We start from the raw sequence: 72,089 nt of genomic DNA on the forward strand, positions 1-72,089 counted from the left end.
TACCTAATGGTTAGCGTCAAATATGCTGAACTGGATGCATTGATTGTGAGTGGCTTTATTCAGAGTTCAGATTGGGCCCTTGGTCCTAGCGTGAACTTAATGATTGTATCATTGGACTGCCAGCTTTTGTCCCTGCATTTATCCCTTCCCTTCTAACTGGGATTTGTAGATAAGAGAAAGAACTGCTTCACTGGCTGGAAGACTTCCAGTCTTATCAAATTGCTTAATGAGAAGAGCTAGCAACTTTTATACATAACCGCCTTCACTTGCATGCCTGTTAACCAGGTTACCTGCCATTTAAGAGGAGGGTTGTGACCATTTCTACTGGCTGACATGAGTAATGTTGATGTGTGGTCCGTATTCAAAAGATGAGTGTTTTGCACTGATGTTTACAGCCCTGGCCGGGATTCTGAGGCAGGTGGCCAAGCAGGGTCCTCCTGGTGACCAGTTTTTCTCAATGGAATGGAGTAGAATTAAATCTAACATTTTTGCAATGTGTTCTCTTCCTTAAGGTTTACAATATACCATTGAAAAGCTGAAGCCACGAATGGTTGAAAGAAAAATGTTGAAGCAGCTAAAATAAAACTTCTCTCTCAATCCAGAATGAGAAGGAGATCCTTTTTGAAGATTTTGGACCATTTGTAGCTTTGTTTATTAGTGGAAGAAATCCTGTTAGCACTGGCTATAACTAATACAAGAAGTGTCTGCTAATCCCGTGCTTTAAGAAAAATCATTTATTTTACTTGGGCATCTCATTTGCACAGAACTGCCTCAAATGAAACTTTAAATTCTAATTTTTACACAGAGTTGGTCAACTTTGTGCATGCATTCATAAGATTGAGTGATTCTTTACAATAATTCAGTTCTATTTTACAGGCTGTATATTTTTCTAGAATAATTTTTTTCTGTACTTCCGGTTCTCGGGGCTTGTTAGAGTGTAGTTTACTTCCGTACCGGAAGTTAGGCCAGGGGATAGTCGTTAAGGGGGAGCGGGGGGTATAAAAAAGGGGTAGCAGCATACAGCGGGCAGCGTCGGGAGCGGGCAGCGGAGTGAGTGGGAACTGAGTGAGAAGGGCTTTGGCTCGCTGGGCTTAGGAGAGAGCAGGCTTAGAGAAGGTGAGTGACAGATTTCTACCTTTGGGCACTTACAGGAGGTTGGGACATGGTAGGGAATATAGGGAGGAATGTAAGTTGCGTCAGGTGCCACATGTGGGAGTTCCTGGTGGTGTCACGTGTCCCCAAGGTCCACATCTGCAGTAAATGTTTAGAACTGCAGCGCTTGAGGGCCCGGGTCAGGCAACTCGAGGGGCGGCTGGAAGATGTGTTTCTAGTCAGGGAGAACGAGGAGATAATGGCTGGGAACCATGAGCAGGAGGAGGTCTCAAGGGCTGAAGAGAAGGGAGGATGGACGACTGTTAGGAGGGGAAAGAGGAAGAAGAAGAGTAGTCAGGGTCCCCCGGCCTCCCCAGAGGCCCCCCATGGTTCGTCGACAGGGGCACAGAAAGATAGGCAGGAGGAGGAGACTGACTTAGAGGGACAGAAGGGGGCTGGTAAGGTGATAGTGGTAGGGGACGGGAGGGTCAGAGGTATCGATAGGAGGTTCTGTGGACAGAGGTGTGACTCCAGGATGGTGGTCTGCCTCCCTGGAGCAGGGGTCAAGGATGTAACGGACAGGGTACAGGGAATTTTGAAAGGGGAGGGGGCACAGGCTGAGGTCATAGTGCATGTAGGGGAGGGGGACATAGGAAGGAGGAGTAGGGTAGAGGTCCGTAGGCAATTTAGGGAATTGGGGGCCAAACTAAAGAGTAGGACCTCCAGGGTGGCACTCTCTGGGTTGTTGCCCAGTACCAGCAGGGCAAAGAATGACGAGATCATGCAGCTGAATGCATGGTTGAGGGATTGGTGTAGGGTAGAGGGCTTTACTTTTGTGGATCACTGGGAGGTGTTTAGGAGAGAAGGGCAATTGTACAGGAGGGGTGGGGAGAATTTGAACGGGAGGGGAACTAATGTCTTAGCGGGGAGATTAGCTGGGGTGTTTATGAAGGGTTTAAACTAATATGGAGGGGGGGTGGGGAGGTGGCTGGGAGACAGTCCGGTGAAAGGAAAAGTATCAGGGAGAAGGAGGTTCCGAGGGACACTTGTGGGTTGAACTGTGTCTGTTTCAATGCTAGGAGTGTGGCAGGGAAAACGGATGAGCTTAGGGCCTTGATGTTTGTGAGGCAGTTAGATGTGGTGGCTGTAACAGAGACATGGTTAAGGGAAGGGCAGGACTGGCAGCTGAATGTTCCTGGGTACAAGTGTTTTAGGTGTGACAGAGGAGGGTTGAAGAGAGGTGGAGGGGTGGCACTGTTAGTCAAGGAAAACATCACAGTGGTGCAGAGGGAGGACAATATAGAAGAGATAGGGATTGAGTCACTGTGGGTGGAGTTGAGGAATAAAAAGGGAGAGATTACATTGCTAGGGGTGTATTATAGGCCACCCAACAGCCCGAGGTCAGTGGAGGAAGGCATTTGCAGGGACATTTTGGATAGGTGCAGGAAGAATAGGGTGGTTGTAGTGGGTGACTTTAATCTTCCTGGAGTGAATTGGAGGGGGCCTAGAGCTGGGGGTACGGAGGGAGAGGAGTTTGTGAAATGTGTTTTGGAAGGGTCTCTAGAGCAGTATGTAACTAGTCCGACTAGGGGAGGGGCTATACTGGATTTAGTGTTGGGTAATGAGCCGGGGCAGGTGGGAGAGGTTGAGGTAGGTGAACATGTGGCTAATAGTGACCACAAGTCCGTCTACTTTAGGATAAAAATGGAAAGGGACGAGTGCCGGCCGAACGGGAGTGTGCTGAACTGGGGAAAGGAGAGCTATGGCAGGATTAGGAGGGAGCTGCAGGACACTGATTGGGAGGGACTGTTGGCAGGGTTGGCGGGTACCGAAGTGGATTGTGAGGTGATACAACAGGATATAGATAGGTTGGTGCAGTGGGCAGATAGGTGGCAGATGGAATTTAATCCTGACAAATGCGAGGTGATGCATTTTGGAAGGAATAATGTAGAGAGGAGCTATGTGATTAAAGGTAGACAAATTAGGAGTATAGAAACACAGAGGGACCTGGGAGTGCAGGTTCACAAATCCATGAAGGTTGCGACACAAGTGGAGAATGTTGTCAGGAAGGCTTATGGAATGCTAGCCTTTATAGGAAGGGGTACAGAGTTTAAAAGCTGCCGTCTAATGCTTCAGTTGTATAGAACGTTGGTTAGACCGCATTTGGAGTACTGCGTCCAGTTCTGGTCACCTTACTACCGGAAGGACGTGGAGTCTCTGGAAAGGGTGCAGAGGAGGTTTACCAGGATGTTGCCTGGCATGGAGGGGCTGGGTTACGAGGAAAGGTTGGAGAAACTGGGACTGTTCTCCTTGGAAAGACGGAGATTGAGGGGGGACATGATAGAGGTATATAAGATACTGAAGGGAATAGACAGAGTCAATAGTGAGAGACTGCTCCCTAGATTGGTTACAAATACAAGAGGACATGATTTAAGGGTGAGGGGGGAGAGGTATAATTTGGATATGAGAGGAAGGTTCTTTACGCAGAGAGTTGTGGGGGTATGGAACGCGCTACCGAGTAGGGTGGTGGAGGCGGGAACGTTGGACTCGTTTAAGGTTCAGTTAGATAGGCACATGAGTGAAATGAGGATGGAGGGTTATGGTAGGGGTTATTAAATAAGGGTTAGAACCTCGGGAGACACCGGAAAGGCAGGCTTGTGATTAACGTTTTTGTCTTTTATTCTGCAGGTGGAGGTCCACCTCGTGTCAAACGAGGGGCATGCACACGGTGGGTCATGCGTGGGCTGCTCTTGGAGGTTCCGGGAGTGGCCTAGTACTTCGTGTCGGTGTGTGTGCTTGATCCTGGACCGGTAGACGGGCGCCGCAACAGCTCAGTGACTAGCACTGCTAGCTGTGCAGATACATGGATTTGGGCCTGTGTCTGTGGGAGTTTGTGCATTCTCCCTGTGGTTGTGTGGGTTTCCTCCGGGCGCTCCGGTTTCCTCCCACACCCCAAAGATGTGCTCTTAGGCTGATTGGTTTTACCAAATTGACACTATTCTCCCCTGAATCTGGCTAAGTCAGGGGTTCTATTCGTAGACACACAGGGTAGAATAGGTGTAGGGTGATGCGGTGGCGCAGGCTTGTTGGGCCGAAGGGCCTGTTTCCCGTGCTGGGTTGTTCTTTGTTCTTTTGTAATAATTGTTCATATGAGTTTGATGTCCAAATTCCAATTTTTTTATTATGTAATCAGATCTGGGTATGTTCTGAACCCAAGGCTATAATAAACAATAACACGTTGTACAAATTTGAATGTTTGTTTTTTTTTGTTGTTCAAAATTTTCAAGAACTTATGCTAAGCATTGCTTCTGTTTGTATTGGTAGATGGTGTTCTGATTTTCGACAGAATAAAATTTCAATATTATAATCTGGCAATGATTTAATAGGATGCTGTTTATAAGTGATTATTTCCCTTTTTTTGTATATAATTTTATGAAGTCTATCCTTTATTGTCCTTTAGGACTGCCACCTTGAACCACTGAAGTCCACCTGATGTAGGTACATCCACAGCGCTCTTAAGAATTGAGTTCCAAGATTTTTGTTGCAGGGACAGTGGAAGTTTTGTGATATAGTTCAAAATCAGGATAGTGTCAGTCTTGGAGGATATTGAGGGATGTTTTGGTTTGTTACAACTTTGTTCCCTTTAAGTAGCCAGACCAAGTCAGAGTTTTTCAAAAGCCATTTATTTGAGCTAGGTTCCTGTACGCTAGCTAGTGGTTAGCCAGAATCCAAGATTACACAAGCAAATATAGAATCCCCACGGTGCAGAAGGAGGCCACTTGGCCCATCGAGTCTGCTCCAACTACAATCCCACTCAGGCCCCATCCTTATAACCACATGCATTTACCCTAGTTAGTCCACCTGATACTAGGGAGAAATTTAGCATGACCAATCCACCTAACCCGCACATCTTTGGACTGCGAGGAAACTAGAGGAAACCCAAACAGGCGTGGGGAGAACGTGCAAACTCCACACAAACAGTGACCGAAGCCGGGAATCAAACCGGAGTCCCTGACGCTGTGAGGCAGCAGTGCTAACCACTGTGCCACCATGCCACCCAGATTCAATTACTAGTAATTAGCATATAGCAGTCAAGATCTAGGAGTTGTCTATCCACTCAAATGTATTGCTTAGAGTTACATCATGCATAGGATACAAATGTTAAATACCAATCACAGCCATTGCATGCCTACTTAATTATAATGTCCAATCAGCAAGAATTAATCATGTTAGCTGGCCTAATTCATTATTGTTACAAGTTCTTGTCCTTAACATCCAAGCCATCTGCATTTGTAGATACCAATGACCTCTCCCACGTCCAGATATCTAATTTAATAAATTATTTTGGACTGGGCCAAGGATAGATAAATAAATCTACACTCCAGAGACTCCCACCCTCTGGGGCGACACAGTAGCACAGTGGTTATCACTGCTGCTTCACAGCTCCAAGGACCTGAGTTCGATTCCCAGATTGGGTCACTGTCTGTGTGGAGTTTGCACATTCTTCTCGTGTCTGTGTGGGTTTGCTCCAGTTTCCTCCCACAGTCTAAAGATGTGCAGGTTAGATGGTTTGGCCATGTTAAAATTGCCCCTTAGTGTCCTGAAATGCGTAGGTTAGAGGGATTGGTGGGTAAATATCTAGGGATTTGGAAGCACGGCCTGGGTGGGATTGTGGTTGGTGTAGACTCGATGGGCCAAATGGCCTGTTTCTGTACTGTAGGGATTCTGTGATTATCTTGAAGGCTTTGTCTGTCATTTGGACAGGCTTTTAGTTCTCAGAAATCTCGCAATGAGACAAAGAGCCCCCAGTGTGGTGCCCTGATATATTTGTCTTGCAGATATACTGTGTACGTGTTTTTCATTTAACTCTTTCAAGGAACATGGTAACTGGCATGGCTGCTATTCCCCTTCATGATTTTTAGTATGGATATTGACCCCCTTAGAGAGGAACTTACAGGCTGTGCTATTCTCATGCATTTACTGCCCTTTTCCTTCCAGCTGGTAAAGGTCACAAGTTTGTAAATTGCTGTCAAGAGTCTTGGTGAGTTGCTGCAGTGCATTTTGTTGATAGTACACACTGCTATCACTGTGTGCTCAAGGGAGCAAATGTATAAAGTGGTGGGTGATGTGCTGGTCAAGTGGGCTGCTTGGTCCTGGATGGTGCTGAGTTTCTCAAGTTTTGCTGGAGCCGCACTCATCCGGGTAAGTGGAGGATATCCCATCAGATTCCTGACTTGTGCCCTGCAGATGATGGACAGACATTGGGGAGTCAGAATGTAAGTTACTCACTGCAGAACACCAAGCCTCTAACCTGTTCCTGGACCCTCAGTTCAGTTTATGATCAGTGATAACCCCCAGGACATTGATAGTGGGAGATTCAGCAATGGTATCACCATTGAATGTCAGGGAGAGATGGCTAGATTCTCCCTTTTTGGGGATGGTCATTTCTTGGTATGAATGTTATTTTCTACTTATATTGTCCAGGTCTTGCTACATATGGAAAGGGACTGTTTATGTATCTGAGGAGTTGTGCAAAATTGTACTGAACTATCATCAATGAAGATTTGTATTTCTGACCTTCTGATGGACAGAAGCATCCAAGCAATTATTACTTGGGTTACTCAAGTTAGTACTGAGCAAGTGGCCTGATGGCATTGTCACTTTGCTGATGATCGACAGTAGACTGAAGAGATGGTCATTGTCTTGCTTTCTGTGGACAATTGGGGATGAGCAATAAACGTTGACCTACTAGCGAAACACACATCCAGTAAATAATTGTTGAAAAGCCATTGTAAAAATCAAGTGTACAATGAACATTGCTACATCCAGAGCTCTTCACATGACTATGTTTTGCGATGTTGGGCCTGGAGGATGGTAAGAAATGGCCTTGCTTATTAAAAGGAAAGCAAAATTCACAAATTTTTGGTGGGGGTGGGGAACAGAATTAATGCTGATAATACTCAGTAAGCTACACCACAGTTCTTTAAATGGGGGTGAGGTTTACATGTTGCCTAGCTAAAGGGGTGACAGTAGATATTGTAACTGGCAAATGAACCAGAGGTGACAAGAGGAAAAATATTTTTATGCAGTAAGTACTTAATATTTGGAATGCCTCATGGGCGACGGATACAGATTCAGTAGGAGTGCTTGGTGGAGAACTGAATAAATACTTGAAGGAGAATGCATTGCATTGCATAGATCTAGGGAAGCAGCTGAGCTGTATGATTTACTACATTCCTCCACAAAAGAGTAGGCAGGGATTAGATGGACCGCATGAGACTCTGCTGCACAGTACTATTTTGATTTTGGTGGAACAGTTCTAGTCAGTAACCATTAATCAGTGACCATTAAGTTGCCTTGGTCCAGATCATGAAGGGTAGAGAAATTAGCCTTCAGCAGCCTAGGTAGAGATCTCGTGGCAGGCACGGTGGTAGCAATGTTACTGCTGGATCAGAAGCTCTGGGTTTGAGTCCAACGTCAGTCCTTGGTCACATTCATACTAAGTGCTGATAATCAGCTTGGGAGTCCTTCTGCCGCCTCTCCAATATTCACCAAAAGGTAAAGAACAGTGTGCATGTGAAGATGTACTAAAATAAATTCAGTCCCACACTAGGGTATCTGTAGGGTCAAATATATGTTGAATTTCTGATTAGGATATATTGTAAGTATCATTGGATGAATTAAATGCCAAAAGACCTTTTGATTTGATTTATTTATTATTATCACATGTACTAGCATACAGTAAAAAGTAATGTTTCTTGCACGTTATACAGACAAAGCATACCATTCGCAGAGAAGGAAACGAGAGTGTGCAGGATGTACTGTTACAGTTCTGTTTAGTGTGTAGAGAAATATCAACTTCTTGCAAGGTCAAAAGTCTGATGGCAGTAGGGAAGAAGCTGTTCCTGAATCGGTTGGTATGTGACCTCAGATTTTGTGCTTGGGAGCAAAAGTTGTGCTAACCTCCTGTCAGAATGATTGTCTTTTCTAGGCTCGCTGAATACTTAGCTGGTTGCTTAAAAAAAGGGCAAGTCAAATAGGGACCATGGCCAGAACTTGTGGGAGGATATCAAAGTCATTTTGGGAATCATCTGGAAAGGAAGTTTTATTTCTGGCTATATATGAGGCAGGGCTTAGGATTTTCAAATCTTTTGACTTGGCTTTGGTGAAGCCTAAGATTTTATTTATCACCAGGAGTGCTTGATTTGTTTATCCTTATTCTGAACCAAACTATAGTAGTGGAGGAAAATTTATAATTCCATAAACCACCCTCTTCCCTGCGCCCGTACATTGAATTGCTACGGTGGAGACCATTCGGCCCATCTGCACCAACTCTCCAACATAGCATCTCATCCATGCCTATCCCCATAACTCCACATATTTACCCTGCTAACCTACAAATCTTGGTACACTAAGGGGCAATTTAGCAAAGCCAATCCACCTAACCTGCACACCTTTAGACTGTGGGAGGAAACAGGAGCACTCGGATCTTCAGGGACCCGGGTTCAATTCGGCCTTTGGTGACTGTGCGGAGTCTGCACATCCTTCCTGTGTTTGTGTGGCTTTCCTTCGGGTGCTCCAGTTTCCTCCCACAGTCCAAAGATGTGCAGGAGAAGGGGGATTGGGCATGCAAAGTTGCCCCTTAAGAGTCCAAAGATGTGTAGGTTAGATGGATTAGCCACTGTAAATGTGTGGAGTTACGGGGGTAGGATGGTGGGGAAGGGCCTGGATAAGATACACTCAGAGTAGTTTGCAACTTGATGGGCCGAATGGCCTCCTTATGCACTGGAGGGATTCTATGATTGTGTCCCAGCATATCCTGTGCAGGCTGCAGGAGGAACTGCAGCTTCTCAGAGAGTTGCATTCTCTTTGTTCATGGCTGCTGAGGAAAAGGAAGTGAATGTATCCGAAGTCGATTGTTCCTCACTAGAAGAGGATGGCTTTCCGGGACCGCCTTGGTGTCGGACAATGAGCCGAACATGTATTAGAGAGAGGTCGCTGTCTTGTACAGGAAATGCGGGAAGAAAGATCTACAGCGAGAAACTGCGATCCATTTGGAGAAGCCACTAGAAGTGGAATCTCAATCTTGCGCCTTCGTTTTTGTTTGTTTGGCCAGCCGATTTAAAATATGTACATGTATATAAAAAAAATACAGAGTTTACCCGCAGCCAGTGAATGGAAGCGAGTTTCCGGGAGTGGAGGCGGACCTAAGAGCTTAGCTTTCAGTTTCAGCTCCAATCATTTCCCCGGCTCTGAGCGTCCAATACAATTTGTCAATTTCAACCTCAACCAACCAGCCAGCTGTGAAGAAAGTTTCTTCCTGTTATTTCAGCCTGTGTCGCTTCCAATCGCTTAGGCCGAAGGTACTGGTAAACAGATTTCCTCTTTTTTCGCGAGTTTAATTCGATCTGGGGATTGAGAGGCTTAAAATACATTTTTTAATCTCTCTGTATGGAATTGGTGCGAGTCTTGTCTGGCGGATGCTTGACTCCAAGCTTCCCATATAGTCATTTTCAGTTCGACGCGGTGACCAATGAACTAGCCCTTTCAAAATGTATACAGTTCTTAACCTTCGGGAAACATTTTTTTTGCGAGTGAAATATGCTATATATTGAAAAATGACCTTTATCCATCTTCTACAGTGAAAGCTGAAAAAGCTTACGGAAATTAAAACTACCAAGCTTTCAGTTTCCAGGCGTTTTGTTTGAAGTGTTTTATCTGCATCCTTTTCTTTAAACAACTGATTTGTGGAGAAATGGCTCACTGAGGCGGATTCAGTGGGATTTATCGAAGTGAGGATTAGCCATGCATTCCTTCATCTATGTTCAGCCCCAGGATTCCACCACTCCTAGAAGCCAAAAGTTATGCCCATCTGTGTAGGTTAAGCTTAAGGGATAACTGTTCCCCATTCTTGCATACTGATGGTTCCGCTTTTACAAAAAAAAATTCACAGTTGGCACTGGCCAATTACTATTGCAAAATACACGCATTTTATTGTAAGCAATTGGCTTGAGGTGTGACATGCAGTTGAGTCCTAGGGTTATGGTTAAAGTCGCCATAGTCCCAGGTGACCAGAGGCTGCTCTCTGTGTTGAGGGGGAGAGCTGACTGGTGGCGGCGTAGCCTGAGGATCACCACACCTCAGGTGAGCAGTTCGGTTGAGAAGGTGGGGCTTCCATGAAGAGCTTCTACTGATATGGAAATTGAACCCGCCCAGTTGGCATTGCTGTGCCTAGTACATGTGTATTATAGGGTACCAGCACAGGACATAGTCTGGAGGACAGGACTTTATCAGTTTAGAGTTCCCTGATATTGCTTTTTATTAAATTTTCCTTTTTCTCTGTACCCTTTTTTATTCTCCTCTCGCAATCCAGTTTGCACAGTTTTCTTGATTTATCTTTTCCTGTTTAGTATCACATGTCTACTTATAAGACCCTGTCAGCTTCTCCCTTTTTTTCCAGGGATAAGAAGTCCAAGCTTTGCTCTACTTTTTCCTTGTCTGTCAGATCCCTTATGGTAGGGATTTGTTTTGTGCGTGAGCTAAAAATTGCCTCCAGTGCCTCAGCATCTCAGCCAGAATTAGACACGTTGGGCGGTATTTTATGGCCTCGCTCATCACGAAACCATAAAATCCACCCACAGGGTCTACCGAGGTCAATGGATCTTTCCATGCTCCCGTCCTTCACCCACTCTGATATCCATGGTGAACGAGGTGGTAAAATTCCAGCCCTGTCCGTCAGGTTAGCCTGAGCAAAATATTACAGTTGAGCATAACTGTCCCTGACTTGTCACCCATTGTTTTAGATATGTAGTACATAAGAACGTAAGAAATAGGAGCAGGAGTAGGCCATCTAGCCCTTCGAGCCTGCCCTGCCATTCAATAAGATCATGGCTGATCTGAAGTGGATCAGTTCCACTTCCCCATATCCTTCTCATCTCTTTAGAACAAAGAAAAATACAGCATAAGAACAGGCCTTTTGGCCATCTAAACCCGTGCCGATCGTGATGCCCCAACTAAACTAAAGGTAAAGCCTTCTGCCCTTACTTGGTCCGCATTGCTCTATTCCCTCCCTATTCACATATCCATCCAGACGCCTCTTTAACTGTTGTTAATATGCCAGTTTCCACCACCACCACCTCTGGCAGCATGCTCCAGGAACCCACCACTCTCTGCCTGAAAACAACCCCCCGCACATCTCCTTTAAACTTTCCACCCCTCATCTTGAACCTGTGTGTCCCCTATAATTCCATCCTTGGAAAAAGCCTCTGACTGTCTATTTGGGGGTGGGGACTTACTTCAAACCCTGGATTCTGAAATGATATATGACAATTTCTGTCAGTGCTCTTGGTGAGGTGTGGAAATTTGTCCAGGGTTTGCTCTTCCAATTGATCTTCCGTAACTCATTAGAAATGCATGGGTTTGAACAGTTGCAGATGTGAAGTTCGTGGGATTGATACGTCTTGGGTCTGTGTCTTTGGTTTGAAGTGGGATGTAGGGTGTTCATGTGGCCTTCTCTGAATTCTGCCAGTCAGGAGGCTGAGTGGCTTGTTGTTTGATTGGGGTGGTGGGCAGCAGGATTATTTTACTGGGAAGAAAGTACAAGGTATTCACACCTGTAAATGATGACTGGGACAGCCATACTGATGGTGGATGATGTTGTGCCTGCCGCTCAGTCTGTTTTAATCCTTATATGGTGGACAAAGAATTGCGAGTAGACTTCTTGTTAGTACAACAATATTTATTTAAACACACAATCAATAATCACTTAACCAACCGACAATAAGTTATCTTACAGAAATACTAAAGTTCAAGTCCATTACTAGACCTTGACTTAACTTTGCATGACTGGCAAGTACCCAAGCATATATTGGCCTTTATCTGTACGCTGGTCTCTGTACTCTGTACTCTGCGTAGTCTGGTCTTTTGTTCCGATCTGACACTCAGGCTGTAGCCTTCCTTCCTTCTCGGGTATCATGGCTCCCCTCGTGCTGGTCGTTGCTAGCAACGGTCACCATTATTGTAGTTCACTTGTGGGGGTCAGAGAGAGAGATTGATTCTTGGTTGCGCAGCATCTTTTATCCCTCCTTGGTTTCAAACTTCTTAGGCAGTCTCCTGATTCTTGTCAATCAATCGATCAGGACTTGATCACCCTGATCAATAAGAGTCCAATTGGGTTCTGCCATACCGATCTCTGGGTGTGTACCCAACGGCCATGCTTGTAGGTGCTGGAGGCACGTAGGTCACACACTCTCTCTCAAATAAGGGGTTAAGGCTCCCCTTTTGTCTGGTAAACAAGTATGTTTGACTGGAGAGTGTCTGTTGTCTTTGAGATGGCCTGTGTATTCAGTCATCTGAGCTGCAGCTTGTTTATCTCTCTTTTAAGCTGCACCTTGCTGTTTTAGTGCTTGTCCAATTTTCCCAGCATGCTCTGTAAATTGCCATTTTAGGTGCCCCATTTGGCCACAATAACCCTCCTGGTCACAGGAAAGTGTCAGGGATAGCAGGTTTTCTTAGACAGTCTATTTAATTTCAACATTGGATGGAGAAGTGAGTCTAAAGGACAGATGATTTCTACCTGGATATAAGGACCATGTGATTCACATTGCTGTAGTGATGGGCTTAGGGATGGGAGATGTCCTGAGGAAGCCACTTTAGGATCAGGTTGCAGGTTTTCCTAAAATATCACTAAATCTCACAGACATGATGTGACTGCTAGGGTCTGAGCAAGAGAGCAGAAATAGAAGCAGCTGGTCTCTATTGCTCACCACACAACTTGTGTTCAGATTGAAGAAACCAAGTTCGTGAGGGTTTAAATTTAGACTCAGAGATTCACCTCACTTTGATTGGAAGGAAGAGTCTCACAATTTGTCCCTCACTGTGAAAGTCAGTTTCAGGAAAGGGGAAGAAAAGTAATTCTCTGGAGCTGAGAATTACCTCAGAGTGGCTCGTATGGAATGTGTTCACTTAAGGGATTGAGTGAAGTGTGACCATGGAAAGAAGATTTCGGTCATTTTAAAAGTTAATGAGAAATTTCTCTGTAGCTTGTAATATAAATTACCTTCTGAAAGAGGTCAATGCTTTTTGTTTGTTTGTTGCAGTGAAAATTTTAAAACTTGATAGTTTGTTGTATAATTCTTTCAATCATTGAAAGTTCAAAATTAGTTTTTAAAAAGTTGTCAATTTCTATGAGAATCATGACAAAACCTGAGGCGAAGACAGAATCACGTTATTAAGTTGTGATGTTTTGGAATGTGGTTAAGTTGCTGACAAATGCTATCTGTTCAATCTTGCACACCAATGACCCATTACCTTCAGGCAAAATAGGAAGGAAAATGATTGACAAGATGAAAAATTAATAATGAAAAGCATCTGGATTTGTGTAATAAGCCGATGTGTGCTTCACGTGCAGATTTGAGTCAGCAATTAAAACTATCATTATGCTAAAGGTATTGTTCATAGAATTGGTTCAGTAGCATGAGTTACATTTCTGTCTGCATGTCACACCCTGTCCAGTAACCAAGAAGTGTGAGAATAAATGATGTGTTAAACTTAATCATCATTTTAATGTTATTGAAATGAAAGTTCCATCAAACTTAGCTTGAACTGGAACACTCTTGGAAGTGGCCTCATACTGGTTGGCTTCTGTGCACTTTGATTTCCCAAGCTTTAGATCATTGCATGTCCAAAGTTACCTTGCATTGAAACTGAACTCATTGTTGTATATTGTTGTAGATGTCAACCTCTTGGTTACTTAAAATTATGGCTGTCCACAAAGGATTTATTCTATTGCTCCAAGTATATTAATATGCAAATATCACAAATATGTGTATTTGTATTGGATACTGCTCGACCAACAAAGATGAAAAAGGTTTGGGTGTGACTATGGATCATGTTGTTCATTAAATACATCTAGCTCTTGGGGCTAACAAGCACTGTGAACCCCATATAAATGTGGGCTACCTACCAGTAGATTTTGCCTTGCTGACGTTCTTTTCTTAAATCTTCCCATTTTCTCTATTACTTGAAATCAACATTAAAAAATGCCTCAGTCTGAACAAAACATTTTAAACTGTGGCAGCCATATAAATTTTGTAGAAAGCTATAAGCCCCAAAAGCAAAAAAATGTCTCATTGCCGCTGAATTTATTTTAGTGGCTTAAAGGAGAAATGTGGGCCAAAGCAATAGGGGAGAAAATATCCTTCCTGCCTTTATAATCCTATAGGATAGTTTACATTCATCTGAACAGGCACATTAACATCCTATCCAAAAGGTAGAATCTCTGCCATTACGTTACTCCGTCAGTACTGCACTGCAGTGTCAACCTAGTGTTAAGTACTGTGCTGATGTTAAATGCAAGGGTATCCTAGAAGGGAAACTTGGAAGACTGGTTCCTAACTGTTTATTTTGCACATTGGTTTTCATCTCTTTCTTCACATTTTCCAGTGAGGAAAGCTCAAGCCCTTTTGTAATCATTCAAATGAAGAAATGTTAATAAACTGTAAAACACGCAACAATGCAGAAGAAAAATTACAGGTAACTACACTAATGGTCATGGTAAGAGGTCTCACAACACCACGTTAAAGTCCAGCAGGTTTATTTGATAGCAAAAGCCACTAGCTTTTGGAGCACTGCTCCTTTGTCAGGTAAATGGGAGTTCTGTTCGCAAACAGGGCATATAAAGACACAAACTCAGTTTACAAAATAATGGTTGGAATGCGAGTCTTTACGGGTAATCAAGTCTTAAAGGTACAGACAATGTGAGTGGCGAGAGGGTTAAGCACAGGTTAAAGGGATGTGTATTATCTCCAGACAGGACAGTTAGTGAGATTTTGCAAGCCCAGGCAAGTTGTGGGGGTTACAATAATGTGACATGAACCCAAGATCCAGGTTGAGGTCATCCTCATGTGTGCGGAACTTGGCTATCAGTCTCTGCTCAGCGACTCTGCGTTGTGTGTTGTGAAGGCTGCCTTGGAGAACACTTACCTGAAGATAAAAGGCCGAACTCCCGTGACTGCTGAAGTGTTTTCCCCAACAGGAAGAGAACAGTCTTGCCTGGTGATTGTTGAGCAGTGTTCATTCATCTGTTGTTGTAGCGTCTGCATGGTCTCCCCAATGTACCATGCCTCGGGACATCCTTTCCTGCAGCGTATCAGGTAGACAATGTTCGCCGAGTTGCAAGAGTATGTATCGTGTACCTGGTGGATGGTGTTCTCACGTGAGATGATGACACCCGTATTGATGATCCGGCAGAGGTTGCTGCAGCAGGATTGTGTGGTGTCATGGTCATTGTTCTCCTGAAGGCTGGGTAGTTTGCTGCAGGCAATGGTCTGTTTGACATTGTGCAGTTGTTTGAAGTGGGGTGTGGGAATGGCCTGATGATCATGCACACTAGTATACTTGAATGAACTCTATTTCAAATTTATCTACTTTTGACATTCCATAGGTTTTAACATTGAGCTAAATCCAACAATAATGACCTGTATGTTTCTTTTGGGAAACCTTTCCTTCTAATTCAGAGTAGAATCTCTGGCTTTTAAAATGACAGTTTTCAGGACAAAAGTTTGCTTTTGGAAGAGCGCTGTTGCCATCATGGTGTGGCTGTGATCTTGGTCACTCATTAGCTGCTCACTTCCTGTACAGGCCTAACCCTGCCACTGATATATGGGTTATCACTTTTGGATCTTGTCTTATCTTAGCTTTACAAGTCACATTTAAGTGTGACATTTGTTCTTATCTCTCTTTCTGAACTCCCACCGTTGTTATCTTTAACGCCTGTACTTCAATGCCCTATTGTTCTGCATAAGTAAGTATCTGCTCACCGTGCTACCAGGCTAATCTGCACATTAAGAATCTTCAATGCAGTTGAATCCCTACCAGTTTCCTTTTATCTAGTTCTTTAGTCTTAATTTTATTCTAGATTATACATTCAAATCCTAGAGTGGGACTCAAATCAATGACTATCTGCTACAGGAGCCCGTGTGCTATGCTAATAGCCACACTACATGGATCAGAAGGCAGTGGTGGAGTGGTATTGTCACTGGACTAGTAATCAAGAAACCCAGGGTAATGTTCAGGGAACCAGGTCCAAATTCCACTGCAATGAAATTTGAATTCAATAAAAATCTGGAATTAAAAGTTTACTGATGACCGTGAAATGATTGTTGTTAAAACCCATCTGGTCGTTAATGCTCTAGGGAAAGAAATATGCCACCCTTATCTAGTCTGTATGTGATTCCAGACCCACAGCAATGTGGTTGACTCTTAAATGCCCTCTGTAATGGCCTAGCAAGCTACTCAGTTCAAGGGCAGTTAGGGATTCTTGCACAGCCAGTGACACCCATATCCCACGAACGAATTAAAAAAGGGTTGGGGGAAATTGTTTGCGATTTATGGATAGCTGCAGGAAGTAGATGAGTGGATGTTAGTTCATACGATTAAACTCAAGAAGAATGTTAGGGAATTGAGCCTTAGAACAAGCTGATTCAAACTTATGTACTATGTAGCGTATATAATTCATGCATGTGCATGATGCATTTAGTTGATTATGAATATGATTGATTTTTTTTGATAAACTTCCTGAATGACTGAGTTTGTTAATGGTGACTGGTTGGTTATATATGTAAATTCGTTTTAATTATATAAGCATTTGGGGAAGAATAATTATCATGTTTATTCGATTTCTCATAAAGTTAAATATTTCCAGCTTCAGTCATCACACTGAACTGGGTGTTTACATTAAGTTCAGAGATTTTAAGCATCCTGGAATGCTCAATATGTTGCATTAATAACACTTGTCATGCACTAGATATGGACAAAAAGGAAGATGGCTCCCCTGCTGTGCCAGGAATAGAGGAAGATGACAATGCATTTGGGGATGCAGTGGATGCAAAGCCAGACAGATCATCAAGATTTCTACCTTTCATGTAAGTTTTTAAATATGAAGGTAGTCAACTTGGCTTCCACTTTGTTTCCTGGAATTTGTACTTAGTGGAATGCCAGACCCCCTGTCACTAGGTTCTGGTGTCAGAGGTGATTTGGCATTGTCTCTCCAATGCTGCAAGCTGACTGCTCTACACTGCTTTGCGTTCTTCAGAATTCGGAGTAAAAATATAAAATCTCACCATAATATTACAACCTGTACCATATGCTTTATACAGTACTGTTCTGGCCAGAAGTGACAAACGTAGTTGCATTTATTGAAGTTTCTACTCTATTAGAAGCTTTCATTTTTTTTTTGGCTGTATATCAATTAAATGTCAAGCCAGAAGCTGTGTATACAAAGACTTTCTGAAATGTTGGAGAATAGAAGCAAATCAGAAACATAAAATTCTGAAAGTCCACAAAAGGGGAGTCCATTCAACCCATTCTTTGCTGAGGCAATCCAAAACTAATCTTATTGCTCTGCTGTCTTGCTCTCCTTTGCCCTCAGCTTTAAATATTTATCCAATTTTCCCCTTAAAAGCTATGATGGCCTCAATCTTAACTCTTCACTGGGCAGCACAGTGATTAGCACTGCTGCCTCACTGTGCCAGAGACCCGGGTTCAATTCCCAGCTTGGATCACAGTCTGTGAGCACATTCTCCCCATATCTGTGTGGGTTTCCTCCAGGTGCTCAGGTTTCCTTCCACAGTCCAAAGATGTGTAGATTAGGTGTATTGGCCATGCTAAATTGCCCCTTGGTGTCAGGGGGACTAGCTAGGGTAAATGCATGGAGTTATGGAGATAGGACCTGGATGAGATTGTGGTTGGGGCAGACCCAATGGGCCAAATGGCCTCCTTCTGCACTGTAGGGATTATATGGTTCTATTGCCTCTTGCAAAAACTTCTCTGCTCCAACATTTTCCTGCATAAAAATATTTCTTCAAATCTTTCCATTCACTCTCGGTAATCATTTTAAATTAATGATCTCCTATCACCGACTCTCAAACAGAAATAGTTTTCGTTATTTTGAATTTCAGAATGCCTAAGAATGTCCTCTTTCCCTAATACATTTGAAATAGTCTTGATCACCATCATTCTCTCTCAACTCTAATTTTATTTCTTTGGTGTCATTCACACTTTGTGTTGTTTTAATGTCCACTCTATCTCTCTTATATAAACTCTCAAGCCACCATATATCAATGGTGTCACCAGAGCTTTGGCAGGCAGTGGGACCCGGGATCACATTTCACTGGCACCGACTAATTCAGGGACTACTGCTGGATCAACCATCCTATTAAGAATGGTGGCCTGCGAGCACACCAACCACCGCCCTCTCCCCACAATGCCCCAGAGTGCTGGCCCAATGGGGCTGGTGGTGGAGGAACCTCAGCTGTGCCACCAACAGCTGTGGCTGTCTGTGCCCTCACAGCCAGGTTAGTGGGATTTGGGTCAATGTAGTCAGTCAGAGAAAGCGGGGGAAATCTCACTAAAGGCTGATGTCACAGATGCTGCAAGGGCAGCCATTGTTGCTCTGGGGGAGGGCAGTCTTGCCCTTTTGTGTACCCACTGGGAGGCTACCAGTTAAGGTTGCTATAGCTCTAGCTCGTTAGAGGGGTCAGTTTTTGTACAAAGCGTGCAGGAAGGTTTTTTGACTCAGTATGTAGATAGGCCAACTAGAGGTGAGGCTATATTGGATTTGGTGCTGGGAAATGAGCCAGACCAGGTGCTAGACTTGGAAGTTGGTGTGCATTTTGGTGATAGTGACCACAATTCGGTTACGTTCACCTTAGTGATGGAAAGGGATAGGCATGAACCTCGGGTCAGTAGTCTTAGCTGGGGGAAGGGTAATTATGAGGCTATTAGGAGAGAATTAGGAAGCATAGGTTGGACTAGGCGATTACAGGGACTGGGAACGTCCGAAATGTGGAGTTTTTTCAAGGGGCAGCTACTGCGAGTCCGTGATAGGTATGTCCCTGTCAGGCAAGGAGGATTTGGTAGGGCTAGGGAACCGTGGTGCACTAAAAAAGTTGATTCGTTGGTTAAAAAGAAAAAGGAGGCTTATGTTCGGATGAGACTTGAGGGCTCAGGTAGCGCACTAGAAAGCTTTAGATGGGCTAGGAGGGAGTTGAAGAGTGAGTTAAGAAGGGCTAAAAGAGGACATGAGAAGACTTTGGCTGATAGGATTAAGGAGAATCCTAAGGCGTTCTATAGGTATGTCAAGAACAGAAGGTTGGTTAGGGCAAGATTAGGGCCAGTTACAGACAGCAGAGGGAAGTTGTGTGTGGAACCGGAAGAGATTGGAGAGGCATTGAACCAATATTTCTCTTCGGTGTTCACGCAGGGGGACATGAATATAGCTGAGGAGGACACTGGGTTGCAGGGGTGTAGACAGTATTGCAGTTGATAAGGGGGATGTGCTGGATATTCTAGAGGGTTTGAAAATAGATAAGTCCCCTGGTCCGGATGGGATTTATCCTAGGATTCTCTGGGAGGCAAGAGAGGTGATTGCAGAGCCTCTGGCTCTGATCTTCAGGTCGTCGTTGGTCTCTGGTATAGTACCAGAAGATTGGAGGATAGCGAATGTTGTCCCATTGTTTAAGAAGGGGAACAGAGACTTCCCCGGGAATTATAGACCGGTGAGTCTTACTTCTGTTGTGGGCAAGGTTTTAGAAAAAATTATTAGGGATAGGATTTATAGTTATTTGGAAAGTAATGAATTGATTGGAGATAGTCAGCATGGTTTTGTAGCGGGTAGGTCGTGCCTTACTAACCTTATTCAGTTTTTTGAGAAATTGACCAAAGAGGTGGATGGGGGTAAGGCAGTTGACGTGGTATATATGGATTTTAGTAAGGCGTTTGATAAGGTTCACCATGGTAGGCTTCTGCAGAAAATGCAGATGTATGGGATTGAGGGTAATCTAGGAAATTGGATCAGGAATTGGCTAGCAGATAGGAGACAGAGGGTGGTGGTTGATGGTAAATATTCGTCATGGAGTTCGGTTACGAGTGGTGTGCCTCAGGGATCTGTTTTGGGGCCACTGCTGTTTGTAATTTTTATTAATGATCTGGATGAGGGTATAGTTGAGTGGATTAGTAAATTTGCTGATGACACCAAAGTCGGAGGTGTGGTAGATTGTGAGGAAGGGTGTCATAGTTTGCAGAGAGACTTAGACAAGTTGCAGAGCTGGGCCGAGAGGTGGTGGGTGGAGTTTAATGCGGAGAAGTGTGAGGTAATTCACTTTGGTAGGAATAACAGATGTGTCGAGTATAGGGCTAACGGGAGGACTTTGAATAGTGTGGATGAACAGAGGGATCTAGGTGTATGTGTACATAGATCCCTGAAAGTTGGGAATCAAGTAGATAAGGTTGTTAAGAAGGCATACGGTGTCTTGGCGTTTATTGGTAGGGGGATTGAATTTAGGAGTCGCAGCATCATGTTGCAACTGTACACAACTCTGGTGCGGCCGCACTTGGAGTACTGTGTGCAGTTCTGGTCCCCACATTACAGGAAGGATGTGGAGGCTTTGGAGAGGGTGCAGAGGAGGTTTACCAGGATGTTGCCTGGTATGGAGGGGAGGTCCTATGAGGAGAGACTGAGGGATCTGGGGTTGTTTTCGCTAGAAAGAAGGTGGCTAAGAGGGGATCTTATTGAAACATATAAGATGATTAGAGGTTTAGGTAGGGTGGATAGTGATAGCCTTTTTCCTCGGATGGAGAAAGCTAGCACGAGGGGGCATGGCTTTGAATTAAGGGGGGGTAGTTATAGGACGGATGTCAGGGGTAGGTTCTTTACCCAGAGGGTGGTGAGGGATTGGAATGCCCTGCCTGCTGCAGTTGTAAATGCGCCTAGTTTGGGGGCGTTTAAGAGATCCGTGGATAGGTTTATGGACGAAAAGGGATTGGTTTAGGTTAGTGGGGCATTGTTTTTTTAACTGGTCAGCGCAACATCATGGGCCAAAGGGCCTGTTCTGCGCTGTAGTGTTTTATGTTCTATGTTCTATGTTCTAACCCTCCAGGATTGACCTAGACTTTGATGTTTGCAATCCTGGAGAACATAGAACATAGAGAACATGGAGAAAAAGCATAGAAATATCAAAGAGAGTTTTTAATTAAAAATATATTTGAAAATATATTGCCTTATGAAGTTAGGTTGAGGGAACTGGGTCTCTTTTCCCTGGAGAGACGTAGGTTGAGAGGCGACCTGATAGAGGTTCATAAAATGTTGAGAGGAATAGATGGGGTGGATTCTCAGAGGCTATTTCCCCGGGTTGAAATGGTCGCTACGAGAGGACACAGGTTTAAGGTGCGGGGAGGAAAGTACAGAAGTGATGTTAGGGGTAAGTTTTTCACTCAGAGGGTGGTGAGTGAATGGAATCGGCTGCCGTCAGTGGTGGTGGAGGCGAACTCGCTGGGGTCTTTTAAAAAACTTCTGGATGAGTATATGGGGTTTTATGGGATTGGGGGTTATAGATAGGTGTTGATGTGATCGGCGCAACTCGTGGGCCGAAGGGCCTGTTTGTGCTGTAGTGTTCTATGTTCTATGTTCTAAAATGTATTTTCACTAAATTTTTTACTAAATATTGAAAATGGTGTAAAAGGAGAGCCTGTTTGGTTGACAGTCAAGCATCTTACAATTGGTGAATGAGTCTTTTTGCTTTTCATTTGGCTTAGGAAGGCAGCAAGGATAAATGTATTGGCCGATGAACGCTGGAGCATGCGGGTAAATCGTGATGAAATCTCCAGGAATATGTTTAATCACTGAAAATGCTGGAAAATCTCAGCAGGCCTGACAGCATCTGTAGAGAGAGAATACAGCCAACATTTTGAGTCAGATAACTCACACCAACGCGAAATCTTGGCTCTATTCTCTCCCCACAGATGCTAAAATTTTGCGTCTGTGTGAGTTATCTGACTCAAAATGTTGGCTGTATTCTCTCTCTCTATGGATGTGGTCAGACCTGATGAGATTTTCCAGCATTTTCTGTTTTTGTTTCAGATTCCAGCATCCACAGTGTTGTGCTTTTATATACATTTAATCGCAGTTGGCAGTCCTGCCACCAGAGTTCACCTAAAAGTCTTACGACATCTCCACGTGGCAGAAGGTTTTCCTGCCTCTGGCAAATTGGCACCAGAGGTGGGGCAGGGCCTTTCATTGATCAAATGCCTCAGTTGGGCTGCAGGTGGGCAGGCTTTTCTGCCTCTAGCAAAACGGCATCAGGCATCTCCCCAGGCACCTTCCCACACCTTTGCCTCCCTTCCATCTAAAAACCCTGTAAGATTCAGCCCCAAGTGACATTCCTGCACTGTCACAAGGAGTTGGAATTCTTATTTCGAACATCCAAATAGCTTGTCAGAAAGCTGCAAATATCATGTGAAGTTTTTACTGGAAACTTGGTTGGATGATAACCATTGGAATGTACCATTAGAAACTACAACAGTATATCCACTTGATTAAAAATTTTTGGAATTTGAATGAATGTTACACTCTCACATCCTGGGCCATTAACCAGAAGACTGCAATTGCATTTTAAATTTTGAGAACAGTTACTTTTGTGTTTACACTTCTGTATTTTATATTTTTAAACCAATACCCATCTTGTGCACAGGTAAAACCATTTTAAAACCTGATATCTTGATGTACCCGCTACAAATCTGTCTTCCCTTTGCTTAGCTCTATCCGGCAAGCTCAAATATTCAGCAACCTGTTCGATACTTATACCAATGATGCACAATTTGGGAGCGTTTTTGAATTTCTTTCACTGAATGATCTGTCTTAACTCTTGAGATATTTTGACCATCCTTCATAGGATGTATTTGTCACTGTGTACCCTGGCTGTTGCCTGCTTTTAGACTGATTAAGCTGAAATGTATATGAATGGAAAAGGCCAGAGTAACCCTGTATTTCTGAACGGAGGCCACTAAAGGTTAAACAAATTGCCACACTACACAATGGGTCAAATCTTTTGAAGACTAGCAATCCCTGTTGGATTGGCAATCCACTTCTAATTTTCTGCACCACGCCAGAGCTTTGCATTTCTAGCTGGGACTTCTGATCCTGGCTTTTCCAGAAACGCGGAGCGTAAATGAAATGGAAATGCTTCTTCTTGGTGCTGGTCATCAGGGGAAGACGAGCCATGCCCTCTTTTTTTTTACAATACTGTCATATTCTAGTGAGTAAATAGTTTCAATGTCCCAAAGTTTCTTTGAAAAGCTACAGAAAGAGGATATGTATGTAAGTGGAAAGGTGCCGTGTGAGTAGGTTGGCATGTAGAGAGATGGGTGGACTGGAAGGTGAGTAGGATGGCCGTTGGGTAAATGAATAAGTGGGTCAGGCAGAAAATCAGTTCAAGAAAGGTTGTCAGGTCGAGGGATAGTCAGGCCAGTCTGGAGGGCAGTTGGGTTGTGACGGCTAGTCAGCATAAGTCGGGTTATGGGGCAGATTGAGGAGAGTTGGGGGGGTTCATTGTGGGGGAGGTGTGGTGGAGTTGTTGAATGTGGACACAGTTTGAAGGAGAGCTTGATGAACAGTACTCAAGGGAAAAGTCGGAAAGGGGTGTCACTATGAGTGATTGGGCGGGGGTTGTCGGTTGGAGAGTTAACCAGTAGTTAGGCTTACTCTGTCTAACTTGCTCTGGTAACTATCCAGTCAAAGCTGTCCGAAGTCTCCAACACTTGCTCAGAATTGGAAACTCTTATAGAGGATCCCAGGGAACAGGGGAATTGTTTACAGCTTAAAGTTTATTCATTAGTCACAAGTAAGCTTACCTTATCATTGCAATGAAGTTATTGTGAAAATCCCGTATTCGCCATACTCCAGTCCCTGTACGGGTACACTGAGGGAGAATTTAGCATGGCCAGTGCATCATACCAGCATATCTTTGGACTGTGGGAGAAAACTAGAGCACCCGGAGGAAACCCACGCAGACTTGGGGAGAACGTGCAGACTCCGCACAGACAGTGACCCGAGCTGGGAATCAAACCCGGGCCCCTGGCACTGTGGGGCAGCAGTGCCAACTACTGTAATTGTCAATCAGAAGTTCAGTCTTCCCAGGCAATTCCCAGCCAGTACATTGGGACTTCCAAGGGACCCCATTACACATCTTTCTGGGTATGTCCACCCTCCGACCATCCAGAGATTGGAAGATCTGGCCAAGTGCATGTATCCATACGCTGAGCTATCTTGAGCAATGATACTTTGCCTGAAATGGTTTGTCCGATGTTTAGCCTCATCTGAGACAAGGGCCATTAAAACCTCATGACTTCCTGTCATCTTCATCTGATCCCTGACCCTCAAGTGTTAAATAGAACATAGAACTTTGCAGCGCAGTCCAGCTCTTCAGCCCTCGATGTTGCGCTGACTTGTGAAACCAATCTAAAGCCCATCTAACCTACACTATTCCAATATCATCCATATGTTTATCCAATGGCCCTTTAAATGCCCTTAATGTTGTCCCCTTTCAATCACCTTTGTATTAATAATACAAAGAATTGGGGAGGGATTTAACTTATTTTAACTTTGCTTCTATTATGTCAAAAAATATCAAAGTAACTATTGAACAGTAATGTTACTGTTAACAATTTTCACAGTACTCCACTGGAAATGATTGTACGATATAAATGTAATTAATTTCTTCTGCCAAATGTAATTGCTGTAGTATGAATGAGTACTTGTATTTTTTTTTAACCACATTGACTTTTTTTGGGTATTCCTCCTTTTTTTTACTGAATTCACAAATGTCGCTATTTACATGAATGTGAAGTGCCTCCATTTGACAGTCATGTTTTGGAAATCTAATCACCATTATTAATCCTTTGGTAGCTTCCAGGGCTTTTGAAACAATTTTGGGCTGATTGGTGGATTGGAGGGAGTGGGGTTGCTGTTTCTCACATTGTGAAACCCCAAAAGCCCTATCAGCAAGATCTGATTTACATATTTTGTCCCCATTTCCTTCTCTTAACCAGTTGGATTGAGAGGCTGACTGGCTAGCTGCTGGGGCACAGGCCTTTGGTGTCAAGCAGCAACCAGGGAGGGTTGTGGCAGGGTGGGGAAGATCGGAGCCAGTGTGGGAGGGAAGCGGAAAATCATGGGCTGATTGAAGGAAGGAAGATCCCAGTCCAGAGCCAGGGAAGATCTGGCAGGTTGCTTGCAATGGGGAATCGGTATGGAGCCAGGCTACAGTGGGGAAGCCAGGATCCCGGGGAGAGGGGGCGGGGGGGGGTGCAGGGTCGGAGGCTAGAGACGAGGCAGAGGCCTTGGAAAGGAGATCGGAAGTTTCAATGCGGAAGTGATTAGAAGCCAGTGGCAATAAGTAAGGCTGGGGGAGTTGGGCAGGCAATGGGAGGGCTGGGTGAAGCAGGAAAACTGCTTGCAGCAGACGAGTGAAAAGACATCGACCTCCTGCATCCTCTTTCAGACAGTGCGCTTCCCAAATCCTGGAAAATGCAGAGTTAAATTTAAAATGGTGGTTAAATATTATTTGTTTTATTAGTGTCACAAGTAGGCTTACATTTAATGCTGCAATGAAGTTACTGTGAAAATCCCCTACTCGCCACACTCCAATGCACCTAACCAGCACCTCTTTCAGACTGTGGGAAGAAACCGGAGCACCCGGAGGAAACCCACACAGAGATGGGGAGAATGTGCAGACTCCCCACAGACAGTCACCCAAGCTGGGAATTGAACCCAGGTCTCTGGTGCTGTGAGACAGCAGCACTAACCGCAATAATGAGCCATGCATCCGTAAAATATTTGAAGTGACAGCTGTCCCCCCCGTGAGTGAGTTAGTTGCCTTCCCCTTTTATCTGTGCAGTTTGTTTAATTGCATGGTGCTTCCTCACAAGAAGACAAAAATCCTGGTGTATCCTCCCTACCTGATAAATTGTGTGTGAGCGTACGTTTATCTGGCTTTCTTCAGCCGATTTACTATTGAGAAAATTGTCTCGATCAGCACTGTGATTGTCAGCGAAGGTGTAAGAGGCCTGGATGACCTCAGCAGGTTGTTAAGTCACCGGGAGCCCTCTGAATAGTCCCTATAGAAAAGTCCAGCGTGACCTGCTGCTGACTCGGGGAGATTTGAACATGTTGAATGGCCTCACTTGCACCATTATTCAGTGTCACACAGAGTCATGGTGGAGCATGACAGATTCCAGGCCTGCTGCTGTTTCAAATAATCGGATAAAGGTTTGCAGATGCAGAGTGGAGTACCAATTAATGTGGAATCCAGGTAAACTGATCTCAAAACCTTTCCCAAGCGTGGTGCCTATAGATATGCTTCGGCTCATGTTTAAATTCTTAAATCGCTGCTGTGTTCACAGTGTGTTAGAGGCTCCGGGCACACATGGATTCCTCTGAACAAAACCGAACTGGACCGATGCCAGTTTATAGTGAGGCCTTGTCTCCGAGGTTCCTCCTGCCCGTCTTGTTCTTCCTCACTTTCTCAAAATGAGACGAGTCTGGTCACATGCGTTACGCAGACATGTTGCCAGGGGTTTTGCCAAACTGTTGGACTAAAATGACAAGCGACCTAACACGTCAAAAACATTGCTGTTCTAACTGATTGCTAAATTCCAACCCCCCATTCTCAAATTGATCAATTTTCGGGCGTGTTTTATGCTTAGCCGGTTTTACGATCTTGCTGATAGTAAAATTCCAAGTAGCAAAGTGGTTTGTTCGGTTATGATTGAGATCATAAAGCTCTTTGAACTTGAATTGGCCAACAGTCTGATGCTGCTTATTCATTGACCCGCTTGAATCTACACACATTGAAATCATTTAAATGTTTCTTGCCTTAGACAAGAGTGAAAGTTTAGAAAATGTGGCTGCCGCTGTACTATTTCAAAGTCATTTAAACATCCCAAAGTGACTTGTTTTCTTTTAATGTAATTACAATTTCTGTAGTTTCAAACTTTAGATACCAGCAGAGCTGAAACCTGATGCTTTCCCTCCACTTTAAAGGATATTTATTACTTCCTTTAAGTTAATCCACCATAAAAGAACGGGCACTCCTGGTGATGAAGTACCACTTTCCTACCAGCAGTGGGTAATGCAGTACACAATCCAGTGGTGCTGCTCGAGTGTTTTAAACGAGTGAGCTGTGTCTGGATTCTTAGCTAAGTGCGGTATCTGGAGAGTTCGTACTTCGAATGTAAAGTAAATGAGGAAATGCGCTGTTTAGCAGAGAGAGTGTTAATAAATTACTAATTAAAATTATAAATTCGTATCATCTCTCAAACCCTCTGGATATGCTGTGACACATTGCAGACCCGTCCTATTGATTCTGCAGAGATCAGTAAAGGAGCCTTTAAGGACGATTTCAACATCCACCCATCTTCCAAACCCAGGGGAGGGGGTTTGATCAGATAGTAGATTGCCAGTAAGGTACACATTTCATTACCGGTTTAAGTTGTCGCAAAAATTAGTACGCTTATAAGATGAAGGGTAAATATGTAGGGCTTTGGGAATAGGGCCTGGGTGGGATTGTGGTCAGTGCAGACTCGATGGGCCAAATGGCCACCTCCTGAAAAAAAGAGCAACACACTGCTGCTTCATAGCACCAGCGACCCGGATTCGATTCCCGGCTTTGGTCACTGTCTATGTGGAGTTTCAACTTTCTCCGTGTCCACGGGGGTTTCCTGTGAGTGCTCCAGATTCCTCCCACAGTCCAAAGATGTGTTAGGTGGATTGGCCATGCTAAATTCACCTTGTCACGGGGACTAGCTAGGCTAAACGCATGGGGTTATGGGGATAGGACCTGGGTGGGATCGTGGTCAGTGCAGACTCAGTGGGCTGAATGGCCTCCTTCTGCATTTTGGGGATTCTTTGCTTCTATGAATCATATGCGATTAGATTTGAAAAGGTGTCCTGTAATACAATGTATTTCTACCTGATCAATGTTGAAGTATACAACATCTTACGTAACTGAAGAACATACATTTCAATCAATGTTTCATTCTAGCTGTGTAGTATCGATACCAGCTAGAGCCAACTTTGTGTCACATTTAATGACACTTTTAGCCCCTCAAATAATACAGTATTAAATTTTTTAGATTTTTGTCATTCTATTTCCATGATTGGTACTGGGTATTATTTTTCAATTAATGTTTAAAATGAGCAGGATTTTCAATGGCTTTGTTGTGGAATTCTGAACCTACACTGTCAGTTCAAATCTGAAGTCAGAAAGCCTGCAGCGTGTGGGAAATGGTCGCTCAACAGGATGATTTTCCCTGATTTGGTCAGTTAATAGCTAGAGTTCACTGTAATTAAGGGTGATGGGTGGCCTCTCAAAGCGGGAAGACCAACAGAAAGCGCCTCCCCCCGCCCCAACCCGCCCTCCAAATTTTTCAAATTGAAAATTAAAAAATGGCCATAGCAGGCAGGCCGCCAGTGTGGCAAGGAAGGCCTCAGAACCTGCTGGGGGTGCTTCGCTTCAGCAGGCCCCCTAGAGGCAAAGTGGAAAATCCCAGTCCGCCTCTAACGATTGGCCTTAGAGTGGCCACTGACTAGGTCAGTTTCCTGTCTTCCTCTTGTTGTAGTCCTGTCACCACTCCCCGCCTGTGGCCTCGTGGTATAGGCCACTTGAACGGGTAAACCACAAATCTAGAGCGATGCTATGGGATCCCTGGCTTGAATCCCAACACAGTAGATGGTTTGAATACAAAAATTAATTCTGTGGCAGGCACTGGGGAGTCAAAAACTCCCAACCCCATTCCATTCTGCCTCTGGAAAAATGTGCCTGCCTGAAAGGGGTGATGGGTGGGGGAAATTCAGATGGTACCAGCATGCTGGATAATGGTGTTATTTTTAGTGTTCGCACATCTCTGTTTCCAACTCCCACGGAGGCTTAAAAGAATGTCTTATGTTTCTGTAAAAGGACATTTATTTAGTTTCAAATCTCTGCTTCAGCCCTGAAATGTAAAATTATTGTAGTTCCCATGTCTTCTCTATTTCTAATGAAGCAAAGCACAAATTCACCTGAATTAGAGGAATTAGTAGTATAATTTTATTGACGGATTTGGCGTACATCAGTTGGGTCTAGTTGACAGATGACTTCTGCATCAGAATGTTGTGGTGGGCCCAAACACTTCATTTGTACTAACACTCGATGTTAGTAGAGTGGCAGTGCTGCCTGGTACCCATTTGTTGTCTTTTAAATGACCTGTTATAGTGTAAACCTGCTAGTCAGTTGAAGGAAACACTGGAGATCATAGCAGGGAGCTATTAAAAGAGATGAGAAAGTCCTTCCCTCAGCCAAAAGAGCCCAACAATCTTGATTCACCTTTTTCCTGTTTGATAAATTTGCTGCTGACTGTTTTTGGCTACCTAATGGCCACTTCACTATCTAAAGTATTTTTAAGACTGACAAGCGAGTCAACCTAATTCATTCGGGGATCTAAGGGTCCAGAGGATAAGGAGAGTGGAAGTGAGGCCTCAATCATAGCAGCCGTGATCTTATTGAACGATGGAACAAATATGAGGGGCTGAATGTCTGGCTGTTTCTTCATATAGAATCATAGAATTCATACAGTGCAGGAGGAGGCCATTCAGCCCATCAAGTCTGCACTGACCACAATCCTTCCCAGGCCCTGTCCCAATAACCCTAGCATTTACCCCAGCTAGTGCCCTGACACTAAGGGGGAATTTAGCGTAGCTAATCCATCTAACCCACACATCTTTGCACTGTGGGAGGAAACCAGAGCACCCGAAGGAAACCCCACACAGACTTGGGGAGAATGTGCAAACTTTGCACAAACAGTGACCCAAGCTGGGAATCGAACCCGGGTCCCTGCTGCTGTGAGGCAGTAATGCTAACCACTGTGCCATCATGCTGCCCATGTTCGTATGTATGTTCATGCGTTGGTTCGTCAGTCTAATTGTATGAAGGCCTTTGTGACATTCCTGATGTGGGTTAAGGTGCTGGATAAGTGGAAGTTTCTTTTTCATGTATTGACTGACATTCAGATGGCTGCCTTTTAAGGATTTCTTTCCTTCTTCATAAGAGTCAACTAAAGATTTTGAGAGCAAGTGTTTGGTTTAGAAAAACAAAGCTGCAAAATATGCTGTGGCACTAAGTGGCATTTGAGGTTTGGAAGATTAACAGAGCTTTTCAGACCTATTGATCGTGAAGTAGTTTTTGCCTCCCAAAAAACTAGGCTTTCAGTCAACAGAGTTTGATTTGCTCTCTACTGCTGGTTTTCCCCAACCTGTGCACAATAACAAGAACTTCCTTCTGCAAAGAGTGTCACTTCCACAGTGCAGAGTGGGTTTTTTGGATCCAGTTACTTTGAGCTTAAGAAATCCTCCTATATGACAACATTTTGTTGGACACGGTAAGAAGTCTGACAACACCAGGTTAAAGTCCAACAGGTTTATTTGGTAACAAAAGCCATTAGCTTTATTCCACACCATAACATTTTGGTGCCCAGCTGTAAATGGGCGAAACAAAATGGCCTTCTGAAGGAAATCGTTGTCCCAGCAGCCAGTATGTGCATTGCAATATGTCTAAATTACGAAGACTGTGACGGCAATCTGCAATTTTCAGTGGAATTTTTTTTGTATAATTTTGGGAAGCTGTTAATAATGACGGCATGGTGGCATTGCTGCCTCAATTCCAACTTTGGGTCGCTGTCTGTGTGGAGTGTCTGCGTGGGTTTTCTATGGGTGCTCCAGTTTCCTCCCACAGTCCAAAGATGTGAGGGTTAGGTGGATTGGCCATGCTAAATTGTCCCTTAGTGTCAGGGGGATTAGCAGAGTAAATAACACAGGGTTATGGGGATAGGGCCTAGGTGGGATTATCATTGCAATAAGAATTCTAACCAGATATTTAATAAAACTCTACTGACGTAGGGTATAGAGAAACTGTTTCACGTTTAGGACAGAATTTAAGGCCCGGCCCTGTGGCAAGTTTGGCAAGTGCAGACCTCTGCCACCTTTCTACCATTGTCCCGATTAAAGTCCACGTGGTGCCAGTTGAAGCCCTTAAGAGGGGGTGACTAAAACTGAACACCACATTCCAGATGTTGATTCTTCCTGATTGCAGCAAGATATTTTTAAGTGCTTTGCTCTAATCTCCTGAATCGATTTGAACATTTTCCTTACGACAGATATTGAGCTAATTTGCCTGAAATTTCCTGTATTCTGTCTCCCTCCTTTCTTGAACAGAGGAATTGCATTTGCTACTTCCCAATCTGATGGGACCTTTCCAGAATCTAGGGCATTTTGGAAAATGACAACCAATGCATCTGTTAACTCTGCAACCAGTTCTTTTAAGAGCCTAGGATGCAGGTCAGCAGATCCAGGGCTCTTGTCAGATGTTATTTCCAATAGTTTTTCAATGATGTAGAAATTTCAGCATTCATTCTCATTTTTGAGGTACACTTTCGTAACTTTTAGCTGTTATTTGCTGCCTTAAGTCTATTTCTGTTGAACAGAATACAGAGATGTTTAGGAATATCCATTGCTAGTATAACTGCTGAATGATGCAATGTTTTGAAAGCTGACAGTTGCAGTCTCACTAACATGGAGCCATTATGCCTCCCAATCCCTATTTAACTTCCCCGTTTTTGTATAATACGAAAGGACTTTGATTATTCTATAAATTGTTTTGGAGCTATTCCTGTCATTGGCGTAAAATTGAAGCTTGGCAATGTACAGCTGGTGAAAAGACTTTATTTTTCCCCAAGGACGTGGGCCCAAATGTTTAGAGATGAATTCTACTTTTTGGTCAGGATTTTGGCAAGGTGGCCTGCAGATGCTGTTGCAACAAGCCACCTGCAAGGGGAGCTGACCCCTCAATAGAGTCACAGAAGCATAGAATCCTATGGTGTAGAAGGAGGCCATTCAGCCCATCAGGTCTGCACCATGCATAATCCCACCCAGGCCCTGTCCCCACAATTACATGCATTTACCCTAGCTAGCCCCAGGAACTAAGGGGCAATTTAGCATGCCCAATCAACCTAACCAGCACATCATTGGAGTGTGGGAGGAAACCAGAGCATTCGGAGGAAACCCACACAGACGTGGGGAGAATATGCAAACTCCACACAGATAGTGACCCAAGCTGGGAATTGAACCCTGGGGGTTCCTGGCATTGTGAGGCAGCAGTGCTAATCACTGTGCCACTGTACTGCGGGAGGGGAGTTGGGGGGGGCGGGGCTGTGTGGATTTCCTCCGGGTGCTTTGGTTACCTCCCACAGTCCAAAGATAGGCGGGTTAGGTGGATTGGCCACGGTAAATTTCCTCAGTGTCAGGGGGTCCAAATAAGGTAAACGTACAGGGATAGGGCCTGGGTGGGATTGTGATCGGTGAAGACTCGATGGGCCGAATGGTCTCCTTCTGCACTGTAGGATTCTATGATTCTATATTAACCCATGGGTACACATCTCAAGATGGGGCGGGGGGGGGGGGGACCTCAAAGAGTCTTGGGAATAAATGGGAGACACTGAGAAGGAAAATTCAATGATTAGCTTGCCTTGATCACACTTTACCTGAGATCTTCTGACTGAGGACAAGGCTGTGGGATTGTCAGCACCAAAGAGAAGCAATATTAAAATGGACAAATTGATGAATAGCCATATGCTGTACCACGATTAGTAGACCACAAGACCATTGTAATGTGTTGTGTGGGATCAGTTTGTTTAGTTGAAACGCAACTGTCATGTTGCAATGTGGTCATTTATTCTACATCATTAATAATTTGACTTTGATAACTTGTTGCTACTGGAGGCAAAACTGCCAACTGTGACAAAATGGCAAAGTAAGGGTAGCGTTCAATTGTTAACTCGGAATCTGTCTGGGCTACGTTGCCAAACAAGAAAACTTGTGATTGCGACTCAGTCCTTCATTTCTTCCTTCTTACCATAACCTCATCCAGAAATGCACATGCAGAAATATTTGACTGATATGATTTACATAAAATGTATTATCAAGAATTTTTTTTAAGATTATTCATTAGTGTCGCAAGTAGGCTTACATTAACACTACAATGAAATTATTGTGGCAAGCCCTTAGTTGCCACACTCTGGCACCTGTTCGGGGACACTGAGGGAAAACTTAGTATGGCCAATGCACCTAACCAGCACGTGTTTTGGAGTGTGGGCGGAAACTGGAGCACCCGGAGGAAACCCGTGCAGACATGGGGAGAATATGCAGGCTCCGCACAGACAGTGACCCAAGCCAGGAATTGAACCTGGGGTTCCTGGCGATGTGAGGCAGTTGTGCTAACCACGTGCCATCATGCCTTCCTATTTTCACATCCCAGTAAAGATACAAAATTTACATGTGTTTTAATCATGATGATGTGTTAAGGTGGATTAATACTAGGTGTGCCTTTAGATAAAAAGCAGTGTATACTTCAAGCTTGGGTTTTCCCCCCCGCAGCAAGTGAAATATTTGATCCTATATCTATTACAGTAAGTAGGCAATTACGAAGCAGGAAGTTGGACAGTATTTAATTCCGGAGATGTCTATGGATTTGTTGTTTTTGTTTTACTGACTCCAGATACTTGTAAAAATAATATGCGTACTTCTTTATGTGCTTGCTACTGAATTAAAATAACCTTAATGTACAGTTTTATTGGCGTGGCCAAGCAGTGTAAATGATGTAATCTGACATTTATGACATGCATGCATTTAATCACTCTTGTATGAGCAGATCTGCCCCGGGTGAATTCGTCCACACGCACAGTCTCTTCCCTCAAAATAATCTCCCCCCTTCAATAAAGTAAGCCCTCTGCCCCCCAAAAAAACACTCTACCCTCACGCTGTATCATATTTCTAATAGTGCAACTGCCAGATTCCCAACCCTGAAACTGAGAGTAAGCACCCACTGAATGAGCAATGCCTGAACTTGAGTCAGAATGAATGCAACTCTGATCGAGAATTGCAGCAAAGCGTATGTGCAGCTGTGTCTGTTGCATACATTAGCCTATGGCCATGCTGTAAATTAAATCCTTTTTAACAAGGCCAGTGCTGCACATTGCATTTATTATTTTGCTATAGACTGTGTTATGAGGTATCCCATAAAAGCATCTACTAGTTCTTCTGTAACTTGAATTCACCCATTCAGAGCAAAGGCCTCCCTCACACATCCTCAACATTTTATCATACATTTTACCTGGATTTTATCGTAATCACAGATTTGATGTGTTTCCAGTTGTTACTTCAAATTAAAAAAAAGACAGATTTGCATTTATATAGCACCTTTCATAAACCCTAGACAAGTTAAAGCACTTTAGAGCCCATAACATACATGATGACATATCCAGTGTTGCAATTTCAGAAACACAACAACTAATTTGTGCACAGCAAGCTTTTACAAGTTGCAGTATGATCATGACCAGGTAATCTGTATTTGTGATGTTGATTGAGAGGATTTATATTAGCCCATATGTTGAGGTTAACACCCTTGCTCACCTTCAAAATAGTCCCTTGAGTTTAAAGTTTATTTGTTAGTGTCACAAGTAGGCTTACATTGAAATGAAGTTACTGTGAAAATCCCCTAGTTGCCACATTCAGGTGCCTGTTCAGTACATTGAGGAAGAATTTGGCATGGCCAATGCACCTAACTAGCACATCTTTCAGACTGTGGAAGGAAATCAGAGCACGCAGAGAAAACCCACCCAGACATGGGGAGAACATGCAGATTCCACACAGTCAGTGATCCAAGGCAGGAATCGAACCTGGGTCCCTGGCACTGTGAGGCAACAGTGTTAACCACTGTGCCACCATGCGTATAGTTTAACATTTCATCCAGAAGATGGCACTTTTGGCAGTACAGCATTCCCTCAGTATTGTGCTGGAATATCAACCTTGAGTTTTGTGCTCAAGCCGTAGAGTGGGACTTGACCCCAGAAATCTTATGTCGCAGAAACCAGAGTGATACCAACTGAACCAGGCCAACACCAGTATGCAGACCTGCCACTCTGGTTCAAAGCTATGATTTTCTTCATTTAGTTTTCACTTAAAAATTCTCCCCTCCCTTGTCCTTTTTTGCATTGTAAGAAGTCTCCCAACACCAGGTTAAAGTCCAACCTGGTGTTGTGAGACTTCTTACTGTGTTTATCCCAGTCCAACGCCGGCATCTCCCTATCATGACTTTTTGACATTAACAAGTCAGAACTTGCAGGTTTATAAGTCTGAAGCAAGCGAATGAGCAGAGATAAGGTGTAGACTTCCATTTCAAAATCCACTCGATGGTAAATATCTTTGGCTCGTTTAAACTTGTCAGAAAATCTGTAATTACCATATTAACTTGTTGAACAACAAATAAAGAAAATGATGGTTATGGATTTTCAAAAGAGCAGTTCAGGCAGCCCAGTTGTGTCAAAGTTAATGCACATTGAAGTAAGGGGAGAGTGGACATTTGGATAGAGGTAGCTGGAGGGCAGGAAGAGTAGTAAGTATCTAACTAAAGAATTGAGTAAAACAAAAATACAGTAGGGAGAAGCAATGACCCAGTGTTTGCTCGAGCAAGAGTGCTCACTGCTGATCTGGAAGATAGAATCACCAAGATATCTAGCCGTCTCTGCAGTAAGGGGACTTCACTACGTAGCATTCTTTATTGTTGATTCCCATTGTGGAGCTGCAGTGATATCAGTCAAGCTGTCCAAGCAGCCAATCACGAGAATCACAATGGCCTAGTGATATTATGGCTAGAATACTATTCCAGGAACTCAGTCAATGTTCTGGGAACACAGGTTCAAACCCTGTAACGGCAAATGGTGGAATTTGAATTCAATAAAACATATCTAGCATTGAGAATCTACTAATGACCTTGAAGCCATTGTCTGTTGTTGGAAAAACCCATCTGTTTCACTAATGCCCTTTTAGGGAAGGAAACCTGCCTTCCTTAACTGATTTGAATTGAATTCAGAAATTCAGTAAAAAAATCTGGAATTAAGAATCTACTAATGACCATCATCAATTGTTGGAAGAACCATTCTGATTCACTAATGTCCTTCACGGAAGGAAATCTGCCTTTCTTACCTGGTCTGGCCTACATGTGACTCCAGAGCTACAGCAATGTGGTTGACTCTCAACTGCCCTCAGTAAAGGCAACTAGGGATGGGCAATAAAGGCTGGCCAGCCAGCAACGCCAATGTCCCACAAATAAAAAAAACACCAAACAGAAAATGAAAAGTACTAAAGTCAAACCACTTTTTGAACAATTTTACACAACAAAAGAATGAAAATTGCATTATGCACATGAGGTGAAGACAAACGTCTCTAAACATTATAACTTTATTTTTTAAAATGTAGAAATTAATCATAATGGAGACATGTAACGCTCCAAGTATGAAATTATATTTTTAGAATTATTACGGAGATCATCATTTAAAAACTCAGAGACACTTGATTTAACAGGGTATAACTTTTAACCAGGTTTCTAACCACAATGTGAGAATGAAAAAGGCAAAGATTTCCCAAATCAACTGGCACTGTGAGTGGGCTGGGGGAACACTTCACCTTGTAGCTGAAAGTTTCCTAAATTACAACAGTGACTACATTCTCAAATACTTGATGGGCTGCAAAGTGCTTTGACTTGTATAGGGATTATGGAAGGTGCTATATAAATACAAGTTTTTTTTAATGATTTCCACCTTAATTAGCCCAAGTACTATTTTCTGAAGATGTGCTCCTTATCAGAGGAGTTATGATGGTAAACATTAAGCAATTAAAACTCTCTCAAGATCAGGAAAAATACTGTGGATGCTTGAAATATCAAAAAGCATACTGGTTCTTAACAAACAAGAAACTTAACGATAAGCGATTAAAATCTACTTTAATGGATTCCCAGTATGTACATTGCAATGGTGTACAATCTTGAATATAATCGCAATATTTGACCCATATTAGAAGTAGGTTTTTTTATTGGAAAGAAACATTTGCCACACTGTGTATTCCTTTTCAGTGGAGCCTAACAAAGGACAATGTCTTTGGCTGGGATTCTGAGGGGCTGAAAACCAGCAGGAAACCCCCTTCAGCTCCATGGGGGTAGACCCAAAAGAATCAAGTAAATTTCCGAGACGTTCAGAGGTCACAGCTAGTGAGGTTCCTGGTGGTGGAAGACCCACCCACTTATGTGTCAACAAGAAGTTCATACTTGCCAAAGATTTTTAGCATAGATTGGGAGTGTTTGATTACCAACAGAAATACAGAAGCTAAAGTATATATATTTGAATAAGTCAGAGGCACGAAACCCCTCATGGCAGTGCGAGCTGTGGCAACAACAGACCCACCCAGGATCACTGTGGGACAGCAGACCAAAGGCAGGGGTCACAGGTGGGGTTTGAGCAAGAGGAGGTGATTCAGAGGCAAGGGTGAGGGTGTCACTTTCAATGCCTGACTACGTGGGATACCCCAGGAGGCAAATGCAGTAGGGTTTGCTAAGTGACCTTCCTTGGGCAGGAGAGCCACAAGGCCTCCATTTTATCCCCTAGCCAAATTTGTTGTGAGCTGGGGGAAAATTGGTGCCATCTGACTCATGAAGGTTCATAAATGGATGTTCTTCAATGCAGGAGGCTAGAGATCCCACGTTAGATCCTTCCCACCTCTGAATAAATTGGTGGGAGTTTTGTTGCTGCCAGGAGACTGAAGTAGGGCCTCACCCACAATTAACTGGGTCTGGCCATCATCTTACCCAGCGAAATGAGCTGCGTTGAATCATTAAAAGTCAGGTCATCTGTTCTCCACTGAGTACTTTTGTGTGTTTTGAGTCTATCTCAATGAGTTCAGTTGTTGAACTCATTTTGGATCTGCACTATTGATCTGCTGCTAAATTTATGCTGCTAACTGTTGATACGTGAACTTCCTCTACAGTAATATGAAACAATAATATTTACTTGTGCTTTAGTGGATTTGCAGTGCATGCTGTTGCAATGCCGAGGCAACCTGCCAGAAGGTTGAACTGTTGATTATGACGTGTCCAGAAATAAATCTGTGCAGTTAGTAAGCTTGAGTATTTTAACTGCGATGTGGCATGACTTTGGGCATGCAGCTACACAAGACGTTATTATCTGCTTTTTGTTTCATCTGGGCCTTCCATGGACTGTCCTTGTTTTGAATGGGTCGAGAGGCTAATTTCAAGTAGTTCCTTGTTAAACCCATTTATCATGTCTGATATTGGAATGTAAAACATTTCCACTTGGCAATAGGCAGGAAATAAAATGCAGGGAAAAAAAATAGACAGAATATGCCCATGGGAAGTGTAAATCTAGAACTTGGGAGATTCCAAGTTCGTTCTCTTGTGGTTTCTGGACTCTACGTCAGAAGAATCCTTTGTTTTCTTTCTTGAGAATACAGCACAAAATGTTTATGCAAATAGTTTGAATGCTAAAACCTGTCATAATTTTGGATCATGCTTTTATGCCAATAGGATATTCACGCACGATAAAGATCTCTGGCACACAATGGGGACATTTAACTACACTCTCAGGCGACGCATTCTGGATCCTAACCACGTATTGCGAGAAGAAAAGGTTTTCCTCATGGCACCACTGGTTGTTTTCCCAATCATCTTAAATCTGTGTCCTTTCGTTCTGAGCCTTCTGTCAACAGAAACAGTTTCACTCAATCTATTCAGTCCAGACCATTCATGATCTCTTCTTAAGGAGAACAGACCAACTTTGTTAATCTGTTCATGCAACTGACGTCTCTCAACCCCAGAAACATGTTCATGAATCTTTTCTTCACCTTCTCCAATGCTTGCACATCCCTTCCTAAATTGTGTTGGCCACAACTGAATACAATACTCCATTTACAACTGAACCAGTGTTTTGTAAAGGGGCAGCGCTCTGAAAGTTCAGAATACCAAATAAACCTGTTGGACTTTAACCTGGTGTTGTGAGGCTTCTTACTGTGCCTACCCCAGTCCAACGTCAGCACCTCCACATCAAGGAAGGAGACCTGGCAGAACCGGGTGCTGCCCAAATTCTAACTTGCCTTTAACACTGAACAATGCCTCAGTGTTTTCCCTGTTCCAGAAAACATGCCTCTCGTGAGTCCAGTGCACATTTTCCTCTCCAGCTTCATGTCACTGTTCAAAAAACGAAAATTTTGAACAATTCAAAAAGAGTTGTTAACGCAAGCAGTCATTAATACAGCTGGCACAAATAACCTTAGCAAAAGCAATTAAAAATAAAAGACCTAATTTGATGTAGCAGTCTACATCTTGGTAAGTTCCGAATAATCTTGATTTTCCTTTTTTATAAAAAAAAGGGAAAGCAAAGTTGAAGGATTGTGAGCCACAGCCTGAGGAGTAATTGAACTCCAATCTCAGCTCGTGTTTACTGACTATCTACCTCACTTTCTTATCCTTAATGGTGGAAAGCTCGACTTTAGCAGGATAATTTAATCGGCATTACATGGAACATAAAGGTCTTTAGAAAACAGTGCAGCATCCCACTTTCTGTAAACAGTGCTAAAGAAATCCTCCTGACCTCAGTTGAATTTCCAGCCACAGAGTGGTTAATGTACTGAAGGCAGATTCACAAACCAAAATTGGAATGGAAAATAGAGCTTTTCTGGAGTTGTCGATTAAATTTAGAAATTTTCTTTCCCCGCATGACAATTTTCAGATGGAGATAGCATCAGTTCTGTCTTTTTACTGCCCCGTTCCACAAACCTCTACGCTCTGCACTCTTGGGCCTAGCAACTCAAGTTCCTGCTTGTGAAAATGTGGGAAATATGTTGGAGGACTTAAGTCCCTCGACGAGAATCCATTGAGAGATTGGCTTTTTGTGTCCAGTGGTTTAAAGAAGGATACTGGCCCAGACAGAATTTATGGGCTTTTATATTGCCCCTGATCAGGGTTTTTTTTATGTTAGGGGTGGGTGTTTTTCTATATTCAGGGTGATAGTCCCAGTTTAAATATTTCTGGCAACAAGGCTTTTGTGAATTTATAAATAAGGAACATTATTTATTATCAGACACTTGCCCTGGAAGTATCAAAATGCAGCATCTCATTCACTCATCTCATGTACACTATCTCTCAGACAAATGTAGAAACAAACAATGCAGTTGCAATTTATCGTTGTCCTCCAACTCGTTTGTTGCAGGCCTGTAATTTTTTTAAGTAAGTTGATATTTTATGTGAAGGTCTTGTAAAACACAGGATTTTTGTTTAGCTGCAAAACATCTTGTAGTTGTCTTTCCAGGAGGTTGGTTCTCATGTGCACTTGGAAGTTGGACCACTTTGGGGAGAGTTCTGGGAAGTCTCTGCTAGGGTAGGTGTAGGAGGATGCGGCGGCGCGGGCTCGTTGGGCCGAAGGGCCTGTTTCCCGTGCTGGGTTGTTCTTTGTCCTTTGTTTGTTCTAACCTTCAGGGTATTACTGGTTATTACATTGACTGCTTGGATTTAGTGCAAGCTCATCAATTGAATTTTGGTGGAATCTGATAGATGTCTCTCTGAGCAACTTCTTGTCACGTTTTAGTGTAGACCGCAAATGGCTTCTTCACCATGTGACTAGTGCAAGTTCAATAATGGTGTACTGAGTACGCATCCTATGTGGTAATTTGACACATTAAAAGTTGCCCAATCTAGACTGAATGAGAGACCATCATAACACCATGGAACGTCAATAGGTACCCATTCACAATCATCTAATATACATTAGGTTTCAGTGTTTCTTTTATCAGTGGTGAAACAGAAGATAAGCCAACTGGAATGCAAAAGTCTTTTGATGATGGTCTATCCTTAAAGGGATATGTGAATCCTCCTGGTGCCTGGTGTCCATATTTGATTAGGTAGTAGACTGAGACTTGGGGATGCCTGGAGGTCAGAAAACGAAAGGCCATACGAGAAGACTATCTGGCCAGAATTTTACCAGCATGCCCGCCCTGATTCCGGGGGAAGATGAGGCTCGGAGAACGGCATTCTCTATTGGACTCGGGCAGGATCGTACGAACTTCAGGCGGACATGCTGGTAAAATTCCACCCACTTTGTGTTCTAAGTGTTTAAAACATGGACTGAAAGTTCATAATCATCTGAAGATGACAATACAAACAATTACTTTGAAAATACTGTAATCAACTCAGCCATTTCCTGTTGCTTTCTGCCAACCTCATTCATCTGGACTTCCCGAAGAAAAATTACAGGTGGCTGCCAGCTGGAGATAAATATTCATGAGTTATAACACTCTCTGCCTGAAGACATGTAGATTTGGAGTACTTTCCAAAATGAGAAAGTTGAACCTGAGAAGAATGGTCCGGGTTAGTTACATTCCACAGGAGCAGTTAAACAAAGATCTTTCAGAGCCCGTTCTACTCGTGCGCAATGACAAACTAGATCATTTAGCTTTGAAAAGGAGCTATAAGAATTGAATCTTATCGTAGCAATTTACATAGATGACAATCCATATTTTTTCTTCCATTTTCCATGTAGCAAGAAAAGAAAAGATGAACAAGGACAGGATACTGAGATATCTGATTGTCACACGCGGGTTGTTGCACCCACATTCCTGTATAACATGAACTTCAAACGAGTAGGGAAATGCATTATTATCAATAATAAGAATTTTGATGACAAAACAGGTACTGTACCATCTTCATGATTCTTTCTTTTGTGGCTACTGTGATATACTTGCGAAACTGCATTGACCGGTTTTGAGCAAATTTTCCCTGTAACAATGCATTCTTTCTTGGCCTAATTAATGTCAGGATGCAGTAATGTACACTGTGAAAACAAACCTATCTCTCTGATCGTATATCTCAATCTCTCCTCTTCTCTCCAAAAGAAATAGCTTTCAGCAATGCAGACGCCAAGCTAACATGTTAAAATTTTGGGCTAATGAGTGCAGCCGGTGAGCAGCATGGCTAACGCTGGCTGCATGCAGCAGTCATTCACATGAACGGGCAGGATGCCATGGGCTTGCTGTGTGCATCACATTGAAAGAACAGGGGTTAATTGGCATTGTGATGCCCATGTTCAGGGTCTATCCAATTTGACCATGTCTTCTAGAAATATGGCTGATTTTAGAGGGCGGAATTCTCCAGCTGCTCCGGCCGGCGGGATTTTCTGGCCCTGCTGCGGTGAACGGAGATTTGGCTGAGCGCCAAATTCTCCACTTGCTGCAGCAGCAGGCGAGAACGGCTGGAAAATTCTGGCCTTAAAGCCATGCCCCTTCCCCCAAACCACACTTAACTTAAAGACAAAAACTAGTAACACTAGACACATACTGGCAACACCCTTTCAGTTTAATGGTTTATAATTTTGCTGACCGAAGTAACTCTGGAAAAGGAATATATCAACTGTTCTGACCGTATATTGTTTGTTCCAGAAATGAACGTGCGTAACGGCACTGACATTGATGCTGGGAATCTGTTCGCTTGTTTTAGCTCTTTGGGTTTCAACGTTGTTGTTTTAAATGATCAGACTTGTTCTCAAATGGAGAGGACGTTGCAAGATGGTGAGTAAGTGTTTAAATAAAATGGTTTAGATTAATTAAACTGTAATTTCTATCTTAGAATACAATCCCTACAGTGCAGAAAGAGGCCATTCAACCCATCAAGCCAGCACCTAGGCCATATCCCCATACATTTACGTTGCCAACCCCCCTAATACTAAGAGGCAATTTAGCGCATCCAATCAACCTAACCTGCACATCTTCGGAGTGTGGGAGCAAACCGGAGCACCTGGAGGAAACCCACACAGACATAGGGAGAACTTGCCAATGCCACACACAGGCAGTCACCCAAGGGCAGAATTAAACCCGGGTCCCTGACCTGTGAGGCAGCAGTGCAAACCACTGTGTCGCTGCTGCTTATCTTTCTTGCAATGATACGATGTTCTGTAACTGTTTTAGATGATAAACCTCATATCCTAAATATCATGTTGATATTCCAATCTATTCTAGAACGTTTTTTGAAAAATACGTCCTTGCTAAGATTGTATTCCCTGACTGTTTGTGAGAAAATGCAAAGTCTGTAATGACCGATGTGTGAAAGCCGCGAATCGTTGTTGATGACAGAAATACATCTTTTCTATCTCTTCGTTATCCCCAAACCAAACAAAATAGTTTGCCAAATACTTTTGTTATCCCCAAATACTTTTGTTATCCCCAAACCAAACAAATAGGTTGCCAAATACTTTCCCCCAAAGCATTCTAAATAGGGATAAATGAGCTCATCTCCATGAGGGGGAATATTTGGTAAATGTTCAGATCACGGTGTACAAATATCTTGTTGAAAAGTGTAGGTATGTTGGATAAGGATAGGATGGAGTGCTGTCCAATCACACACTTGTGGCCATTTTTTTAAAGAATCTGATTATTCCTGGTGTCCACCCACAGCCAGCATGAATCAGGTCATCCAGCTGAGAAGGGCAAGGAAAGGAGAAAGAAAATGGTCATCAGCTGGAGAGTTTTACAGAAATGAAGGAATGTTGAAGTTGAACTAACTATATAAAACCTTTGGTCAGGCTGCATTTGTGGAGTATTGCTTGCAGTTCTGGTTGCCACGCTACCAGAAGGACATTAAAGTTTTGGAGAGGGTGCAAAGAAGGTTCACCAGGATGTTGCCTGGTCTTGAGGGTGTTGACTATGAGGAGAGGTTGAATAAACTAGGATTGTTTTCCACGAAGATGGAGGCTGTGGGGAGAGCTGATAGAGGTGTACAAAATTGTGCGAGACATAGACGAAGTGGATAGTCAGAGGCTTTTTCTTAGGGTGGAATTACAAGGGGGTACAGGCTCAAGGTGAGAGGGAGAAAGTTTGAGAGGGTGCTGCGGGCGGGGGGAGAGTTTTTCAGGCATAGAGTGGTGGGTGCCTGGAACGCACTACCAGAGGAAATGTTGGAAGCAGGACACTGATGACATTTAAGAGGCAACTGGATGGGTATGTAAATAGAGGGATATGAATCAAGTAAAGACAGGCGGTTTTTTTCTTTAGTTTACTTGGGGCATCATGATTGGCACAGGCTTGGAGGGCCAAAGGGGCTATTCCTGTGTGCTGTACTTTTCTTTGTTCTAACTACATGCATTTAACACATTACAATTATTGAAAAAAGTTGTGTAATAACAATTTAGTTTTGAGCCAGTGAAAAAGTGGATGGCAGGCATTATAACAAAATCACGTGCATAGCATCAATAAATGCATTTTTAACCAAAAGACCAGGGCATAAAGTGACACACAAAGATTACTCATATTCCCTTAGCTTAAATACGTAGTATTCCTTCAGCTTAAAAGAAGTGTGTATTTGGTTACGGTGCTGTCATTGTCTGCAAATGTCTGGTATGATGGCCTTCTAAGGGATATAGCAGTTGTCCTGTCCTTGTCAAAGAAAAATAAAATTACGAACAGGCCTTTCAGCCTTCCAAGCCTACACCGACAAAGCTGCCCGCCTGAAGTAAAACCCATGACTCTTCCGTTCCCAGTGTATTCATGTATTTGTCAAGAGACCCCTTAAAAGTCACTACCGTATCTGCTTCCTGTACCTACCTACCTAACACACACACACACACACACACACACACACACACACACACACACACACACCCCTCCCCACCCCCCGCCAGTTTCAGGCACCCACCACACTCTGTGTAAAAAAAAAGAAAATTACTATAAATAGACGACTGCAGTAAGGGGAAGGGCAATTGGGTACCATAACAATTGCATCTCTTTTGAAATGTCTGGTGCTGGGGAGGGCCCTGATAAGCAAGTAGTTTTATTGGTCTAATTTTGAGTAATTCAGCTCTAATTCTATACAATCAATGTGAATGATCACGCAGGAAGATCTTCAAATCTAAGAAATACCATAGTTTTGTATTTAAATATTGTCACATTTTTAGTTTCTCAGGAAAATCACACAAACAATGCGTGTTTTGCGTGCATCCTCTTAAGCCATGGTGACGAAGGCATGATCTATGGCACAGACGGAGCAATGCCGATAAAGCGACTCACTTCTCTCTTTCGAGGGGATATGTGCAAGACGCTGGTGGGGAAACCAAAACTCTTTTTCATTCAGGTAACACGATCATTCTGGATTTTGCTTTGATAATGAGTGTGCTCAGAAAATTTTCAGGAATCAACTTGAGGAATCTTGCACTCTGCCTAGAAGAAAGTGGGGCGTTTTTTTCAAAAAGGGGTAGTTTTTTTTTGCCTCCAGTACCTGAGTCATATTTCCCAAAAGAATATACAGAAAGAGTTTAAACGTTTTTATTTATTAGTCACAAGTAAGGCTTATGTTAACACTGCAATGAAATTACTGTGAAATTCCCCTAGTCGCCACAATCCAGCACCTGTTTGGGTCAATGCATCTAATCAGAGCATGGTTCAGAATGTGGGAGGAAACCGAAGCACCCCAAGGAAACCCACGCAGACACGGGGAGAATGTGCAAACTCCACACAGACACTGACCCTAGCTGGGAATTGAACCCTGGCGCTGCAAGGCGGCAGTGCTAACCACCGTGCACCGTACAGCCCCTTCCAGGATATCTCAGGAGTTCCCGTTTCTATCATTGGCCCTGGGCCTGTAGTAGATGCAGGACTCAGTGTTCACATTGGAATGAAGCAGAAGGGTGTATTCTCAGACCTCCTCAATTTCCTCTAACCCTGCACATTCACTACTTTAATGAATGAGTATTCTGCAAGTGCAGAAGTATCCTTCATTGTTGTATAGTGGATATTCAAGGATGAGAATTTTTTCCAATCTGTTCCTTCCCCTTCTCTGTAGTTCAGGTTTGTAATTCTCTCTGGTGCCCAGGCTCATGAGCCCTCACTCGCTTCCTACAACTCGCACTAGTGAGCTGCAGTTCTTCATTTGCAGCAAGCATAGAAGATAAGCATTGGAGGAGCAGTGAGAAGGTGAATAGTGCCACCTTAGCCTGAGCACCACAGGGTGCAAGAGCAGCAGCTGTTGGCCAAAACACATCTAAGCGACAATGGCAGTGGACTATTGGGTAGACACGCCCCGGCTGGCTGTGGCCATCACCTTGATGGAGCTGTCTCAGAAAGACACAGAAGTGAATGGGAGTAGGGGAGTTGAATCATGGAGGCCATTCGGCCCATCAAGTCTGCACCGACCACAATCACACCCGGGCCTATTTCTAATCCTACATATTTACCCTGCTATGGTCAATTTATCATGGCCAATCAACCTAACTCGCACATCTTTGGACTGTGGGAGGAATGATGTGGATATGTTGGCGTTAACTCACATTGTTAGCCACTTTAAGACTTGAACAGCAGGTTAGGTGTAAAGATTCGCATTCTAATCAGTAATCTGTAAACTGTCTGTGCTTTATATGCTCTGCCTGAGGCCAGAACTCTCCATTCACCTGACGAAGGGGGTAACCTCAAAAGCTAGTGAGTTTGTTATCAAATAAATCGGTTGGATTTAAACCTGGTGTTGTCAGACTTTTTACTGTGGGAGGAAACCAGGGCACTCGTAGGAAACCCATGCAGACACAGGGAGAATTTGCAAACCTCACACAGACAGTCATCCAAGGCCGGAAATGAACCCGGGCGCTGTGCACTGAGGCAGCAATGTTAACCACGATGCCATCATGCCACCCCTGAAGAGGGGTTACTGAGGTAATTGGGAGGAAGGGTTGTTGAGAGAGTCGGAAGAAAGCGTTGCTGAAGGGGTGGGAGGAGGGAGTTATGAAGAAGGTTTTGCTGAGTGAGTTGGGAGAACGGGATTTGTGAAGGTGGTTTGCTGATTATTTCTGTGGGAGGGCAGTTAAAACAGCTACATTCCTTTCAAATGTACCAATAAGAGTACAGTGAATGCAGAATATTAAGTGCACCATTTGCATCCAATGATAACAAACTGACGCCAAACTATTGTCCCTTTTGAAACCTGTTTGTTTTCAACTTTTCCAAAACTTTAGTTAAAAAATATTTTTAAAAATTATTTTGTGGAATGTGGACTGGCAAGGTCAGAATTTATCTATCCCTAATTTTCCTAGGCCATTGCAGAGTCAACCACAAGTATGGGCTTGGAGTCACAGGCCAGACCAGGTAACAATGGCAGATCTTCTCTAAAGGACATTAATGAACCTGATGGATTTCTGTTATATCAACAATGGTTTCATGGCCATTAGACTTTTAATTCTAGATTTTTATTGATTTGAAATTCCATCATAAGTGGGATTGGAACCCAGGTCCCCAGAGCATTGCCATGAGTCTCTGGATTACTAGACCGGTGACAATATCACTATGGCACCATCTCCCTACTTGTCTGGGTGTGAAAACAATTGGGAAAAAGGTCAGCCCCTGGATATTTTTTGTTAAAAGCCTTTCAAGATATACTTATTGGTGTCAAAAGCAAAATACTGCAAATGCTGAAATAAAAACAGAAAATGTTCCAAGTACTCAGCAGATCTGGCACTTGTGGAGAGAGAAACAGTTAACATTTCCAAAAGGTAATTTTGTCAGTGCAGATTTGATGGGCCAAAGGGCCTCTTCTGCACTGTACGATTCTATGAATGCAATCAATTGGTAACTCCAGCCTTAAGTGTATGTATTCCAATACTCCTATCTTGTTCAATTGCACTTCATATTTCTAAGTACTCTTATTCTGGCTTGTCTCAGGCTTGTAGAGGTTCAGAATTTGATCAAGGAATACAGACCGATTCGGGTCCTACTGGTGATGTAGAAACAGATGCAAATCCTCGACACAAAATCCCAGTAGAAGCTGACTTCTTATACGCTTACTCCACTGTACCAGGTAATGTAAAGATAATAGCCGCCAATGCATACTAGTTTCATGCTTAGAGTAAATTATATTGGAATCTTTCAAAAATAACGGTAACGTTTTTCCTCGCAATTCTTCACAGTATATTTTGACCTGATCTGAAGGGTGGAAGTCCCACCTTCGGTCAATTAATGCTCATTGGAGCCTTAACTGCTTGCAGGGAAGCTAGTACCGGTGGTGATGTGGAAACTGCAACATCTGAAAAATCCTGGCCTTTGTTTTGAGTTTTGAAAGTATGGCTCGTTGGGCACGGTCAGTATTTTACCTGTTAGAAACAGCCAAAGTAATGTGCTGTTTGACAGCATCCACCTGTCATCTGGGTTGCCTCTGCTACCTCACAGCGCCAGGGCCTCAGGTTCAATTCCAGCCTCAGGTCACTGTCTGTGTGGAGTTTGCACATTCTCCCCGTCTCTGTGTGGGTTTCCTCCCACCATCCAGAGATGTGTGGGTTAGATTGATTGGCCATGCTAAATTGCCCCTTAGTGTCAGGGGATTAGCAGTTAAATAAGTGGAGCTTTGGGAATAGGGCCTGCGTGGCATTGTGGTCGGTACAGACTCGATGGGCCGAATGGCCTCTTCCTTCAATGTAGGGATCCTGTGTCATTGGGAATTTCGCCTACATATCTAGCATCACACTGGCACTCTGATTCACAATACCACATTACTTATTGATGAGATAGACAATGTCTTTTTTTGATTAATCGGCAGGTGGACTAAGGTTGGTAGAGGAATGGCCATGGAGAATGCACAGCTTTGGTTTAAATTCAAATCAGGCAAATCACCTCTCATTGGCCAGAACGGCTTCACCATGCAGAATGAACCAAATAATGATGGTCTCCATAGGATCTTGTGGTGGAAAATTGCTACTTTCCTTCTATACAGTAGCAACACATGTGAAACGGCTGGCTTCCCCTGATTTTTGAAACATCTTAATCTAGGGTAGACTATGGACTGGATACTTTATTTATCTGAAAGTGATGGTTTTAGGCTCACTCATGAGTTTGTGCAATACACGGCGAGCACAGTAAGCATATGGCTGGTGGCCCTATTTACAAGGTTGCCGATGAGGCCAATCTTAGTGCGTGGAAACTTAGGTTCCCAGTGTGTATATTGACCAATGAAGATAGGATAGATAGTAGAGAACCCAATAGCAGATATCTCAATCAGTATATTGAACAAAGGGAGCTGAATTTAGAGCTCCATTTTGGAGGTGAGTTTGAGCACAGAATAGAGTTCCTTAAGCTGTGTGAGGTAATTCATACATGCAGCTACAGATTAAAATATGGCTGTTTCACACTGCTACCATGCAGTAGCTACATGAGTGGTCTTCTCCACCAACAGGATGCTGCTTTCAAGCCAAGCAAACATTCTGCCTCTCACACAAATGAGTAATGTGGTCTATGAATTTCTGGCCCGTTGGATGCCAGGTATGTAGACCATGTGGATCATTTCAAACAGCATGGCCCTTTGACTGTTCACAACATTCAAAGTAATGATTGTACTCAACCAGACCTTGCTTCCAAAACCTAGTGTTCAATTTAAGATGTGACCCTGCAATTGGACAGTGCTTATTAAACAATCCTGACTATGCTGCTAACAACCAATTTAATTAGTTGGGCTCACAGAATGGCTCATTTGTGCATGCCAGAAGCTACATATGTTCACACACAAACAAAAAGAACAGGCCACACTCATTGTTCCTTTTTAAGCTCAAGAAATGCTTTGGGGACTGTTGTTACTTGGCTCACTCCACATGGTAAAGCCATTCAGAACAATGCGAGGCGATTTGCTTGATTTGAATTTAAACCAAACCTTGACAGTTAACTGTTCTCTGGTGCATTCTCCATGGCAATTCTTCTACCAATCTGAGTCCACCTGCCAATCAATCAGGGCCCTATTCTCATGCAGTATAAATTGTGTTCCCTATGAGATTTGGTATTCTTGCGAATTTGTCCTGATGGGTACAAGTCAAAAAGCTTTGACAACATCTCTCTTTGTTTAGCTAGACTGAAGTTCTATAATACTAAGTAACTGATTGTTTGAACAATTGAGTCCTTGTTCAGCGCATGTTTGAGAACTATAAAATGCGATGTCTATCATTGCAGGCTACTACTCGTGGAGGAATCCAGGCAAGGGTTCCTGGTTTGCACAGGCCCTATGCAATGCCTTCAAAGAATATGGTAAAGAATTTGAGATAATGCAGATCCTAACCAGAGTCAACTACATGGTGGCCATGAACTTTGAATCTTGGTCGGAAGATCCCCGATTCAGTGAGAAGAAGCAGATCCCCTGCATTGTCTCCATGTTGACTAAAGAACTTTACTTTAAGAAGAAATAAAGCACATCTCAGTTTACATTTCAGGGAAGTTTTGATTTGTAAGGTTTTTAAGTTGCTCTTTAGGTCAGACTTTCGAGTGGAGATTTAGAATTGAGCTGAAGTAAGCTGCAGATTTCAGAAAATCCATTAGCTATCTCTTTATTTGATCATCTTCTTGTGGTTCATACTCTGGAGGATAAAGACGGTAATGAACTATCTGCTCTGATATTGTCTGGATCAGTTTACAACACAGTTTATAAGTGGCTTCACTGTAAAATTGCAAAATGCAAAGTATGGATTATGGATTTGTCACTCATTTGTTATGACTCCTCGTTAAGGTAACCTTTACAAAGCTTGTTTTTACAACCTCAGCAGTGTGGATTTCAGTACAGTTTGCATCATGATGAATTTTAAACTTAAAAAGAAACTGTTAATCAAATATACTTGGTTTATGTTTACTGATCAACTTTTGGGCCAGGGTCTGTTTTTTAAAAAAATACTTCATATATCTTACTAATGTGCGCCAGTTTTTAGCAAAAGCAATTTTTTTTCCTCAGTTCCTTTCTTCCTGGCACGATACATTGCGATTCGTTCTCTACAATAAGCAAATAATGCAGTATATCCTACACTATTTATGTTACCAAAGTTGATGTATTTTTAAAACGTAATTTGTCAAATTCTTGTACTTTGGGTTGATTGCGTGACTTGTAGGAAACAGTCGAGATATTTTTCTTGGCGTACTTTTCATTGACTTTGAACATTTCTCAATGGATTTTCCTGAACTTCTCATCAAATGGAATTTGGACCATTTTAACAAAAATTCTCTGAACGGGTAGTTTCCTATTAGACAAGGAATGCATATACAGATTGGTGTTCTATGTAGCATTTGCCTCCTTGGCAAATACAAAAAGCGGCAACTCCTCTGTTGTCTCATGTTGGAAGTACCTAATACAGAATGTTCAGATTATTTGCTTACAATGCAACAGTCCATTTACTTTTTAAAAAAAAAGCAACCATTGTGTGAAGAGTTTTGAACTAATTGTTAAGGATGTGTATAAGTATTAATAGCTAGGAAACATATGATAGGAAATAAATGATTTATCTGGTTACTGGCAACCGATACCCATGAATGACAGAGCTAGATCTCTGAGCAGTACATATTTAATGCTCAGCCTGTAATCATGACTTTAAGTTTGTTCACTTGACCTGACCACTTTAGATTCAATGAGTAATTTCAATCTGCTAGATCAAAGCTATGAGTGTTGCTGTTGTAGCTGATTGCCACAATCTGAGTATACAGCTGTTAATGCTCAGCCATAATCTTGCTTGGAAATCTCATTAGGGGAACCTATTTTCCTCCAGTGTTCCATGTCATTACTGAGAGAATGGAGATATTATAAAAACTTAAATAATGGCTGTGTACTTTCGACTTCACTGGTGGTTCTGGCACCAATAATTTCTTTCTCCTCCACCAGAGGTAGCCTGTATTGTTAGATTAAGTAGACGTATTGGCCATCCACTGAATTTGAAGCTATGTTTGATTTGCATTTATCAGTATTTACCTTGTATCATTATTTATAGGCCATTTTTAATTATAGGCCAGCAGAAATGGCCTTTTTAATTATAAGCCAGTATGTAAATTGTAATCACTTTTTTAGGATTTCATTTACAAATACAAAAAGCAAAAGTACCATGTGGCCATCAGATATTGCAACAGGTTAGATTTCTGACCGCTGCCTGTAAAGTAACGAAGAGCCATCCAGACTCGAAACATTGGTTCTGTCCTCTCTCCACAGATGCTGTCAGACCTGCTGGAAGTTTCCAGCATTTTCTGTTTTTGTTTCAGATTCCAGCTTCCGGAATAATTTGCTTGTAGAATCATAGGATCCCTGCAGTGCTGGAGAGGCCATTCAGCCCATAACCTGCCAGAGTATCTTACCCAAGCCCTCTTTCCTGCCCTATCCCTGTAACCCCACACATTTTACCATGGCTAATCTATCTAAACTGGACATCTTGTGACACTAAGGAGCAGTTTACCATTTAAAATGACTGCCCAGACTTTTCAAAGGGGGAAGTCTACAGAAAATGATACAGCACAAAAGGAGGCCATTTAGTCCATTGCGCCTCTGCTGACTCTTTGACCAAGCTATCCAATGAGTCTACTCCCCTGTATTTTCTCTGTAGAGATACACATTTTCTTTTCCTTTTTAAGCATATATCCATTTTATTTTACAAAAAGAGTTATTATTGAATCTACATTCACCACTGATCGCAACTCACTGTGTTGTATTTTCCTCTGCTTTTTTCCAATTACTTTAAATCTATGTGCTGTGGTTACTGACCCAGTATCAAAAACCTTTAAGATCTTGAAGACCACTTTTGAATCTCATCTTAAACGTCTGGTCTAAGGAAAATAACCTCCATTTCTCTAGTCATTTTCTCCCAAGCCACATCAGGATTATTGTTGAAGGACAAGTGAAGTTTAAACAAATTCCATGTCAGGTTCCTTCCCCTCAATAGACTCTCTGCTCAACTTGTGCTCAGTCCCATCCCAGAACTTTCAGATCCATGATGTGCAGAAGCTATCCAGCACGGTTGAATATTGAATGTCAGTAAAATGGTGGCAAGGTAGTACAGTGGTTAGCACTGCTACTTCACAACTCCCGGGACCTGGATTTGATTCCCGGCTTGGGTCACTGTCTGTGTGGAGTTTGCACATTCTCGTGTCTGTGTGGGTTTCCTCCGGGTGCTCCTGTTTCCTCCCACAGTCCAAAGATGTACACAATCGGTTGGTTGGCCATGCTAAAAATTGCCCTTAGTGTCCTGAGCTGTGTAAGTTAGAGGGATTATTGGGTAAATATGTAGGGATATGAGCATAGGGCCTGGTTGGGATTGTGATTGGTGCAAACTTGATGGACCAAATGGCCTTGTTCTGTACTGTTGGGTTTCTATGATTCTATGAAACTTCTCCTATTCATTACCTCAAACAGAAAGCCACTTTGTGTACAGATAGGACATAAACTTGTAGACTGCAAGAGCATTACACGTGGCTCAACGCTTCAGACAGGGAAGCAACGAAATATTTGGCAATTCACATGATGGGTCAGTTTAATTTAAATATCAATATGATTGTTTTTCCAATGAGACATGAACCCAATAAATGCAGGAAAAATGAGTGCAGTTTGCTCTTTTCTCAACACCACAAGTTTTTCATTCATTTATGGGACCTGGACATCGCTGGCTAGACAAGCATTTATTGCATCTCCCTAGTTGCCCTTAAGAAGGTGGTGATGAGCGGCTTTCTTGAACCGCTGCAGTCCCTAAGGGTGTAGGTACACCCACAATGCTGTTAGGAAGGTAGTGCCAGAATTTTGACCTTTTTTATTCTGCTTTTTTTTTAAACACAGATTTCACCTTCGCAGATTTGGTGATTGCTTGATGTATGGAGGAAGAAAATCACATGGAACGATGGAAAAGAAAGTAAATCAGGCGTGCATTTGTCTAGTGTTTTATTGCAGTTTCAGGATGTCCTGTGGTGTAGTGCAGTTGCTGTTCCAGTGCAGGAAATGCAATGGTCAACTTGGGCTCAACAAGGTCCCACAAACATAACGATCGGATCTCCCGTTTTAGTGATGTTAGTGAAAGAGATGAATGTTGGCCAAGGCACAAAGTGATGACTCCCTCGTTCTGCTTTAAAATGGTCACTTGGGAGCTGGAGGTTATTTGGAACATGAGTTTGAAAAGCTTCTGTATTGTGATGATGGTGACTACTGACAGACCAGATGGAAAATTGAATTCAGCCAGTAGCTCCCCGTCTGCTTTGCCTGTCCAAACCGGGGAAACTATTGGGCAATGTTAGCAGTGTGGTATCTGTAATGCAAACTAGGCATTAAACTCTGGCGGGTTTAGTATGACTCTTCAATCTGGTATTCCCCACAAATGGCCAGCGGCAGCAGGGGAAGTATAGTCTGATTGCCTTCATGCTGCTCCTTCCAATGGAATTTAGCACTGAGGTTAGAGGCTCCTCCCATCATTTTGATAATGTGCGGCGTTGTGGTTTTGTGACTACAGCTGTTGGAATGTTGGCAGTTCCATATCATTAATGAGTCGCACAAAGCTCAGTTGGGAATGACATTATATGCTGGCTTAGATATGATGTTGGTAAATGTAGCTGGCTAAGAATATCCACCTTTGGGGGGATTAACCGAGGGCAGAAATCTCCCATTTTCAGAGTGTGGTGGTGGGCAGCTGGGGTGGGGCCTTTTCCACTGGCTGGAATGGCAGGATTCCATGCCAGATTTTACACTTGGAACCACATTAATCATACACGGACGAGTTCCCCTTTGGATCACCCAGAGGGCCAGCAGCTGCTTTGTCTGCCTGCTGTCAGCTGGCAGATACGAAGGTCCCAGTGTCATATATTAAGCATCAGTCCAGTGTGCTCGTATCGCTCTCTCCAGCTTATTTGTCCTCACTAGACAGTGCAGGATGTCAGCAACCCAGAGAGAAAAAGCTAGCGGCCTGAAGAAGGTTCAACCACCCTCCCCCAAGGCACCCATTTGAACCTCTACCCATTGCAATTGGAGTCTTTGTATATTCCCTTTCAGTAAACAACGTGATATCCTGTTGACCCACTAATGATCATTACAAAGTGCTTTGAAAGGTTAGTTGTAGCATGAATCAATTCCAGATTGCCTGGATCCACTTCAGTTCGCCTACTGCCGTAACAGGTCCACCACAATAGGTGTCATTTCCCTGGCCCTACACTCAATCCTGGAACACCTAGATAGCGCTTGATTGTGAACCTCTCATGCAGCCTTGTTGGAATCCAGCTTCTTTCCTCTTGGTTTTCCCTCTGCCTTTCATTGTTACTCCTCTTCATCCATCTCCTTTTCCCCACTGTTTTTTGTGAGCCCTCGCCTTTCTCCCCTCCTGCACCAGTCCCACTCCTTCTGTCACAGCCCTCCTTCCACATTGACCCCACTTCATCAAGCCCCCTCCCCACCTCCAGGCTCAGCTCACATCCCATCCCCCAGTTGAACTGTGCACTCTTGCTGCTGTGGCTGCATGGGTCCCACAGGCAGGTGTCTAAATAGATACTGGTGTGCAGCACCACTCTCCAACCCCAGGCTTTGTACTGATCGGACTGGGTGACACAGGAAGGTCCATGGATAAGAACATAAGAGCAGGAGTAGGCCATCTAGCCCTTCGAGCCTGCCCCGCCATTCAATAAGATCATGGCTGATCTGAAGTGGCTCAGTTCCACTTTCCCGCTTTCTCCCCATAACCTTTAATTCCCTTGTCTGTCAAAAACCTATCTACCCGTGACTTAAATATATTTAGCGAGGTAGCCTCCACCACTTCAACGGGCAGAGAATTCCAGAGATTCACCACCCTTTGAGTGAAGAAGTTCCTCCTCAACTCCGATCGAAGTGATCCAACTGATACAGGAATTCCTGGAATGAAATGGGTTTTATACAAGGCAAGACGGAGTCAAATGGACCTATTTCTCTGAGGTTTAGGAAAATGAGAGATAATCTCACTGAAATGTTTTAAACTCTTACAGCACTTACTTGTCTGGGCAGATGCTGAGAGCCTGCTTCCCCTGACTAGAAAGTTTAGAATTAGCCATCATGGTCTCGGGACATACAGTCAGCCATTGAGATCTGAGATGAGGAGAAATGTTATCACAGAGAGCTGTTGATGTTTAGTCTTTTGAGTATATTCAGGAATGAGACTGATAAATTTTTAGACATCAAGATTTCAAGGAACATGGGGCCACGGCAGGAAAATGAAGTTGTGATAGAAATTCAGCCATGATATTATTGAGCGGCACAGCAAACATTCCTTCTCCTACTTCTAAGACCATTAGTAGTAGGATCAGGAGTAGGCCATTCAGCCCATTAAGTCTGCTCTGCCGCCTGATAATCCTTCACCCCAATATATCCACATAATCCTCAATTCCCTTACTGATTAAAAATCTATCTCAGCTTTGAACGTACTTAATGACCAAACTTCTACAGCCCTTCGCAGTAAAGAATTCCACAGATACTCTACCCTCTGAGAGAAGAAATTCCTCCTCATTGATATAAATAGGTGACCCCTTACTCTGAGATTATTCCCTCTGATCCTAGATTCTCTTAGATGAGAAAAAAATTCTCAGCGTTTACCCTATCAAGCCCCCTGAGAATCCTAGTTGTCTCAAAATGGTCACCTCTCATTCTCCTAAACTCCAATAAGTACAGGCCCAACCTACTCAAAATCTCCCCCCATACCCAGAATCAACCTAGTGAACCTTCTCAGGACTACCTCCTCTGTCAATACATCTTTCCTTAAGTAAGGGGACCAAAGCTGTTCACAGTATTCCAGGTGTGGTCTAACTAGTTCCCTGTATAGGGAAGTCTTGCTGAAACTATTTTTTATGCTCGCTTTGAGTTAAAGGCCAACATTCCATTTGCCTTCCCTGTGACCCGCTGAACTTGCCTGCTAGCTTTTTGTGATTTATGCACAGGACCCTCAAATCCTATTGTGCTGCAGTTTTCTGCAGCCTTTCTCTATTTAAGTAATATTTTACTCCTTTACTCTTGCTACCACAGTGCATAACTTCACATTTTCCTGCATTATATTCCATCTGCCAAATTGTCCGTTCACCCAACATGTCTATATCCCCCTATATCTTTGTGTCATCCTCAGCACTAGTCTTTCTAATTATTTTTGAGTCATACACAAACTTATCAATAGTACACTCACTTCCCTCATGAATATATATTGTAAATAATTGTGGCTCTATCACAGATCCTGTGGCACTGCATCAGTTACAGGTTACCATCCTGAAAATGTCCCTGTTATCCCAACTCTCTGGCTTCTATTAGTTAGTCAATCCTCTATCCATGCTGATACACTACCTCTAAAACCATGTGCTCTTATTAAGTAGCCTTTTGTGCAGTGCTTTATCAAATGCTTTTTGGAAATTCAAGTATATTATATCTACTGGTTTCCCCTTTTCAGGATTATCTTTGAGGTGATAATCCTGCTCATTATCACCTCAAAGAATCCTAATAAATTTGTCAAGCATGACTTCCCCTTCATGAAGCCACACTGACTCTGCTTCATTGTATTATGTATCTCTAAATGCTCTGCTATTATATCCTTTGTAATGGGCTCTAATATTTTCCCAATGATGATGTTACGATAACTGGCCTATAGTTAGTTATTATTTTGTCTTGCTCTGTTTTTGAATAAGGGTGTTACATTGGCAGTTTTCAAATCCTCTGGAACTTTTTCAGAATGTAAGGATTCTTGGAAGATTATTATTACTTCATCCATGATCTCTGTAACTACTTCCTTTAATATCCTAGGGTGCAATCCGTCAGGCAAATCCCTTTTGCCCTTGATTATTTAGTTTACTTTGGAATGCTGTCTTCTATCATGGAATCTGAGACAAAGTATTTATTTAATCCTCTGCCATTTCCTGGTTCCTCATTATTTCCCCAGTCTCATTTTCTAAGGGACCTATGATCATATTGGTCTCTCTCTTCTTTTTCACATATTTAAATAATCTCTTACTGTCACTGTTTATATTACTTGCTAGTTTACTTTTCACAGCTTATCTTCTCCCTCTTTGTTCTGGTCACCTGTTGGTTTTTAAAATTTTCCCATACTCTGCTTACCACCAATTTTTGTCGTGTATATATTATTTCTTTCAGTTTTAATACTATCCTTGATTAAACATGGGAGCTCAAACAACATCAGATTATAGCCCAACAGATTTATTTGAAATCACAAGCTTTTAGAGTGCTGCTCCTTAGTCAAGACTTAATCTGACTTCACCTGACTTTTCAGAGCACTGATTTTCAGAGTGAATCTTGCTCGGGCATTCTGTAGTGTTCAGATTGTGGGAGATTCGTTCTGAAAATCACACTAAAAAAATCAGCGGGAGTTTTCATGCAAATTTGGCACTTTGAATCTTTTTGGGAGAATCGCCCAGAACATTTTTCAAATTTAAAATAATGTATGTGAGAGGTTACTAAACTACAATTTGTGAACTGTGAGAATGGTCCCACCAGTGTGAATTAACCATGCAGGAATGTGGAGCTTGCCCACTTGATATAAGTATGCATTATTGGGAGGGGAGATACTTGAGAGGCAGCAGCATTATTGGCAAGTTCATTTATATTATTTAATATTTAATGAAAGTGCCCCGATCCAACATTTAATGGTTGAAGTTGTATAAATGTAAAGTCAAGGTTAAGGAAATCAGCTGGCACCAGAACCAGAATGCCCCAACTGTGCCTGGCACATCCAGCTGGCAATGGCCTAAAATAATTGCCTCTACAGTTTCCATGTCAACTCAGGGTAACCAAGCTGTGCCATCTGCTATAATGATACTTGCATTCAGTGATGCCTCCTTCCAATTGTTGCAGCCGGTCTCTGGATGACATCCTCTGGTCTGTTAACTCCCAGAACAGGACTCCTATGGATCCATTTCCCAAACCAAATGCATTTACTTTTAGAAGGAACCAATTTAAATGAACTTTCTTGGGTCAAGGAAAGAGTAAATTTATCAGTTACGAGAAACCTGAGAAAATTAAAGAAACAAACAATACACACAATCACACTCTGGTTAGGAATGGAAAGTTAAAAGTTTCAGATAAAAATGAAAAGACTGTACGATTCAGTCTTTAGTTCGTCCATAACTCTAACTTGGAGGGCTGAAGGGCCTGTTCCTGTGCTGTAATTTTCTTTGTTCTTTTGTTCTAGGATTAACCAGTCAAGTATAATCCACATAGGAATTTTCCAAAAGGTGGTCACTTTATGTTCTCAGCAATCTTTGGCTCAGTGTCTTTGCTTGTATTTCTTTTAAAAACACATGTTTGCCTTAAAAAATGTAACGTGCTCATATATAATTCAGGCTGTAATACACTGTTGTAACACAACTGAATATGGATGTTATTTGTCTCAGCCATTACTGTTAGTTTTCCACTGAATAGCGACAGCAACAGAAAGGATTGTCCACTTGCATAAAAGCAGGTTATCACTAATATCGCTCCTAACTACTGAGCTTAAATAAATTCAAGTGCTTCCACTCCAATGTGAATCTGGTCAATAAGGAGTAATGCTGCATAGAATCATAGAATTCCTACAGTGCAGAAGGAGGCCGTTTGGCCCATCGAGTCTGCACCGACCACAATTCCACCTAGGCCTTATTCCTGTAGCTCCACGTATTTACCCTGCTAACCCCCCCCCACCCCCTGATACTAAGGGGCAATTTAGCATGGCCAATCCAACCTAACCTGCACATCTTTGGACTGTGGGAGGAAACTGAAGCACCCAGAAGAAACCCACGCAGACCCAGAGAGAAAGCGCAAACTCAATGCAGAGCATTATACAATGGTTGTGCCCAGTGGGTGGTCCCAATGTTTTATTTATCCACCCCCCCCCCCGTAAATAAATCATTAAAAACAAAGGTGCATTGAAAGGATAAAACAACCACTTCAGACCTCCTTAAAATGGAAGGTAGCACATGGAAGCCCTTAGCAGCTGTTAACCAACCTCCTTAGCATGCTTTAATTAAGCAAGATGCACGTGATTGGGAATTGTGGGGAACAGACATCATGAAACACAGCATAGTTGATGAATTTAACTGCACGCTATGGATAGCTTCAGATTTCTGGTATTTTTCAAGTTCTCCAAATAACTTGAAAACCATGCTCTTTCATACATCTTGGTCTACATCAAATCTACTATCACAGGTAAAACCTCCTGAAGTCTCTTTTCCAGAATCCTTTGAAAACAATCTATTTACATAAACAGCTAATGTTGTTTACTTCAAAGATACTTTCCACAAACAAGATTCCCTGACCTATCCGCTGTTGAATGCTTTGAATGGTTTATCTCCCTGAGCATGGTCTTTATACTATCATTAATTGATTCCTCTGACTATGCTTATTACACTCACCACTAATGTTATAGTTTAATCACTCGTGTTTGATATCATCACAGTCACTTATTTCCATGCCCGAGCATTTCTTGTATAGTACTCAGACATTAAAAACAGAAGATGAGCTAAGCTTTATCTCCTGTCTATCTGGGAAAGACTGCTGCTCCAAAATACAAGGGAGTATTATTAACTCTCCAAGATTTCCTACACACAACTCACGAGGAGGTCCAAAAGTAGCCATGGAAAATAAATAGCTGAAAGAATTAGGTTGCTGACTCCACCTTGATGTTAAGAGAACAATATCCTTTCAGCTATCCAAATCATTAAAAGGTGTTCTTTTATTCATGCAGTTCTGCCAGGTTCTCCAATACAATCTTTTCTGCATAGTGCATAATATTAGCATCCATAAAAGAGGCAGTGGAAGGTCAATGCGATGATTCGCAGTGACCCAAATGATATCACTAAACGGCATTGTAACTCTTAAGAAGGATATGCTGATCTCTTAAAGAGAAAATGTTCAGTTTAGCACCCATGTTATCCACTTAACTAACTCTTTCATCCAAACATGCACTCTTTCTGTCCCAGTATAAATATCACCAAATATTGTTCTCTACCATGAATGCCTATCTTTTAATATATTTCTATCTTATTCTATATTAGTTCCACAAGGCCAAATCCTGGGATGAAAGCATTGTCTAATGAGGAAAGGTTGAGCCTATAATCAGTGGAGTTTGAGAAAAAGACTGGTGATCTTATTGATCGGAGTGGCACAGTAGCACAGTGGTTAGCACTGCTGCCTCACAGTGTCAGGGACCTGGGTCCAATTCCCAGCTTGGGTCACTGTCTGTGTGGAGTTTGCATGTTCTCCCCATATCTGTGTGTTTCCTCCCCAGTCCAAAAGATATGCTGATTAGATACATTGGCCATGCTAAATTCTCCCTCAGTGTACCCAAACAAGTGCCTGAGTGTGGCGACTAGAGAATTTTTAGTAACTTCATTGCAATGTCAATGTAAGCCTACTTGTGACACTAACAAATAAACTTTAAAACTTAAAAAAAATCTTTCAGTGAAACATAGAAGATTCTGAGGGGGCTTGACAGAGTAGGTGGCGAAAGAATGTTTTTTTACTTGTGAGGGAAGCTGGAACTAGAGTGTGGTGGCTAGGTGATTTTCACAGTAACTTCATTGCAGTGTCAATGTAAGCCTACTTGTGACTAATAAATAAACTTTTAACTTTAACTTTAGAACTAGTGGACATAGTTTTAAAAATGAGCACTCCATTTAAGATGGAGGTGAGGAGGAATTTCTTCTCTCAGAGGGTTTACCCCAGTCTAACGCCGGCATCTCTACATCTTGAATTCTCTACCCCAGACAGCAATTAGGCTGCATTGTTAAATATATTCAAGGCTGAGTCAGACAGATCTTTGATTGACAAAGGGCAGGAGGTGATTGAGTTTTAGACAGAAAATTAGATTTCATGTCACAGTCAGATCACTAAAATTTATTGAATGGCAGAGCGGTGCTTGGGGGGACGAGGTGGCACAGTAGCACAGTGGTTAGCACTGCTGCTTCACAGCTCCAGGAACCTGGGTTTGATTCCCAGCTTCGATCACTGTTTGTGTGGAGTTTGCACACTCTCCTCATGTCTGCGTGGGTTTCCTCCGGGTGCTCTGGTTTCCTCCCACAGTCCAAAGATGTGCAGGTTAGGTTGATTGGCCATGCTAAAAATTGCCCCTTAGAGTCTGAGATGCATAGGTTAGAGGGATTAGTGGGTCAATATGTGGGGGAAGGATCTGGGTGGGATTGTGGTCGGTGCAGACTCGATGCGCCAAGTGGCCTCTTTCTGCACTGTAAGGATCTATGATTCTAATCTTATTTCTTATGCCCTTGTGTACGCGGAGAGAGAGGAACATTCAAGACAAATTTGAAATAAAATGCAATACATTATCTCACCTTAAGAGATTGTATGTGTGCATTTGGTCTTTCTGAGCCCTGAGATCTCCTTTGAAGTTTATGACTAGATTCTTCCAGGAGCTAGTCCACAATTCATTCTTAGTGCATTCCCAATGGACAAGGTCTGTGAAAATGGCCGACTGCTGGGTCACTTAAATTACAGGTGGTCATTCATCTCCTTGGACTTGGACGTGGGATTCCCTCACACCTGCAACTGGGGTAGCTGACAGAGTCTGTCTCCCTCCTGAGATGTGCTTTGTCACTTGAGAATTAAGGAGCAGATGGGCTGGGTATGACAGCAACAGCTCCCACCACCACCATGCTGAGTCTGCTGCTGAGGACTTCTCACTACATTTAATCATTTCTCTTACAGCAGTCAAATGAGCAAACTGGAATCAAACTAATGGGAGCAATTCTCCCAGCCCACTACGTTGCTTGAGTGCTGCCTGTAGTGGGACTTGTGACCATCATCCAGCTGTTTGCAGATCTCCCTGGCCCTTTTTTTTTGATGTAATCAGTCTCGAGCCAGAATTCGCACCACAGGCTGATAACCATATGGAAATTCACATTTCAATATCATTAGCTGCCCGGGACAGTATTGTCCAGACTCGAGAATGTCTGTGACCAATCCCACCCCTCCCTCCCCACTCCCACTGCCCACCCCCCCCCTCCCCTCCCACCCGCAGCCAGCCCCTGCCTGGGGGAGGTTCTCAGCACGGGGATTAAAGCTAGTCCCCATCAATGGGCGCCATCACCCTCCTGGAGGGGACGGAGGCCATTGAGGCCCTCACGGGAGGTCGGGTGTGCCCTTTGGGAAGTCCATGAAGTGCTGGAGGTGGCATTCACGCTCTGCCAGCTCCGCTCAGGCTTTCTATATTGCTGTCCTATGGGGAACAGAGCGCTGAGCAGATAAATCCTTCAGACGCACAATTCCTAAATCAGTAACTCCACAGCTGCACCAGTATTTGTTCCTGCCACTGGTCCAAAGGCTGACCACAGAACAACTTTGGGTCAAACATGTTTTTGTTTTACTGCTCAAAGAACTCTTTGTTCAAAAACCAAGTAAGGCAGATACTAGAAATCTGAAAGAAATTCTGATACAAAAATAAAATGCTACAGCTGCTGGAAACCTGAATTCCTGATGAAAGGTCACAGATTTGAAGTATTAACTTTGCTTTTCTCTCTCCATGAATGCTGCAAGACCTGCTAATACTTCCAGCAATTTCTGTTTTTAAGTATAGCTATCACAAAGCTGGAAGTGTGCATCCATTCCTTCTTGCCACGTTTCTAGTTCTTCATCTCCTCGCTTGATTACTTCCTTCATTTCCCAATCCCTCCTTCCCCCCCATTCCCCTTTTACCCCTCTCAAGACCATTATACAAACTCCCACTACATCGGCCCCTCACCCTATTTAGCGAGCTCTCAGTTCAACAGCAGGGATTTAGATGGAATTAACTCAATGGCCCATAGCTGAGGATGAGGTGCATATCAGCCATAATCGAATGGCAGAGCGGACTGGATGGGCTGAATGGCCTAATTCTGCTCCTTTCTTCTATGAACCTTCTGCAAAGAATTGAAAGAGAAGACTGAAAAGGTATGTGGATATATAATGAAGAGGTTGAATATCCTGCTCGAATTATGTAAATACAAATCTGACTACGTAAAACACTAAAAGCTGGAGGCTGCACATCCCCAAGGCATGGGTGTACCTATGGAACTACACCCAAACTTGGGAAGATCAGTGTGAGGTCAGAAAGTAGGTACTTGCTTTGATGGGATGTGAGTGTTGCTGGAACTTTTAACCATTTGTTGCACACCCCAAATTTGCCTTCAAACTGAATGGCTTCCTGGGCTATTTCAGAGGGCAGTTAAGAGTCAACCACATTGCTGTGGTTCTGGAGTCACATGTAGGCCAGACCAGGTAAGGACGGCAGCTTCCTGTCCATTAAGGGCATTACTGTAAAAATGTGTAATTGCCATAACCCAAACTCCTCAAACTACCCCAAATAAATTAGGCATGCAACGAGATGAATAAGAGAGGCTTTGGGTATAATCTTACTTCGCTACAGTGAAGATGAAGAGTTTGATGACAAGCCAAATCCTCATTCCCTGCAGCAGGACGAGGAATCCCATTGGCGTCAATGGTCGGAAAGTTCTGGCCCATGTTTTCAAGTTTACAACCTTAACCTGAAGAGTGCAAGGCACTCAAGAAAATGTACCTCAAATGTGGTTTCCCATAGAAACAAGTATGGCTAATTGATGCACACAATCTCCTAAGCCCTAGTCAGAAGATGCGCCCCTGGATTTGGACATGCATCAGTGTCTGGAACAGAAAAGGCAAAGCCAGGAACATGAGGTAGGGATGCCAGTGACATTCCTCAGATTGCAAGGCCGAATGGAGGAGTCCCAATGCCATCTGTCTGAGGAGATAGTGCCAATTCTCTGAAACATAAGAACATAAGAAATAGGAGCAGGGGTAGGCCATCTAGCCCTTCGAGCCTGCCCCGCCATTCAATAAGATCATGGCTGATCTGAAGAGGATCAGTTCCACTTTCCCGCTTTCTCCCAACAAGTCAACCAACAACCAAGTCAACACATGAGAGTTGCAGACGCAGTGGGAACCCTGGTGCATGACCTCTGCTCTGCACTATTGGAAGGCATGAACTCCATGGCACATGACATTCACTCTATGGTGCAGGACATTCACTCCATAGCATCCACTAGTGCCAATGCCAGAGGATGATGGGGCTTCTTGACTTCCTTCTAGCTTCCCCTCTATCCCAAAGAGGAAGCCAGGGGCCCTCAAATAACCATGGGGAGGAGGAGAAGCTGGTGCATCACACAGGGTCTTCCACCCAGAAAGCAGACCAAGGCACTCCAGGTCTCTACTCTCCAGAGGAAGGCCATCTCAGAGAACAAGGAATGGCAGACAGCAGGCTGCCTCCACCTCTGCTCTGGATGATTGGGATGCACTAAGACGTAGTGGCAGGGTTAGGTGGATTAAGAAGGTTATGTTGCACAGTGTGAACATGGGTATTAGACAGTTGTACATAGTGATCACTTATGTAAGTTAGCTCCCACCTCTTTGAATAAAATAAATCTGATTTATTGCAATCTCTCTATGGCTCCCTAGTTTCGTCAGATTTCTACATGAAGGGCCACTGTGAAAATTGCGTCTGTGATCCACTGAAAGGCTGAATGCTCACTCCAGAACTTCTGCCTTCTCCTCCCTGCAAGGCTGCCAGCATTCCCTCATAGTGACATTAGTATTGCTAGTTTCTCCTTGCTAATGGGGATGTCCCCCACAATGTTCAGAGCCATCATCATTTAAACCAGTCATTGTGGATATCTGATCCCAGAACCTAGATTCCTTATATTAAGTGTGCATCTGCCTCCAGTGACACTGAACTGCAGGGAACACCTAACCCAGGAGGAGAGTAGATCAGAAAGGCTGTCCACACAACACCACCCTGACCCTGGAGAAATTTCTTCAGTAAGAAGTCTCACAACACCAGGTTAAAATCCAGCAGGTTTATTCGGTAGCTCAAGCCACAAGCTTTCGGAGCGCTGCTCCTTCATCTTGTGAGATGCAGAAAAGGTCACTCATGGAAAACCAAAAGAAGCCAGTCACACAAAAAGTAGCTGTAACTTTCAAAGCCACAGGCAGTGAATTCCCTCCAAATCTACATAGTGCCGATCCCTGCAGAAGGTGAGCCACCGTGTCCCTAGACAGGCAAAGTCTTTGTCAAATTGGTTCTCACTCATCTGCAGGATAGTCAGGCACTGTCCATAGACGCTGGGCTATAGAAGGCACCTCTGAGCAGTTGCTCTCTGGGGTCCCCCTCTGCAGCAGTGGAGCTGGACCTGCCACCTCTTCCTCCTCTGCATTTTGATCCTGCCTCTGGAGAGACAGGCGCTTCCATTGGCGTCCTCTCTCCTCTCCATGCAATCGACAAACTCTACAGGCTCCATCTCTCGCATGCCAATCACCGCAGGAGTAAAAAGAAAATTAATATTGAAGAACCTTCTCTAAGTGTTGACTTTTTGCCTATTCACCTAAGTAGCAGCATCTCAATAGACACCGGTTACCATCATAATGTGGATCTTTCCCTTACAATGTTCCAGAATGGACTAGATTTCACACCACTCTTTCCCCATTAGCCTCATTGAGCAGTCACAGCTTGAGAAACCTTACATGAGCCCTCATGTAAAGCATAAGCATTTGCCCCATGGATCACTGTAAGGTCCTGAGCATTACGCTGCCCCTATCTTGTAGGGACACCGCAGCACCCACACCTGCTGAGCCTGTTTGCCCTTACGCTCAGTCAGGGAGGGTGTATGTGTTCCACTCTCAAAGAATGGTGCAGGGAAACCATGGCACTCACAACATGGGGAGGGATGTCAGCACTCAATCAATTAATGACTGATCAGTAATCAGTGGCACTCACACACATCAATATGAATTATTGGAGATAATTGACTCAGCTGTCAGTCTAATGGAATGTTAATAGACTACTGGCTCAGTGACTTGACATGCAAAGGTATGTTCACCACTAGCTTGCCTTTCTATTAGAGTTAATATACTCAGTCCTGGACTCACACACCACCCTCATCTTAATGGATCCTTCAGGCCACATTTATTGAACACCCACCCAACCCAGTAACCCAGGCTCCCCTTCCCAGTTTTAGGGTTCTTCAAGAAGGCAGAAGCGAGCAGCTGAAGATTTTAGCCTAAGCTTGTGTCAGTTTTGTCCCCTCTCTGCAGTGAATTCCTCCCCCCTTTCAGGGGCCAAATATTTCCCCCTTCTCTCAAAGTGCCCTTTTGCCCATCTGCCTCCCCATGCCTCTGTCCCTTCCACCCACACTCCTACTTCCCCTCCCCCCCATTCAACTCCACACCCCTACTTCCCCTCCCCCCCAAAAGCACTGCCAGCTCAGACCCCCAAAACCCCCCGCCAGCCTAGATGCCCTGCCAGTTGCTGCCCTTTCCATCACTGCAGCATCCTCCCCACAACTCATGCACACATTGTTGGTTGCCCTCATGGTACCCCGAGCTCCTTGCCTGATCGTCACCCCTGCCACCCCCTGATGATACCCAGTACCTCGAGCAAAACAATGCCTGGTAGCATGTCCAGGCATCAGCGGACTGTCTCTCTGTAAAAAATTACACCAGTGTGAAACTGAGTTCTGGACCCCCTGTTACAATCTCCCCCATATCTACCATCAAACCCACCAGCAGGGACTTGGAAGAATTCACCTTAAGGAATAAATCTCCTGGCCCTGCTCCTGCTTCTGGGACTATTAAATCTCTAGTACAATATGGATAGAGGAAAATCAGGAAGTGGAGGTGTGGGGCTGGATGGGGGCGAGGGGAAGTAGGGGTATGGGGTTGGATGGGGGGAGGGGAAGTAGGGGTGTGGGGTTGGATGGGGGGGAGGGGAAGTAGGGGTGTGGGGTTGGATGGGGGGATTGCACACTCTAAACATACTCTGAATTGCTGTCTATTTAGTTGAAATCATGGAAAAATGGAAGAGTAAACAGCCCATCTGACATTCCTGTACTTACTGCCTCTCAATGATCTAATCGTCCACAACTGTGAGAGGAGCACCGTACACATGCATAGTGCTCTATCACAGAGTTCCAACCAAGCTGTTTAAACTGGAAGCCAGCCACCATTCTCAAATCAATTGCTCCATTAGAAATGCAGCATCAATTGACCTGTACACTGCAACACACAATAATTCTTCTCTGAATCTCAACATTGCTGATCCTTTTGTTCCAAATGTTCCTTTAGTCAATTAGTTTAATAGATCAGATCATGGTGAGGTTGGCTTATCATTTCAGAGTCCCTCTTTTTGGGTAAATCTTCGTGATTATTAATTTTGAACAAGTCTGTTAAAGAATGGAAAGCTTTTAGCAACACCCCACCACGGTTCTATGGTTCAGACTCATTTCCCTCATGGTACTAAATACTTACAGTGGCACCTTCAAAGGTCATGTTACTTATGTGCCTGGAAGTATTTTCTGTAGATTCAATATACCCAAAGTCAATATTTGCTCGGTCCACTTTGAGTCCTTTATCAACTGACCTTTATTCCTATTTTTATAGCATATAAGGTCATACTCTGAGTTACAGTAAATCGTTCCATTTCTTGCCAACTGTCCATGACATTTTCTCTCAGTTAATGTAACATTCCATGGAAGACATCTGAAAATGTGAAGGATGGTTATGATTTCTAACCTGTCCCCCGGAGACTCGGCAACATCGGCTTCCAGCAATTTTGCACCTTAACTATTTCATTTTGCTGGCAATTTATTCCCTTTGCTAAACTTTTCAAAACCTCTTGTCACAGTTTGACTGAGAAAACTTTTCACAATTGTTATGACCAGCTGAGGGATCAGGGTATAGAATTTGACAATCAGCCGTGATCATAATGAATGGCGGAGCAGGCTCAAAGGGCAGAATGGCCTCCTCCTGCTTCTAGTTTCTATTTTCTAACTGAATATCCTCGACTTAACCATCTCAGTTTGTGAAAATAGAGGTTTAAAGTCCTTTTTCCTCAGGGTATTGTTCCCAAACCACATTGTATGTAACTATGTATGCTTTGAGTGACAATGAGCCAGTCAAACAATGTTACCTTGAGTCACAGAAAAAGGAAATTTATTAAACCGAAGGAAAATAATAAAATTGCAGCTTCTGTAATTGGCTCTCACGCAAGGTGGAAATTTCCAGCTGCACTCACCCCAAAACCGGAAAATCCCGCTTGAGTTCAATGGACCTTTGTATGGTCTGCGATTCCCAAGGCGGGCGGGACAGGATATCTCCCCCCGCAACCTTTAGTGTTGACGTGCACATGCGTGTGCGCATGCATGCACGCAGGCATCAAAAACAGAGGAGCTAAATGAGAAAAGATAAAAGAATTAAGTGTCCTTTGATTGTCCTTGAGGCATAGAATTTAAACATTGTGGCTGATTTATATTAGCTGGTTTCTTGGGTGTAGGCAGGTAGGGAAGATGTTATAATTATTACGAGATCTTGATTCTCTGGTAGACTTCTGGTAAAGTTGGTTTCTTGAACCAGGTGACATGCTTATTCCAATAGTGAGAGAGGGAGAGACTGATTGTACCTGTGATAGGTAATTCCAAGTTTCGATGGGTGTTTGGATTGCAGGAACTGTCTGTCCACATTTTCTTGAGGATGATTTGTTAGTTTCTCATCTTTTCACCTTGGAATGCGGCCTTGTGTGTTTAAGCAGTTTGCTCTGTCTCCATTCAAACTGTAAAATTTCAAGCCAGTTGAAAGTCAAACAACTATATTTTCAAAAATGAAGGGGCAGCACTCTGGAAGCTCATGCTTGTCACATAAACCTGTTGGACTTTAACCTGGTGTTGTGAGACTTCTTACTGTGCCTACCCCAGTCCAATGCCAGCATCTCCACATCATAGATAAAATCATGGTAAAACAATAGTAAAACAATGGAATCCTAACTATGACAAACAGGAAGATAAGGGAGAGAAATTGGGCCAGTGGACTGATGGATGGCAGATGGAATTTAATTTAGATAACTGCAAGGTAATGCATTTAGTAGATCAAACCAGGGCAGGATTTACTCAATTAATGGTAGGGTATTGGGGAGAGTTATAGAACAAAGAGATTAGGTGTACAGGTTCATTGTTCCTTGAAAATGGAGTAACAGGTGGACAGAATGATAAAGAAAGCATTCAGTATGCTTTATTTCATTGGTCAGAATATTGAATATAGGAGTTGGAACGTCTTGTTGAAGTTGTATAATACATTAGTAAGGTCACACTTGGAATATTATGTACAGTTCTGGTCACCCTATTATAGAAAAGGATACTATTAAACTAGAAAGTGTGCAGAAAAGATTTACTAGGATGCTACTGGAACTTGATGGTTTGAGTTTTAAGGAGAAGTTGGAAAGATTGGAACTTTTTCGCTGGAGCATAGGGGTGATCTTATAGAGGTCTATAAAATAATGAGGGGCACAGGTCAGCTAGATAGTCAACAACATTTCCCAAAGGTAGGGGAGTCAAAAACAAGAGAGCATTGGTTTAAGATGAGAGGGGAGAGATACAAAAGAGTCCAGAGAGGCAAATTTTTCACATAGAGAGTGGTGAGTGCCTGGAACGAGGAGATCGGATAGTAGTAGAGGTGGGTAAAATTTTGTCTTTTAAAAAGCGTTTAGACAGTTGCATGGGTAAGATGGGTATAGAGATATATGGGCCAAATGCAGGCAATTAGGACCAGCTTAGTGGTAAAATAAAGCACAGCATGGACTAGTTGGTTATAGGGCCTGTTTCCATGCTGTAAACCTCTATGACTCCATGACTCCATGAAATAGCTAACATCAGAACTGCAGGAAGGATTTTTTTATTCAGTCATGGAATGTGAGTGTTTCTGCCTGTACCAGCACCCCTGAGGGCATTTAAGAGTCAACCACATTGCTGTGGAACTGAAGTCACATGTAGGCCAAATCAGGTAAGGACGGTAGATTTTCCTTCCCTAAGGGACATTAGTGAACCAGATGGGTTTTTACAATAATTGACAATGGATTCATGGTGATCATTTGACTTTTACTTCCAGATTTCTATTGAATTTCACCATCTGCCGTGGTGGGATTCCAACCCAGGTTCCCAGAACATTACTCTGGGTCTCTGGATTACTAATACCACTGCACCACTACCTCCCCACAGTTGCAGCTATAGTCCCCTGAGAGAAGCAAACATTTTCCACCTTTGCTGAACCAGAGGACTATTTCTCAAGCATGGCCATCTTAACCTGGTTGTGATAATTATTTGCTAGATTTAGTTCATAGAATTACTTAATATTAGATGTTTGGGAGAAAGAAAATCTCAGAGCTCAGGTAAAACATAGGCAATTTTGGGAACCAGGGGAAAGTTCCATGTAAAATTATATGTGTATAGCCATCAGTATTCTTTGGTGTCATAGAGTACTATAGTCCTTCTTGTCGTATGTGTTTTTTTTCAAGTTAATAAATATTCTTTATTAATTGTTCAGACTGAGACTGGACGGTTTCCTCACAGGATTGTACATCATTCCACATATAATACCAAAAAAAACACAACAGTGAATCGGTGTTCCAACTTACCCTTCTGCGTTTTGAGTTACCCTTGTATTTAACATCAGTGTAGTTTGTAACACAAAAGAGTTTCAGTTTCATGATCAACAGCCATTGATGTACAACAGAAGGTAGGTAATGGTCTTTAGCACTTCATTGTGGATACCCAGTTTGGCTAGCCTTGCTTTGTTACAGGGCAGACCTGGATTCTGAGAGTCTGCAAGTTTATTGTTCTCTGTGGTTTAGAGTAAGCACAGTGGGAAGTCTCACAACAGCAGGTTAAATTCCAACAGGTTTATTTGAATCTAGAAACTAGAATCTAGAATCCCTATAGTACAGAAAGACCCCATTTGGCCCATCGAGTCTGCACCAACCACAATACCACCGAGGCCCTACCCCTACATCCCTACATATTTTCCCACTCATCCTTCTAACCTATGCATCTCAGCACACTAAGGTCAATTTTAGCATGGCCAATCAACCTAACCCGCACATCTTTGGATGGTGGGAGGAAGCCGGAGCATCCGGAGGAAACTCATGCAGGCACGAGGAGAATGTGCAAACTCCACACAGACAGTGACCCAAGACAGGAGTCAAAGCTAGGTCCCTGGAGCTGTGAAGCAGCACTGCTAACCACTGTACTACCGTGCCACCCGAAGTGGCGATGACGCACTGGTTAGCACTGCTGCCTCACACAGCCAGGGATCGAGGTTTGATTCCCGGCTTGGGTCACTGACTGTGCGGAGTCTGCATGTTCTCCCTGAGTCCGCGTGTGTTTCCTTCAGGTGCTCTGGTTTCCTCTCACAGTCGTGCTGGTTAGGTGCATTGACCCAAACAGGCGCCAGAGTATGGCAACTAGGTGAATTTCACAGTAACTTCATTTGGCAGCACAAGCTTTCAGAACCTCAAGCTCCTTCTTCAGGTGAATGAGGACTTGTGTTCACAAACAGGACATATAAAGACACAAACTCAATTTACGAGGTAATAGTTGGAATGCAAGTCTTTGTAGGTAATCAAATCTTAAAGGTACAGATAATGTGAGTGGAGAGAGGGTTAAGTTTGGAGTAAGCCCTGAC

General features: G+C 43.2%; 1 protein-coding gene and 1 long non-coding RNA gene across 2 annotated transcripts in view; both read left to right on the forward strand.

The window, feature by feature from the left end:
* The window catches only part of LOC145354215 (uncharacterized), a 3,700-nt gene extending 2,716 nt beyond the window's left edge, over positions 1 to 984 (forward strand). Inside the window, exon 3 of the long non-coding RNA XR_013888829.1 lies at positions 513 to 984. This is a non-coding gene — a long non-coding RNA (uncharacterized LOC145354215). The remainder of the gene's footprint in view (positions 1 to 512) is intronic.
* An 8,020-nt stretch (positions 985 to 9,004) lies between these two features.
* casp7 (caspase 7, apoptosis-related cysteine peptidase) lies at positions 9,005 to 50,485 on the forward strand. Its single transcript, XM_080205800.1, has 7 exons — positions 9,005 to 9,455; positions 16,898 to 17,015; positions 41,392 to 41,540; positions 42,287 to 42,415; positions 44,794 to 44,969; positions 47,540 to 47,675; positions 49,808 to 50,485. Exons 2-7 carry the CDS (start codon positions 16,900 to 16,902, stop codon positions 50,038 to 50,040), a joined length of 939 nt encoding a protein of 312 aa, XP_080061926.1. The 5' UTR covers positions 9,005 to 9,455; positions 16,898 to 16,899; the 3' UTR covers positions 50,041 to 50,485.
* The last annotated feature ends 21,604 nt before the right edge of the window (positions 50,486 to 72,089 follow it).

The sequence above is a fragment of the Carcharhinus amblyrhynchos genome, chromosome 17 (assembly GCF_965287045.1).
Source record: "Carcharhinus amblyrhynchos chromosome 17, sCarAmb.v2.hapA, whole genome shotgun sequence".
Lineage (NCBI taxonomy): Eukaryota > Metazoa > Chordata > Chondrichthyes > Carcharhiniformes > Carcharhinidae > Carcharhinus > Carcharhinus amblyrhynchos.

Bases quoted from the DNA above. Each gene is read 5' to 3' on its own strand.
- casp7 (XM_080205800.1), top strand. From the start codon at position 16,900: ATGGACAAAAAGGAAGATGGCTCCCCTGCTGTGCCAGGAATAGAGGAA. The intron at 42,416-44,793 runs GTGAGTAAGTGT...TCACATTTTTAG, and splicing joins GGAGAGGACGTTGCAAGATG to TTTCTCAGGAAAATCACACA. The intron at 47,676-49,807 runs GTAATGTAAAGA...CTATCATTGCAG, and splicing joins CGCTTACTCCACTGTACCAG to GCTACTACTCGTGGAGGAAT.